The 72,089-nt window shown below is 39.6% G+C and overlaps 4 long non-coding RNA genes across 4 annotated transcripts; 3 read left to right on the forward strand and 1 right to left on the reverse strand.

Moving 5' to 3' along the window:
* Nucleotides 1-1,354: 1,354 nt before the first annotated feature.
* Nucleotides 1,355-1,811, forward strand: LOC116734548 (uncharacterized). Its single transcript, XR_004342240.1, has 2 exons — nt 1,355-1,483; nt 1,560-1,811. It is a non-coding gene; the product is annotated as an uncharacterized LOC116734548 (long non-coding RNA).
* A 4,102-nt stretch (nt 1,812-5,913) lies between these two features.
* LOC116734549 (uncharacterized) lies at nt 5,914-6,704 on the forward strand. Its single transcript, XR_004342241.1, has 2 exons — nt 5,914-6,375; nt 6,452-6,704. It is a non-coding gene; the product is annotated as an uncharacterized LOC116734549 (long non-coding RNA).
* A 13,926-nt stretch (nt 6,705-20,630) lies between these two features.
* Nucleotides 20,631-48,282, forward strand: LOC116734547 (uncharacterized). The gene is made up of 4 exons (XR_004342239.1): nt 20,631-20,641; nt 37,743-37,749; nt 39,931-40,316; nt 48,204-48,282. It is a non-coding gene; the product is annotated as an uncharacterized LOC116734547 (long non-coding RNA).
* LOC116734550 (uncharacterized) lies at nt 28,758-29,155 on the reverse strand. Its single transcript, XR_004342242.1, has 2 exons — nt 28,991-29,155; nt 28,758-28,884 (listed from the first exon to the last, which is right to left on the reverse strand). It is a non-coding gene; the product is annotated as an uncharacterized LOC116734550 (long non-coding RNA).
* Nucleotides 48,283-72,089: the final 23,807 nt, after the last annotated feature.

Raw genomic sequence — 72,089 nt, forward strand, 5'->3', positions numbered from 1 at the left:
ACAATGCTAGACCTCATGTGGCTGGAGTGTGTCAGCAGTTCCTGCAAGATGAAGGCATTGAAGCTATGGACTGGCCATAGTTCCCCAGACCTGAATCCGATTGAGCACATCTGGGACATCATGTCTCGCTCCATCCACCAACGTCACATTGCACCACAGACTGTCCAGGAGTTGGCGGATGCTTTAGCCCAGGTCTGGGAGGAGATCCCTCAGGAGACCATCCGCCACCTCATCAGGAGCATGCCCAGGCGTTGTAGGGAGGTCATACGGGCACGTGGAGGCCACACACAATACTGAGCCTCATTTTGACTTGTTTTAAGGACATTACATTAAAGTTGGATCAGCGTGTAGTGTTATTTCACTTTAATTTTGTCAGGATCTGTGTTTTTCTGTGTTTAGTTAGAGTTTTCTGTGTCCTTAAGTCTCTTCGTTGTCCTGTCCTCCCCTTGATTGTTCCCAGGTGTGTCTTGTCTCTGTGATTACCCTCCTGTGTATTTAACTCCACCTGTGTTCCTTGTTCCTCGTCGGGTCCTCGTCAATGTCTAGTCTAGCTGTCGTCAGTGTTTCCGTGTGCCTGCTGTTCGTTGTTTTGACTGGTTTTCATCATTAAATCATCATTTTCCATCATACCTGGGTCCGCTGCCTCTGCCTCACCACCTCACCTCACCACTTCATGACAAATTTTGTGTGTGGCTCCAAATCCAGGCCTCCATTGGTTAATAAATTTGATTTCCATTGATGATTTTTGTGTGATTTTGTTGTCAGCACATTCAACTTTGTACAGAACAAAGTATTCAATGAGAATATTTCTTTCATTCAGATCTAGGATGTGTTATTTGAGTGTTCCCTTTATTTTTTTGAGCAGTGTAGTCATACTCCATCAAAGTGCTTGTTTTTTAAATGTCATATTAAATTGGTTGTCTTGATGACGTGCTTCACCCCCGAGATATTTTTCCGTCCAAACTTCCCATCCTGTTCCTCATGACATTGTTTATATGCTGCAGCGTCCCTGTGCAGTGTGAATTAGAGAGGCAGATACGCTGCACAATGGCTTCTCTAGGCTGCAAAGTATGAGATACAGGTGATCAGTTTTTGTGATCGGCAACAGGAGACAATGAACGGCGATCACAGATCATACACATTTTCACGGAAATCGGCCAATTATGATCGGTGTAGGTTACTTACATGTAAGTACAGCAGTTACTACAGTACATGTTTTCATGCTGCCGTAGAGCTACTTTGTTTGCTTTGTACTATATAGGGCAGAGACTTTAACTTTATTTTATTTCAATCAATTTTATTTGTAAAATTGATTGAATTTAATAAAATTTATAAAATTTTATACAATTTACAAATTATTGTCACAGCTGCTGTTGTGCAGTGACCACTCGCACCTGATCGTCATCCTCCTGATCTCCAGCTGCTGCCATATAAGGACGGAACTCTCCCTGCACGGCGTCAGATTGTTGTGAAACCCTCAGCGGTAACACCTTCAGACCTGCTACTGATACTTGAGCTGACTGCCCAGAATCTAACCTGTCTGTCTGTCTCTCCCTCAGCGATCCCTCTCCTGTCCCTGATCCCTGACCCTCTCTGTTGGAAAAGGACCTCCTGGCTTCGACCCCCCCCCGGCCTGTCTGACCGGATACCCGTTTCGACCTGGGCTCTGGACCCGCGGGCTCGGATCCCCTGTTTGCCCGGCCCGAAGATCAGGGGCCGCCTGATCCTGAATTGATTCCCTGGTTCTGACCCTGGCCTGTCTGACTAAGAGTTTGTCGACCTCCCAATAAATACCTGGTTGTAATTTTCTGTTCAGTCCCTGTGTCCATCAGTGCCTGAGCCTGACAGAACAATCTGACCAAGTAAACTCATGGACCCGACTGAACAGCAACCCCCTGCCGCCCTGAGGGACGTCATAAGCCGACAAGGAGTCGTGCTAGGGCAAAGCGTTCATCGCCTCGCTGGGCTAGAAGCGGCCAGCCAATCTCTCCATCAGGAAGTCGCCCAGTTGGCCTCACAGGTAGAAAAACTCACCCTAGCGCTTTCCCCAAGTCCTGGACCGTCAGGCGCGTCAGCTGCTGTTGCTGCAGCGGCTCCTCCACCCGCCTCCTTTCCGGCCGAGCCTCCGGCTCCCCCCGCTCCGGCAAGTTCACGGGGTCCGTATGTTCCCGACCCCCCTCCATTCTCGGGTGAACTGTCGAAGTGCCGGGGTTTTCTGTTACAATGTCGGATGGTGTTTAATCAGCAACCTATGGCCTTTGCCTCCGATTTATCCAAGATATATTATGTCATGGGACTGCTGCGGGATCAGGCTTTAGCCTGGGCGCTAGCATTTGACTCCACTACACCGTTAACATCCCTTACCTTTAAACAGTTCACTGACGAATTAAGCACAGTGTTTGATCACCCTGATCATGTTGGGGACGCCTCCAAGCGCTTGCTCAAACTGCGCCAAGGCTCCCGTAGTGCAGCCGAGTTCTCAGTGGAGTTTCGCACACTGGCTGCAGACACAAAATGGAACGACGAGGCGCTCAAAGGAGTGTATTATCAAGCCTTAACTGAGGCCTTAAAGGACGGTCTGTCCGTCAGTGATGAGGCCAAGGACTTGAACTCACTAATTACAATGTCTATCCGTTTGGACAACAGGCTTCGTGAGCGACGCCGGGAGCGATCTGGCCAGTCCGCCTCAGCACTCCCTCGGCTGTTTCAGCCTGCGGTGGAACGCAGCAGCGCCACCCCTGTTTTTCCGCCGGCCCAGTCACCGGCTCCAGCGCCCCCTGACGACGAACCCATGCAAATAGGTAGAACGCACCTGACTGCCACAGAGAGGCAGAGGCGTCTTCAAACAGGAGACTGCCTCTATTGTGGTAAACCTGGGCACAGAATCTCCAGCTGCCCTGTACGGCCAAAAGACAAGGCTCATTAGAGGTGGGGACTCTAGTGAGCAGCACGGGCAATCCCCAACTCTCTACCAGCCGCCTGCTAATTGACATTAAGCTTTGCCACCAGTCAACCTCCCACTCATTAACGGCCTTAATTGATTCTGGAGCTGAGGATAACTTTATTGATGAAGACTTGTCTAAAAGACTCAACATCCCCACTGAACCCCTCAGCTCACCATTATCGGCTAAGGGTCTTAATGGTTCTCTCTTGTTTTCTGTCACATGTCAGACATCCCCTCTGTTGATGACATCAGGGAACCACAGGGAGGTTCTCAAATTTAAAGTAATCCCGTCCTCCAGTTTTCCCGTGGTGCTGGGGCATCCATGGCTGAGACTTCATAATCCCCATATTGATTGGGTCACAGGGAGGATAGTTAGTTGGAGTTTGTCCTGTTCTGATAACTGTCTTCGTGCTGCTCAGCCTGATTGTGGGAGTTTTTGTGACAGTCCGGATCCCCCCGACCTGTCATTGGTTCCTCCTGAGTATCATAACCTAGCTGCCGTTTTCAGTAAGTCCCGAGCCCTCTCGCTCCCCCCTCACCGACCATACGACTGCGCGATAGAGCTCCTGCCAGATGCTCCGCTGCCCAACAGTCGCTTGTTCAGTCTGTCCAGGCAGGAACAGGAGGCCATGGAGACCTATATCAACGACTCCATGGCCGCTGGTATCATCCGCCGCTCATCATCCCCACTAAGTGCCAGTTTCTTTTTTGTAGGAAAGAAAGATGGGACATTACGTCCATGCATCGACTATCGGGGGTTAAATAGGATCACTGTTAGGAATAAATACCCATTACCTCTTATGTCCACGGCTTTTGAACTGCTGCAGGGGGCAAGCATCTTCTCCAAATTGGATTTACGTAATGCCTATCATCTAGTCAGGATACGTGAGGGAGATGAATGGAAGACAGCTTTTAAAACATCCATAGGGCATTTTGAATACTTGGTGATGCCTTTTGGCCTAACTAATGCCCCTGCTGTCTTCCAAGCCTTTGTGAATGACGTTCTGAGGGATTTCTTGAATCATTTTGTGTTCGTTTATTTGGATGACATACTTATCTTCTCACAGACCGAGGAGGAGCATATCAGTCATGTTCGTCAGGTCCTCCAGAGGCTGCTGGAGAACAAACTGTTTGTTAAAGCTGAGAAATGCAGTTTTCATCTTTCCACCATTAACTTCCTGGGGTTTGTCATTGAGGTGGGACAGATCAGAGCTGATCCTGCCAAAACCAAAGCAGTGGTGGAGTGGCCAGAACCCACTACTCGTAAGCAACTCCAGCGCTTCCTGGGTTTTGCGAACTTCTATCGCAAGTTCATAAAGGACTACAGCGTTGTAGCTGAGCCTTTGACTCGCCTCACTTCAATTAAGCAGCCCTTTGCATGGCCACCGGAAGCAGCAGTGGCCTTTAAGAAAATTAAGCAACTGTTTTCCTCCCCACCAGTCCTCATTCACCCGGACCCTGAAAAACAGTTTGTTGTAGAAGTGGATGCATCGGCCACTGGTGTAGGGGCAGTTCTGTCCCAGCATTCTGGTTCTGCTCTCAGGCTACGTCCTTGTGCCTTTTTTTCCAGGAGACTCAGCCCTCCTGAACTCAACTACAGTGTGGGGGACAGGGAACTACTAGCTGTTAAACTGGCTCTGGAGGAGTGGCGCCACTGGCTGGAGGGGTCCACACAACCGTTTATAGTCTGGACCGATCACAAAAATCTATCTTACATTCAGTCCGCTAAAAGGTTAACTCCACGCCACGCCAGATGGTCTTTGTTTTTCTCAAGATTCAACTTTGTCTTAACTTACAGACCTGGCTCCAAGAACTGCAAACCCGATGCACTTTCTCGTCAATTTGAACCTGAGGCCCTGGAAGGAGCACCAGAAAGTGTCTTACCGGCTTCATGTGTGGTGGCAACTCTCTCCTGGGAAATCGAACAGTTGGTGAGGCAAGCTCAGCAGATACAACCCGTCCCAGTGGACTGTCCACCCAACCGTTTGTTTGTCCCAGAAAGTGTTCGTCCTAAGGTTCTCCAGTGGATCCCTGCGTCTAAGTTCGCCTGCCATCCTGGGGTCCATCGAACACTCACCTTATTGCAGAGTCATTTCTGGTGGTCATCAATGGCTCAGGACACCCGTCAGTATGTTTCCGCCTGCACCATTTGTAGTCAGGGTAAGTCCAGCAACAACCAACCCGCTGGTTACTTACGCCCTCTACCGCTCCCAGGTCGACCCTGGTCACACATTTCTATGGATTTTGTTACGGGGCTTCCCCCGTCTGAAGGGAACTCTGTTATTTTAACCATTGTTGACCGGTTTTCCAAGTCTGCCCATTTTGTAGCACTACCCAAGTTCCCCTCTGCCATGGAAACGGCCAATCTCCTGGTGTGCCATGTGGTTCGACTTCATGGCATACCTATGGACATTGTTACTGACCGGGGGCCTCAATTCACATCCAGGGTCTGGCATGCCTTTTGTCGAGCCTTAGGAGCCACGGCGAGTCTTTCATCGGGGTTCCACCCACAAACAAACGGCCAGACAGAGAGGGTTAACCAGGAATTGGAGGCAGCCCTGCGCTGTATTGTCGGTAGTGATCCTGCCTCTTGGTCTCGGTTTCTACCTTGGGTGGAGTACTCCCACAACTCCCTGACCAGTACAGCCACAGGTATGTCCCCATTTGAGGTGTCCTTGGGTTATCAGCCATCTCTGTTTCCCTCTCAGGAAACGGAACTCTCAGTACCATCTGTGCAGCATCACCTTCGCCGGTGTCATCGTTTGTGGCGACGGACCCGTGCGGCCCTCTCCCGGACAGCCGAACGCAATCGCCTCCTGGCCAATCGTCGCAGGACTCCCGCCCCCAGTTACCAACCGGGTCAGGAGGTTTGGTTGTCCACGAAGGACATACCTCTCAAGACGGACTGTAAGAAACTCTCACCTCGTTTTATTGGCCCGTTCGCCATTACTAGGATTATCAATCCAGTGACGGTCCGCCTTGCCCTGCCTCGAACTATGAAGATTCACCCCTCGTTCCACGTGTCCCGAATTAAACCTGTCGTCTCTAGTCCCCTTTGTCCCCCCGTCCCCTCGCCCCCTCCTCCGAGGATTGTTGACGGCGGCCCTGCTTACACTGTTCGCCGTCTCCTGGATGTGCGCCGTCGGGGGCGTGGTCTGCAGTTCCTGGTGGACTGGGAGGGGTATGGTCCTGAGGAGCGGAGCTGGGTGGCGCGTTCTGCTATCCTGGACCCCCAGCTTGTCCGGGACTTCTACCATCGTCGGGGAGGTCGTCGGTTGTCCTGAGGGGCGCCTTGAGGGGGGGGACCTGTCACAGCTGCTGTTGTGCAGTGACCACTCGCACCTGATCGTCATCCTCCTGAGCTCCAGCTGCTGCCATATAAGGACGGAACTCTCCCTGCACGGCGTCAGATTGTTGTGAAACCCTCAGCGGTAACACCTTCAGACCTGCTACTGATACTTGAGCTGACTGCCCAGAATCTAACCTGTCTGTCTGTCTCTCCCTCAGCGATCCCTCTCCTGTCCCTGATCCCTGACCCTCTCTGTTGGAAAAGGACCTCCTGGCTTCGACCCCCCCCCCGGCCTGTCTGACCGGATACCCGTTTCGACCTGGGCTCTGGACCCGCGGGCTCGGATCCCCTGTTTGCCCGGCCCGAAGATCAGGGGCCGCCTGATCCTGAATTGATTCCCTGGTTCTGACCCTGGCCTGTCTGACTAAGAGTTTGTCGACCTCCCAATAAATACCTGGTTGTAATTTTCTGTTCAGTCCCTGTGTCCATCAGTGCCTGAGCTTGACAATTATAAAATTTACAAATTTTATAAATGTATTTGATAAAATTTATAAAATTTCCAGCAGCTTGCTGGAGGCACATATGGAGAGGTGTTTCTGAGAGGTTGTTTTTCTTCCAATGAAGCCATTCTGTCCAAGGTCACAGCTGCAGCCAGAGCTGTGAGAAGACTGTCTTCATTGTTAAGATGATGGGAAGTCCCATGTTTACGTAACTGGTGAGTATTAAAAGTGATGTACTTTTTTGTCTTTTCTTCACTCTTGGACTAGCAGAGTCTCAATGGTAATTTCTTTTTTCTCACCCTTGCATAAAGTAATAATCAAAATGCATTTTGATTCGTTCTTGATTGACTCAGTGTTTCATCTCCAAATAAGATTAACTAATGACATGTGCTAAATTCGAATAATTAATTACATTGATTTTAACATCTTAAAAAACTTAACAACATCCGTCACATTTACTTTCACATAGTGTGTGCAAGTTGTACTAAAAAGAATTGGCCAATCACTGAAGCTATTCAAGCCTAAAATAGCATCTCAATGCTAAAGATGTTGCAGCAGCACAGACGACCCCAACATGAATGTCAGCTTCACAGTCCACGTTTTTAAAGAAGTTCCATTTAACGATCAGAGCTTCCTGAAACACTGGAAAGATAAATGGCTAGAATAACATTTTGGACCAGTCAGATGATTGAATAACAGATTAAAAGCAATAAATATCTTTATATTGAGTTCATATGTCTGTTAATTCATTAATTTAGCAGCAAAGAGAGTTTTTTTTTATCATTTAACTTTTTATTAGTATTTTTCACTTTTGTTTACATACACAATGTACATGAACACTTCACATTCAACATAACATAACATAAAACTTTAGCTTGGGAGCTATTCCTCTATTTGACCTTTGTCCCGTCTAGTTTGCCTGTTCTTTATTTTTGTCACTGTCTTTGGTCTTGAATGCTGTTCATTTCATCCACTTTTCTTCCATTTGTGTTTGTTGAAGTCTCAAACGATGTGTCAGTTTTTCCATTATGTAGATTTCTTCTATTATTCCAGTCCATTGTTCTTGACAAGGAGGGTCTGCCTTTCCCCATTTCCTCGTAATAGCTTTCTTGTTAGCTATTAACAATATCTTAATCAGATACTTGTCTTTTACACTTACTTTGATATTGTTGAAATTGCAAAGATATAGTACCACACTATTCATAGGAATATCATATCCCAGAATCTTCTTCACAGTTTCATGTACATTTTTCCAAAATTGAACAATTTTAGGACAGTACCAGAATATGTGAGAATGATCTGCGTTCATTGATCCACAATTCCGCCAACACCCCATGTTTGTGTCCTTATATCTATTCTTGACTTTAGGCGTGATGAAAAATCGTATTAGATTTTTCCATGTGAATTCCCTCCATATCCGCGAATTGGTGGATGTCTGATGTGTTTTCCACATATCCAACCAATCTTCATCTGAAATTGTCATGTTAAGCTCTGATTCCCACTTTTCTTTTATGTACTTAGTTGAATGTTTGTTCGTCAACAGTTTTTGATATAGAGTAGAGATTATTTTAATTTTTGTTCCACTGAATGAATTTATCACAATTTTAATCACCCCATTCACTTCCACAGAGGGATCCCACCTGATTTCTGTCTCTCAATTGCAGGGACCTGTAAAATTCATGCTTATCTAAATTATACTTCTCCTTCATTTTCTGAAAACTCTCCAGCTCCCCATCTTTCTGAAGGGTAAACCATCCTGTGACCCCTTTGCTTATCCATTGTTTGAACCCTTTATCATACATTGCTGGTTTGAAATCACTATCATATGCTACCCACCTGAGCATTTTCATTTCTTTCTTTATCCTGTTTTTTTAATGTTTTGAACCACAATTCCAGTGTAAACACTGTAATTAGATCCATGTATTTCTTGATCTTCTCATATCTATCTTCATCCTCAATAACACTTTGAATTGGGTATCCTCCAAACTCTTTCTCCATATCTTTCCACTTAGCTATGTAGTCTGGTGTGCACCAGCATATGACATGTCTTAGCTGAGCTGCACAGAAGTACTCCCTTAATTTTGGGAGACCCATACCCCCCTTGTCTTTTGGTAGCTGAAGAGTTTCATATTTCACTCTAGGTTTTTTGCCACCCCAAATGAATCTTGATATTATCTTGTCCCAGATCGCAAATTGTGTTTGAGGAACCTCTATTGGTAATGATTGGAATAGATATAGAAGTTTTGCTTGCACATTTATTTTAATAGTTTCAATTCTTGAGTTCAGATCCAAGGGCAAAGTAGTCCATCTATCTATATCTTTTTGTATCTCTTGGCTTATTTTATCGTAATTTGCTTTGTACAGTGTTGATAACCCTTTGGTAATGTTAACCCCTAGGTGTCATGTTGGATTTTAATTTCCTTGCCCACATGCAGGTGCGCACAGAAGAACAGACTTTACGTTTAAGAGGGTTGTTTTAATTCAGGCAGACGATTGTTAGAGAATCGAGACTGGAGGACGTCAGGAGGAAACGGGAGTCCAGGTAGGTTCGGGGGTCCCGGGCTGCAGCGGATTGGAACGGCTTGGAGGTGCCAACCAGCGAGACGCGCCTGACCGGTGATGTTCCAGGCTTGGCTCCGGGAAGCGGGATCAAGGTCTGAGAGGTAACAGAGAGGAAGAGGATAAAATGACTGGACAATACTTAACGTGGACTATGCAAGAACTTAGGGCTGAGTCTGACCAACAAGTGGTAACCATCGAGCGAAGACTGGTGGTTCCACCGCTTCTTAAGAAGCCTGCCGCTGGTTACCAGGATCCGATGCAGGTGCGTCAGGCTGTCAAACTCCTCCGCGTAGCTCGTCTCCGGAAAGAACCCTCACTCCAACCTGAATCCTGACACTAGGTATTTAATTTCCTTCATATTTCATTTGATGGGAAATGTTTCCTGAATTTCTTTCGATGGAATGTAATTGAGTGTTAGAATTTGTGTTTTGGTTACATTAATTTTATATCCTGAAAGACAACCATACTTTCCAAAGAGATTCATCAGCGCTGGTAGCGATTCATTTGGCTGTTCAAGGAAAGTTATTACATCGTCTGCAAAAAGCCCTATTTTGTGTTCCTCTCCATTTACTATAACTCCCTTAATTTTATCGTCTTGTCATACTGCCTGCGCCAGAGGCTCTATAAAGAGGGCGAACAGTGTAGGTGATAGACAGCACCCCTGTCTGGTTGATCTTTGTATGTTGAATTTGTCAGTCAGGCTTCCGTTTATTTTAATTCTCGCTGTGGGGTGATGATATAATGTCTTTATACACTGTATTGATTTATTACTGAATCCAAATCGTTCTAATGTTTTATATAGAAATTCCCAATTTACTAAATCAAATGCTTTTTCTGCATCAACACTTCCTAGTATGGTACATATAGTAGATCAAGCGTAGCTGAAGAAACAAATTTCTTCAGCTACGCTTGATCTACTATATGTAGAACTCTTCTAATATTATCATGTGTTTGACGTCCTCTCATAAATCCTGTTTGATCTTCCTCTATCAATTCTGTTACAAAGGTATTAATCTATTAGAAATAATGGTTGTGTATATCTTATAATCTACGTTTAACAATGAAATTGGTCTATAATTGCCACAGTGTTCCTTATCTTTTCCTTGTTTTGGGATGACTGAGATGATAGCTTCTCTCCATGATGGAGGTATTTTATTGTTATTGAGTGTCCAATTGAAAGAAGCTGTATGTACTGGCGTCAACTCTTCTCTAAACATCTTATACCACTCTGCCAGGTATCCATCACTGCCTGGCGATTTATTATTTTTTAATGTATTTATTGCCTGTTTCACTTCCTCTGTTGTGATTGCTGCTGTCAGTGTCTCATTTTGTAGTTTGCCAATTGTTGGTAAGTCTAATGCATTTAAAAAGGTTCTCATTTCCTCCTCATGTGCAAATTCAGGTTGTGTATACAGTTTCTCATAATATTCTCGAAAAATGCCCTCTATTTCCTCTGGATTATCCGTTAGTTCACCTGTGTGGGGGTTTCTAATTTCATATATTGCATTAAGTGTTTGTTGTTTGTGTATACGTTGTAAAAAAAGAGGATAATTTAATGCTAACTTTGGACAAAACGTTTGGCTCTTTCCTCTTTAATTTTCCCGGGATCCTCGACGAGTGGCGGCGTGCTCTAAAGTGAAAGCAACAACAAAGCGCGTTGACGTCACAGATCACAGAGTTTAATCTCATACAAAGCAATCAACAACAAAGCTGCAGAGGAACAGAGATATGCATTTTTCTCATAAAAATAAAGACAGACAAGGGGAAGACAGACAAACACAAAACAAAGACAAACAAAAAGCAAAGACGTCTTTGGAGAGAGAGCCAATGCAAAAAGGCAAAATGGTGGCCGCTCTCTGTATTTTCTCTCCTAACACGAAATCTTATACTGAAGAGGTGTTTCTCTATTTAATTTATGCAGTCAAGGCGTTCCTCCTGTTGACCAACTGGAAACTCCCTTAAGCAGTCAGAGAAACTTGGAACTCCCCCTGATCTACGCAAAGATCAAAGGACCATCTGCCTTTTACCGAGACAAAGAAGCAAACCGCTGCGCCCCGACCCCCTGTAGTTCCCTCGGTCATTCTGAGTACAGAACGACCTGAGATACAATCTCACAGATACCTGTGAAATCTAAAGTCTCTCGGCCCTGCCGGGAATGTTAATTTTATGGCTTCGCCTCACAGCGGGGAGCTCCTGTTTGTCTGAATGCCTGCTATTCTGGCTCAATCCCAAATGCTCAACAGAAAACTGTTCCAAATAAGAGTGCTGAATACACCTTTTAAGATTAACTGTATCAAGCATTAAAAATAATCATTTTTCCTTAACAACGTTTAGCTAACAGTTTAGTTGCCCTTGAACCTGCTTCATAGTAATTCTGCTTCAGAAATGCATTCCTTCTTTCAATCTCTCCTAGTAATATGTCATTTATTTTGGTTTTAACTGCCTTGGTTTCTTGGTAAACCTTTGAGTCTTTTGTTTCCTGATATTCCTGTTCTAATTCCCTAAGTCTCTCCGTATTTGCCCTGTATGTCTGTAGCTTAATTCTAACATGCGCAGTTTAAGCTATTGACTTTCCCCTGATGACTGCCTTCATGGCATCCCATAGTATTGTTGGGTCTACAGTTCCGTTATTATTTTCTTCAATATATTGTTTTATTTCTGTTTTTATTTTTTCTCTCCGTTGTTCACTATTCAATATTCCCACATTCAGTCTCCATATCGTATTTCTTTTCCTGTTACTTAGACATACCTTTACATAAATTGGATTATGGTCAGAAACATCTGCCGCCCCTATCCTGCATTCCTTCACTCTGTGTTTGTCATCAACCTTGATTAAAAAATAATCTATTCTTGAATGTACTCCGTGAGCAGCAGAGTAATGCGTAAAATCTTTTCCTAATGGATGTAGGCTTCTCCATACATCTGTCATTCCCATCTTTTCTAATGAGACATTTATACATTTTGCTAAATGCATTTTAGTTTTTTTGTGACTCATTGTGTCCATACTATGATTCAGAACTACATTTAAATCGCCTCTACAAATTAGAATTCCTTCTGTTTCTATCACTATTAAATCAAACAGGTTCTTGAAAAAGTTCTTGTTGCTCTCCGGGGGTGTGTATATACACTGCCTGGCCAAAAAAAAAGTCGCCACCTGGATTTGTATATTTTGGAGTACTTCATACTTTTCTCGAGTATGAACATTTTTGATGACTTTCACTTTTACTTCACTATATTTCCGAACTTAATTGCGTACTTTTACTCCGATACATTTTCAATGTGTGGTTTAGTTACTCGTTACAAAAAAGCGAGAGAGAGAAACGCAAGTGTTTTGATCCCACCTACTGAGTAGCAAGTAGGCTACCGAACAAAGTCCGTAGCCTACTTGCCTGGGCTTGTTCATCACCACCAATAGGATACACCTGTTTCGCTTCTCCCATTAAACACAAAGCAAGTCTCGCAATCAGCAGCAGCCACATGGAGGAGGAGATGGAGACCACAACGACTGCAACTACGTCGGACACGGCTCCAGGGGAACCACCAGCTGGTGATGAGAGCCCATGGCCTTATTTAAACACAATATACTCTTTCGTGGGTGTTAAAGATTTGTCGTACCGCATGCAGTGTATGTTATTCCTGCCCGAAGATGTGGAAATTCTATCTTACTCCCCGTCCAACTTGAAGAAACACATCGAGGTAACGTCTTATGAAATGGTTATAATCCTCCTGTTTCAGTAACTATAGCTTGGTCACTAGGCACTACTGTATTGTGAAATCTTGACCATAAATGAACTTTGTTTGGCATTGTTTCAGTTCCACATGTGGTGTATTTAGCTTAGGCTTAATGTTGACTGTAGCAGGCTACCTAGACTCCTCTGTTCAAGGGGGGACAGAAGCCATAGCGATAGCAATTTAGACTAAATTTAACGAATATAGGAAAGGCATGCAAGTTCAAAACCAGGTTTACAGATGCCAATAAGCTGCATTTCCCTCCCAATTCTTTTTTTCTTTTGCATAATGACCAGTTGTGTGCACCACCTACTGACTGTAGCATTGACTGATTCACTGTCAATGCTACAGTGTAGAGTAATCGTAACAGCTCTTTTTCTTCATGTTGGCCGCATTTTCTGTACTATTTATTTTTCTCATTTTCAGCACTGACCTTACTTGAAGGGAAAACTTAAGGCTTACAAAAACTTTGTATTTTCTGTCCTGGAGGGTATACCAAGAAGCTGGTTCAGTTGTAAAGCAGGTTAAGTTAACCTTGTGCTATAGGTAAAGCACCTAATTTTCTTAACTAAATGATGCCTGCAGGTATATCTATTAGCAGGTTTAATTTTGCCTGCACTTGTGTAAAGGAAGAAATATTTGTTAAAACTTTGAACAAAACGTTTGGCTCGTATCTTCCTTAAAAGCCGGGTCATCTCGGCGAGCAGCAGGGCAGCTGTAAAGCGAAACTACAACAAGGCGTGTTGACGTCACAGATCACAGAGTTTAATTCATACAAAGCAACGCATGAATCAGTTAACAAAGCTGCAGAGGTACAGAGATATACATTTTATCACAAAATAACAACAGACAAGGGGAAACAGACACACACGAAACACAGAGACAGACAAAGGCGCCCACGTGGAGAAAAAATGGAAAAAACTCTCTCTCGGCGTGCTGACCTGGAATTTTAAACTAAAGAGGTGTTTCCCTATTTAATATATGCAAAGAAGGCGTTCTCTTGTTCAACCAATCAGAGACCTGTTTCGGCCCCCCAGAGAACCCCGGAAACTCCCCTCCTTACAGCTCAGCTTCGAAGGTGATCTGTTCTCTATCAAGCCAAACCGGAGGGAAACCCCTTAATCCTGTGCGTACCACGCACGAATGTCCCCAGCACCGAAGTCCTGATATAAATCTCGCCGACTCCCCTGGAGTTTCTTCCTCCCACATTCCAGCTGCCGTTTCCATGGAGATGCTAATTTTATGGCTTTTGTGTGCTCTTAAACAGACAGTGGAAGGCGTCTGCTTGTCTCCTTCGGGCCTCTCTCGAAGGGTCACACAAAGCCTGTTTTTCAAATAAGAGTGCTTAATATACCTTTACACATGTTGTAAGATTAAGTGTATTTTTAGCACTAAAATAATCATTTTCCTTAACACTTGGTTGGGTACATTATTTTAAGTGTATTTGACAAGTTTACCAAAATATAAAAAATGTCATTCAAACTGCATTTGCTTTGTTTTACTTTTTACGTGTACTTTTCATTACATTACTTGAGTACATCCATTTTTACAGTAATTTCCATACTTAAGTACAAGAAGTTTCAGATACTTTAAGACTTTAACTCAAGTAACATTTCAGTCAGTGACTTGGACTGTTACCAAAGTCATATTTTGGAGAGGTACTTATACTTTTACTTGACTCTGAGATTTCAGTACTTTATACAACACTGGTCTGTTTAAGAAGGGTCAAATCATTGGCATGCATCAAGCAGAGAAAACATCTAAGGAGATTGCAGAAACTACTAGAATTGGGTTAAGAACTGTCCAACGCATCATTAAAAACTCGAAGGATGGTGGGGAACCATCGTCTTCCAGGAAGAAATGTGGTCGGAAAAAAATCCTGAATGATCGTGATTGGCGATTACTTAAACGTTTGGTCAAATCAAATCGAAGAAAAACAACAGCAGAACTCAGGAGTATGTTTAATTGTGAACGCAAAAGCATTTCCACACGCACAATGCGAAGGGAACTCAAGGGGTTGGGATTGAACAGCTGTGTAGCCGTAAGAAAACCTCTAATCAGTAAGGCTAACCAGAAAAAAAGGCTTCAGTTTGCTAGGGAGCATAAAGATTGGACTCTGGAGGAATGGAAGAGGGTCATGTGGTCTGATGAGTCCAGATTTACCCTGTTCCAGAGTGATGGGCGCATCAGGGTAAGAAGAGAGGCAGGTGAAGTGATGCACCCATCATGCCTAGTGCCTACTGTACAAGCCTGTGGGGGCAGTGCTATGATCTGGGGTTGCTGCAGTTGGTCAGGTCTAGGTTCAGCAACATTGTGTGCCCAAAGAATGAGGTCAGCTGACTACCTGAATATACTGAATGACCAGGTTATTCCATCAATGGATTTTGTCTTCCCAAATGGAACGGGCATATTCCAAGATGACAATGCCAGGATTCATCGGGCTCACATTGTGAAAGAGTGGTTCAGGGAGCATGAGACATCTTTTTCACACATGGATTGGCCACCACAGAGTCCAGACCTTAACCCCATTGAGAATCTTTGGGATGTGCTGGAGAAGGCTTTGCGCAGTGGTCAGACTCTCCCATCATCAATACAAGATCTTGGTGAAAGATTAATGCAACACTGGATGGAAATAAATCTTGTGACACTGCAGAAGCTTATTGAAACAATGCCACAGCGAATGCGGGCTGTAATCAAAGCTAAAGGCGGTCCAACAAAATATTAGAGAGTGTGACCATTTTTTGGTGGCGACTTTTCTTTTGGCCAGGCAGTGTATAAGCGTTCCAGCCAGTTCAAATAAACTATTGAAGCCCAAAATACCAGGGTGTTTATGTCCATGATGGGAGTATTTAAAATAGTGACCTGAACTGCAAACAGACTCAGCTGAATAGCTTGGAAGGCATTGCTGTCCTAATTGATCCCATTGTCTTCTCGTTCAAGGACAGTCCGGTTCAGGGTATGGACCTGGAATCAGACTATATCAGAGAGGTGAGTCTGCTCTTCTGCGTTCCTCACCATCATGGAGCAGCAGCAGGGTTTGTTTATCTCCTGCCATACAGCTCCGTGGCCCTGGCACAGCTTCACAGCCTTTTGGAAGCAACCCCACCATCCCAGCATCCCTGGGCTGTGCTGAACTTTTGACCCCCTCTGTTGTAGAGACATGTGTCACCGCCATTTAATCCTACAATCCTTTTTCCCTTTAAATTTATTATAATAAAGAAAAATCATTCTGCTGGGAGATTGTTACAACCTGGATCCCGCTTCTGCTGTAAAGACAGTTGAGCATTTAAGAAAGAAGAGAGAATCTCGGCTGCTGAGAATCAGGTTCAATGTTAAGCATCTACACTTGCCATCTGTTGTATCAGCTTCATATTGTCTGTGTGTAAAGTAAACCTGTTTCAGCATGTAAAGCTGTGAGAACAGGCAGAGCTAAACGCACCAGAGCGAGTGACCAACTAATCCCCTGAACACATGGTGCGGTGACCACTCTAGGTTTAATTGATTCCTAAAAATGAGGTCTGAGTCTATGAGGGAAAGGAAAAGGTTGGAGTTCCAGCAGCAGGCAAGCTTTCCAGGTGCTGCGCGTTTCAATTCACAACCACAAAATATGAAAGTACTGCCTCTGCACTGATCAGGAGTGTGTTCACGTGCATCACAGTCCTGACTACTGATGCTTTCAACTAGTGACTTTCAGACAGAGGCGATGTTTGACTTTCTCCCTCTCCTTCTTTGAGGTCCCATCATATATTTATGGAATCTTTTTTTGGAGGGATTGAGAGGCAGAGAAAGAGATCATGATGTTTCCTGACAGGCCTGTCTTGTGTACCAAACTTCCCTCCTTCCTTTTTGCATCCACACATCCTTCCTGGATCAGCTGTCAAGTTTTCTCTAATCGATATCTCAATTTGTAAACATCTGAAACATTTCAGTTTCATGCTGTGACATTCTCTCAGCAGATGAAACCAGAAGCTACAAACGAAAGCTTCGCAGCGTTATACTTGCGCTCAGCCTTGATGTTTTTGTGCGTGCAGATGGAAAGATTTGTATGTCTCTTAGCAACTGCTTGCATGTGTTTAAGATTTTTTCTCGTTGCCTTTAATTTATTCATTCACTGTTAACTTACAAGTAAATTATTAAATCATTACTTGAGAAATTAGTTAATTACTTAAAGTTAAAATGAACTAATTGTTATTTGTAATTAATATTTCTTCTATTTATTTGTAGGTTTTCAATCTACTCTTTGACTACTCTGTGACCTGCTCATGTGACCACATGCTTGTTCATATGCTGCCAATGAGATTCATCTAAAGAAAAGATAAATAAAAGATGTCACTGAGATGAGTTGTTCCTGCGTCTCTTTGAAGGAAGAAAGCCTTTTCAAGTTTGGGCAAAAGCTGAGGTGACTTAGGAGAGCAAAAAACTTGACAGTTACAAATAACTGAGTTTATATGTGAAAAAGATTTTTGTGTTTTTCTTTGACTTTACAGTATCAGAGAATATCCTAGTTTTAATTTAGTAAATGTACCCTTGTATATTACCTTGTAAATGGAGAATTGTAATTTTTCACACAAATTTGTGATTTTAAATGTGATATCCAGTGTTTGGGGGGGATAAATGTGTGATTGTCAGATAATTAAATCATTCTACAGTTGAATTTCTTCTAAGTGTTTATTAAACATATTAAAGTAGATACATGTGGTGCAGAAAATAGTCTATAATTGAAAGATCCTCTTGTACATAGAAGTTTATTGGATTGATACATGGGTGAGCATATTTAAATATTCTTAGTGGGGAAAACAAAATAGAATAGGAATAGAATATTCTAATTTGATGTATGATCATTATCTTACAAAGCCACTCATACTTCTTTATATTTAATTTGTAATATACATGTTTGTATAAATACACAAACACAGAATAATACAACTATTTTATAGAGAAACAAAGATGGTTCAATAATAGTGAATAATATATATTAGGCTATGCATACTCACATACTGCATATATATCTATATACATTCTTCTTTTTTTAATGTTTTCCAGCTGGACAGTTCTATCTTACGAGAGTTTCAGCAGCTGGATTCATCCGTGCTGTGCAGTGAATCTTTAGGAAACCTTCAAAGCAAAAATGGGAGATTTGGGGCGTTATCTTACTTTTGATAGTGAAAGAATTACTTATAAATAATAGTCTTTTCCACTTGTGTAAACTGGTGAATGTTATAAAATTCACAATTTTAACAATATATTTATAATATTTATATAATATTGTTTTATTTCTAAGGTGGGCTCTTGTGTCAGATAATCTCAATCAATGTTAGGGAATAATTAAAACGTTTTCATAGATTTACAAAATCTCGGTTAGCCTTCATAGTTGGGGCTGAACCCCGGTATTAGACCAAGCATTAGCTAATATTAGCTGACATTTCACCGGTGGACATAAACACAGTAATATTCTAGTAAGAAGATATAAACAATAACATGTCCATCTTACTTGTGAAAAGTTATCCCGGGAACCCTCGTATCAATAGTCCGTCAATGTTGCGCATATCTGCTTATGGGTGCAGATCTGGGTGCATAAACATGTGTGATACTATGCAGCATTTCTTAACAGGTGAAAGAAATCTGGCTCAATCAGCATAAAAACGAGCGAGTGAAATTCCAAGAGTCGGAAGCCATGAAGTTACAAAACACTTGACAGTAAATTTGAACAAAAATATCCCTCAGTGCTGAGGCATCTTCTGCTGGTTATGGTTTAGCCAATTAGGAGGGACCACTGCTCTCCTGCAGTGTTGTCTCGGACTCGACCGCATTTGGTCTCGGTCTTGTCTCGGTCTCCGGCGCTGAGAACTCGGGATTTTATTTCAAGACCAGTCAAGACCACAACTGTGGAAATGTCACAGCATACTGTCCAGTTTATTTCCAGTTTAAAATTTACCACAAGGGCCAAGGTAGTCAGTGTTTTTTCATGGAAACACTTGAAAAGATTTAAACAAAAACAGAGCAATATTTCATCATTTGATATAATAAGTGAGTCAAAGAGTCACTTGCATCTCTAGAAATACAGGTTGCAGATCTCTTTCAGATGGAGAGCATGATCCTTTCTCCATACAGCAGCTAAAAGTGCAGCAGGATAATTTTTAATTCATTGTTAAAGTAAAATTGTGAAGGTTTAAAAAAATCCACCACTGTATTAACATAAGACATTTATTTAATATATATTCTTCGGTGTCCCATTGGCCCCCAACTAAAACAGCCCAGGGGCTGCAGGCAGGGATTTGAGTTTTCCCTTTCACGGCTGTATCTTTACGAGAGGTTTTGCTCCTAAGGACTGTGGAGTATGGGGTAGAGGATGTTTTAAAAAGACGCGGGTTGATAGCAGCTTACTGCGGCTGAGTAGTATCTGTCTCTAGGCAACCACAACAGCGACGGTCAGTAGCGTTCTGCGGGTCCTTTAGCTCCCGCCACCACAATTTAGCTGACCTTAATATATCTTGTGTTTTATTTTGGTCATTATTGTTACACTTAGTGTTGATATGTGTGTGATAGGCATGTCTATGGGACATTTACAGAAATACGGAACAAATCGCATCCCGTATCGGTTCAATTCGGGACGCAACATTTAACAGCCAAATACGGGACGATTCCATATTTCACAGGACGGGTGGCGACCATATATTCACTGAAAAATTAACATTGGTCAGTGGGGACATGCTCATTTGGCCATAAACCCATAACACTTTTCAAAACATAATTTAAAATATATATATATTTGTATGTTATATTACCAAGACACATGGATATTTCCATTTATTGATTTTCTCAAAAAATGTGATTTGCATTATATGAAAATCTGAGATAAACCTGTGAGACACAAAATGCACCGAATTCAAAGTATTAAACTCAATCTGTTTGGGGGGAAACCTGTGCAAAGTTCTTTGTGTTTTGCTGGTTTGCTGCCCTTATTCTCATACACTTCTACAGCTTTGCACAGCTGCAGCAGGTTTCCTTTGCTGTTAGTGCTCATGTTGCTTTTAAAGGCGACTCAGAAAAACAGGTTACGAGGTGTTAACAGATTAAACAGTTTTAACTGCTGAAAAAAAGTGACAGAAGGCATATGGAAAGTGCCGAAGCTCCTACTGTATCAAATCGATATAGGAATAACCGAGAGTTGGCCACTTTAAGGTATTAACAACAAACAGCTTCCAGTCCAGGGGGAGGGCACAGCTGACCTTGTGGGCAGGAAATGCCCACCTACACCCACCCATGCCGCTGGGCCTGCTTCGCTTGCTTATGATTCTCTGCTTACACATCTACAGCTACTGTTATTTTTACTTAATTAAAATGTATTAAATTAATTAAATACTATAAATAAATACAACTGACAGAAATTGGTGGATTATTCTTATATTTAATGGTGCTGGAATGGATTTTTTGTTTCTGCTATAGCAACTCAAGTCTATTTTTCTTTAATTGTGCTTCTAAATCACAAATAGCCCGAAATGTTATTAATGCACATAACACTTGGTAGTAAAGAACAACTTCTTTTTTTATTTCCATGTGTTTGACATCATTGGAAAGCTACACTTTCAGAATCTGTAAATAACTCAAAATGCCCAAGTGGGCCTGGTTCATGGTTTTGTTGTGGCCGGTCAGCACCACTGTACTCATTAGGATGAACAAAGAAAACAATACACGAGTTAAGAGACTAATCTTTTAATTTCAGGTTGCATCATATATTAAGATGTGTTATTGCAGGGCAATTTCAGGTTAGGTTGTCTGTGACTGTTAAGTGGGTTTAATGGTCCTCAGCCTGAAAACATTTGAGAAACACTGGTCTATGGTAATGTCCCTTTAAGTTGGTTACCAGCCATCTTAAAATGGTGAAAGAAGAGAAGGATATGATGCATTTCCACAGGCCACCAGCCTTTTCCATGTGACGGTATCCTGTCCAATGCATTCTATGTTCATTTACTTCTAAATGTGTCCTAATTGTACAGTTTACATCTCATCATATCAATATCTATACATTTATGTAGTTTGTAATTGTTTTTGCACTTTTATCTTGGGCATGTTGCTGTACTAAGCAATACCAGGGCATCACAGCATCATAGCTAACAAGCTAGCTATTTCATCCAGGTTGATACTGGATGAAACTAGCCCTTTGCAGTTAGTTTTCATGCAAGTTAAAATAACTAGTAACATCAGGTTCTAAGCAAGCTGGATAGCATTCCCTTTGCCCATAAAATTGAGCATATTAATTTTGTAATAAGTTACCTGGGAGGTTCCCAGTTCTGTATTGTTATATGTTTATGTATTTTTAGTTGATGTTTTGTCAACTCCATTTTTTTCTGGTGGGTAAGTGGCTTCATTGGGAAAAGAGCAGTCTCCCTGGAAATCCCTCTCTATTAAAGAAGCACAAAAACCTTCCCCTCACTGGTAGATCTAGCCATAAACAAGTGAGTACAAGACTGCTGTAAAGTATAATCAATTAATTGTTGTCTTGATAGAAAAGTACACCGTTTGATTGCATGATGTGTATAATTTCATGTTTACATGAACACAAAATGCATCCTTATGACTTTCTTTTTGTCCTCAAGCTTTTACTAGGTGATCAGAAGTATTAAGGTGAGTGTTACGTTAAACTTGCATCCATCTTATTTCTCATGTATGCATATATTTAGTGCTTTAAAGAAATCTCTTCAAATTAAATCAGTTGGCCTAAGGATGAGCTGCTTAAATTTTGGTGGTCAAGATTAGGGTCACACAACCCATCATTCTGTTCTCTTTCTATTTCAAGACATTGAATCCAGAGAGGCTCAGCTAAGGCAGACATTGCAGAGAAAACCATGGACATCTACACTGTCTTAGCAGAGATCATGGTGCTGATGATCCAGGCAATGGACACTTCCTAGATGTGGAAGTTCACCATTACCTGCATGCATGATGCTTTATACATACTCAACTTGAGCTATCCAAAAAGCCTGAAGTGTACATTCAAGGTGTACCAGAAAGTCTTGGACTCAGCCAAGCTTTCAGGCATTGAAAATCAAATTTTTCCATTGATTTGCCTGGCAGTAATGCAATTTGTGATCATGTAATTTCATATCTTTGACATGTTTACTGCTGGGTTTTAAAGTTAATAAAGCTATTGAATCAAGAAAGTGGCCTGATTGTTCTTATGCATCATCATTAGAGAGACCTAATAGGCACCCTTCTGTCAAAATTTAATCGGAGTTTGATGGATGAGTGATTAATGACCCTAATTAATTGATTGCTATTAATATCCCCCCCTCCCCCCCCCCTTTCCCACCCATCCCCCACTCCATCTGTTACGACATCTGTTATTCCTTCACCTTCTGACCTCTATGAGTTTTAAGAATAATACAATTAAAGTATGAAAAAACAATAAGTGTTAGATAATCTAGAATAATATACAATATAGTATATTTAAATAGAATGTTGTAGTTACCTCCGGTTTTTCTCACTAAGCCATTTGGTGTTTGTGCGTGTGTGTCCGGCTCTCTCGTGCTGGGGGATTCTCTTGACCTGAGGGTCATCACAGATGGCCTGCAAGGAAACTCTATGTCTCCGGAAAACAGATTTTCAAACCGTCATCGATTATCAGCTCGGAATCTGCGCGGGAAAAGGGTTCCTGCCAGCTGTCCGTGTCTTTCAGGGTGATTCTCATCAATTATCAGGTATAACTGTTTTACCGCTTTATTTTATGGTAGCACGATTAGTCAGTGCTAACTATGAGTTTGTGATTTCCTTCATGGCTTAAATTTTAAACTCTTATAGATTTTCTTTTTCTGTAACACTTGCTAGTGTGAAACATTTCAGTAAATGTTCCTCATTTGTACACGTACTTCTGAAGAATATGTGAGACAGTAAACAGGCCTACGTGAGGCTGCTCAAATTTAACTTATATCTTTCCGCAGTTAAAGAATTTGTCCAGACTTTTCCAGAATTTGGTCCGGCATCATTGTGAATGATTTTGTTCAATCTTTTTCTTACTGTTGAATCAACACTGATCTTCCCACTGCTTCATGTTTTCTCCAAAATAGTAAATATTGGTATAAATACATTTAAACTCATAGATTTTTTTTCTGTAACACTTGCTAGTGTAATACATTTCATGAAATGTTCCTCATTTGTACTCGTACTTCTGAACAATATCTCACAGGGACTAAACAGGCCTCGGTGAGGTGGCTCTTATGTATCTTTCAGCTTTCCCTCCACCCATTATCTTACACACTTTAGTGTGTTCACTAACAAAATATAGTACACCTCTAATTTTTTAAATTTTTCATTATTAAAACTTTTAAATGATCAACGTGAACCATCAGTCTGTATTAAAATAATTAATATAATTCATATTATTTATTTAGATTTGATGTTTTAATGTGTGCCCTTGGATTTATATTGATTTATTCAATATAATATATTGATTTATTTATCAAACTGAATAGCTATTCCGTTTTTTTTATATAGTATTTATTCTTTTGGTGTTTGTTGCACAAATTCAAATATATGCTGGCTATCAACCAACAATTAAATCAGTGAATTTGTGTTTTTTCTTAAATACTCCCTCTCACGGAGACTTACTTACATCTTCTGACAACTAGCCCTACTTATAATAACATTGACTAAATTTGCTATTGGTACACTTTACCTAAAAATTTAAATTAAACATACTCACTACACAACCATGCTCCAAGAGTTGCTCACAACATGGTGAATTGTTTTGTTACCTTAAAAATGATCTGCAGCTTTTGTTCCTTGATGCTGTCTGTTCACTAACAGACAGTACAACACCTCTTGTAATTGATAAGCTTATAAATGATCAATGTGAAGCATCAGTATGCGCTAAAGAAGATCATATCAGTCAGATTAAGTAAAATATCATTATACTCAAAGCAATCAAAATTATATTTCTCTGAAAGGTCTTTTTTTCAGGGAGTTTAGACTGTATGAAAGGAATCAGTGAAATATACTATGAAATATTTTATCTGCTGCATCCCCATAATAAAACTTCAATTGTGAATTGAATGATTACATTGCATCTAGATACAAAAGAATCAACCGTTAATTAGTAATCATACTGACTAACAAGATCTGAACAAACAAGAAACTTGACTACCTCAAGGGATTTCTCACATTGGAGAATAAACCGTCTGACTTTCTTTAGCCACTAATTTTAACCTTACCAAAGTTTTGCCTTGGAGCAAACAGGTACTGAGTTTGAAGCGGATCAGACGCCTTCAGCCATCTGCTAAAGCTAGACTCCGGCCTTCCTCACTGTAAAATAAAACATTAGACTTAAAAAAAGTTCAAGCGAACATCACTTAATTATCATAGACTTGTTGTATGTACTCATCTTAAACAAGTGGCAGGAACGTTTGGATATAAAAAAAAAAGCTTTATAAGTTAATCTATTTAAATTGAGTCCATGCAACAAGTAAATTAAAAAAAGTGAACTATTTGAAAGTAGTGAGGATTTAGGTGGTAAAAGTTGAAGATTTTAACATGCCCAGACACTACACCATTTCTGCTCAAGCAAACCAAAAGGTTTTGAACAGAACAACCATGTCAAATAATGAGACCATGAATCTTTAATCTATGTAGCAAATATATTGCTGCTGCTGCTGTAAGCAGAAAATAAAAGAAGTTTTATGGAGAATAATATTTTGGATGAGTTTAAGAATATTGTTTGCCAAAATCACACGGTGTAACTACACTTGTCTTTTATATGTTGCAGTAATTGAATCTTTTTGAGGCAATTGGTTTGCATAAATTAAAGTAAATACGGTCTATTTTCCTGCTCCACATACTTAGTTAGCAATTTGCCAGTTAGCTTCCCAGTCTGAACCTCTGGGCAATGTCTTGATTCAGTCAAATCTTCTATCTTGTATCTCCTGAACTCTGATATTTTGCTTGCTGGTCTTCATCATGCTTTGAATGGAGTATCGGGTTTCTCTTACTTTAACCCGCCCAACTTGCACCTGATTGGCATGTTAGCCTTTTGATTCCCTCCCAGTGAGGCGGCGCTTCACAAAGCAAACTGTTTGTCAAACTGTTGATCTGCCTCATGGCTGTTTTAGAAGATATGGTGACTGAGGTTTAGACAGTACTAGCCAGCTCATGCAGCTTGTTTTTATTAGATGGCTGTCCTAAAAGTACATATCTTTAAAATATGAATAAATACGTACAATTCCATAATTATTCGATCCAACGGTTATAGAAGTTTTGTAATAATGCAATTCAGGTATTTTACATTTTCTGGACTAAAGGAGGATTTCAGTTCAACACCTGTGGTTTCTTAATGTAAGTGTTTCTGCTACTGGACAAGAAACAGGGTTGAAAGAGGATTTAGAAAGCAAAATACAAAGATGATAGTTGTTTTTACCGAGAGCAAGGCTGTGACTAGTTATCAGTACAGCATGAGACCTGTAAAACTGTTGGGTCCATACGACCAAGGAGGGAACCAGTCATCTGCTCCAATAATTTATTGGCCTTTAGGAAATATTTTTGGACACAGCCATCCGCAGGAGCAAGATGAAGCAAGAACATCACAACATCAGATGTATTTTTTCATCCTTATATCCCTGATTTAAAACTATTTTTAATTTTGTGTCATCTTAAAGATGGACAGATTCAATTATTTTTTCACCCCTGGAAAAGTGTAATGTGTTTATTATGAGTAGGATTAACCAAGCTGAAGGAAAACAAAGAAAAAGGATAAATAAATATTCATTGATTCAGAACCGAATCAGCAAATATGAACTTATGAAACTATTGAAACCTTCAAGAATTTTATGTTGTGTAAGATATTTAAGAAACTAATACTGAATCTGCGCTCATGAATTTCTTTATTTGGTCGTTATCTCTAAAATACGTTTACCTTTTGTTTTGTTGAACACCAGACATCTCATCTCTTTTCCACAGTTTTTCACTTAGTTCCACTACTGCAGTGGATTTTATAGTCAATGTTTAAAGCCAGCACAGAGTCTGAAGCGATGGAGGAAATTTACGTCAATATGGAACCTGTTGGAAAAACTGCATCTAATCACACAGGTAAGAACAAAGTTACAGAGAAATTTAGCATGTATTGAATTCAATTTTGCTAAGGTTGAGGTTTTTGTTAAGGTTGGAGCATCTCCAAAGAGAGGCTCTGCCTCCGTGCGGCTGTCTGTTTGGGAATCCTGAATGTTTTACTTTTGGCTGAACTCATCGCCCTCGTGTTCACAGTGAGTCTTGTTTTAGTCATCTTGAAGATGTAAAAAGAGTAAATTTTATGTTTCTGTTATATAAAAAAAGGTCATTGTTCCCCTTCTAAAATCAAACTGACCAAATAGCAAGGGTTTAAAAAAGAATAAAGCTTGGTGACTCAAAAGTTTTGCAGAGAGGTGAAACATTACACTAAGTTACATGAGTTTGATTCATTTCCAGCAATGGTTGCATTTGCAGCCATTTAGGTTAGCGTGTCTTTAATATCTTCTCTTTTTCAAACTATTTACCCAACGATTCATTGTTCAGTGTTACCTCAGTTTAAATTCTACAGGCATAACCAAAATCATGAAACTATTTTGTAAGTCTTAAGTGAAAATACGGTCTTACCACTTCTTTTTGCAAACATGTTTGTTAATTTTTTTTTCAGCTCATGACATGACAGCAGATTTTTCTGACATCAGCAACATTCTGACCGAGCAGAACAGCAGCAGCGAGTTTCCCTCCATGATCGCTAACTTCACTGAAACGGCTCCACGAGCTGAAGACACTTTAAGGTTGGTCAAAACTTTAAAAAAATTTGGATCTCGTTAAAAATTGAATTCTACTCTGAATTGTAGAGTATAACTAATAACTTTCCTTTTTGGTCTAAATGAATATAATGTAAATGAACAACTTTTATTTTAATTTATTAAGTGCTCTATCATTTGCGTGTGCTGAAAAACAACAATGTAAAACAAACTAAACTTTGATTTTTTCTCCTTAAAGGGAAATTGTGTCCTACAGAACGAACAAACATCAGTTGTTCCTGTTCATCCAGGGGCTGCGGAAGAAGAGAAGAACAGATCCCCTAGTGATGGATGATATTATTCACCAACAATAATGTAGCTTACGGTGTTACATAAAACCCTAAAGATGAAATGTACACTTCCAACTGTTGTGACCTGCATCTAATAACACAACTATTTTACCGCTTGTACTCTGTGTTTTTCCTTCTTGTTAAAATTCTGACGTGATAAACAAACGTTAGAGGATGGTTTTGTGCGGAGGATCGGTTTAGCATGATGCGCTCTGAATGTGTCTTAATGTGACTTTTACTATGAGACTTTATGGAGTTCCAGTTGTGTCCGGTAATAGTGGATTAAATTCTATCTTGGTAGAATTATATTTCCAATTATTTACTATCATTTGTAATAAAGTGATGCCAACACCACGGATTCAACAGTGAGGAGTTTGTTCTAGTCATCTTAAAGATGGAAAGAGTCAATGTTGTGCTGATTCTGAGTAACTGAATGATTAACTGAATGACTTTTCATTCATTTCAGAGTTCAATCAGCGAGGTTATTCATTTTGTGATGGTCCTAGTCTAAGAAAGAAAGAAACAAAGAAAGAAAGCAGCAAATGTACATGTTGGTTCCACCAGCTTCCCCCTGAAAATACGGATAAATTCAGTCATTGTAGGGTTAAAGTAATTTGAAGAAGGAGAAGCGTATAAACAAGTCAAGTCAATGACGAGTCAATGACATGATGCTTTCTGCATTTTTAACTCGGTTAACTTAACTTTTTGGTTTTTTTACTGACTTTAATACATTTAAATCGCTGCGTTGTTTGATAAGTAGAATGGAAATGACTTTTTTGTAAATGGTCTTGTAAATTTGCGTTTTATAAATCAACTGAATTGAATTAAGAAATTTGACCTTCGGATTGGACTGAAGAGAAATGATGAGCAATGTTTTATGGGTTTGGGTTTTATAAAGCAAAGATTGGTATTTTTAATTTTTAATTGTTTTTTGTAACATCAAAAGTTCATTTTTGAGGCAAACAGAAAATCCAGCTTTTTGTAGTTTACTGGGACTAACAACCCCCGGACAAATTTGGAAAAAATTCATGATCTTAAATTTTATTTACAAAGCAATTTTCAAAGAAAGTTCTAATATCCTGTACAACATAATTCACAGGTTACAAATACTAAAAAAGTCAAGCATTAGAATCACTAAAAACTCATGAGAAAAAAAAAAAAAAAGAACTTGTGACAACAATCTTGCTCCTGAATTTGGGTCAGGAAAATAAAGCTAGGGAAGCAAACTCTTTCAAAATTTAGATTTACAGATTCACAAGAAAAGCTACGTTTTCAACAACTATATAGATTTAGAAAACAAAAAACAAATTTTAGGCATAACTATGGTATTTTACCTGCCTCATGTGCTTTGTTGGATCATTTTGTGTAGCATGATTTAGTAGTAGCATCATGTAGTATGATATGCACAGAGTGCAACATCAGTGTTTACAATAAGTTTCGTATCTTTAATGACAGGAAACATCATTTTTACATCAGTGGGATGTTAAAAGTCTTGTATCTAAACATCTTATGTGGAGGTTTTTATTGTTTCCTTATTTATTGTTTCCTTAAAACTGTTTAAGGAGTGTTGATTTCATCCAAAATTTTAAGAGATTATAAAGGATTTAAAGCTAAAAAACCCCCAGTGAAAATGTACTACACGACATACATTTGAAGCTGTGACCCAACACAGGGCAGGCTGTACACTGTGATGGAGATATTTGTCTCTTTAAAGATCTGTTCCAGGATCTTTGACACCTTTGACCACAGCAGCTGGTCCAGGCCACAGCCAATTCTGAGAGAGGAGATACGAGACAAGCAAATTGTTTAATTATTCCCAATAAAGAAGAAGATTTAAGGGTATTTATTATAGTCATTTATTCACAATAGTTCCTACAAACCGAGGTATTGATATCCTATTGACACCATTTTCTAAGCAGTGAGATTTCATGTCTTCCAGACTCTGTCTTAGGCTGACATACGTGGGTTTCTGGCTGGGTTTTTTCTTTGTGATCTGAGACACATAATAGGAAAGATACAGTTACCAGATCGAATAATGAAACAGGTTTTGGTCCTATGCAGTATAATTGTGGTATATTTGCCAGATAGTAGATGAAACGTTGATCATGTGTCAGGACAGCACACTGCCCCGGAAGCTTCTCTATTAGGACATACAAAAAAAATACAAAACAGGATATGATTTAGCACTTGCTGTTGAAATCATACATTTGAACAAGCGTAAAACATTTTTTCACCAAAACAAAGACTTTAGTAACTAGTCTGACTCACTCTGCTCCTTTAACTCTGAGACTCGACCAAACTTCTTCTTGAACATCACCGCTATGCCTGCTCCCATGCGACAGTCTTCACTGATGCAGTGGGCCAAGGATTCATCGCGTGGACAGGAGAACAAATCTCCGGTGACATACTTTAATGTCCAGTTGGTTGATTGATAGAGTTTCTCAGTTTTACCCATGTTCATACTTTCTTCAAGCGCAATTTGGAGAAAAGTATAACTACAAAGTACCAAGTTGGTAACGGCGCTTACTACAGCCTTGCTTATCCCCTCTACATGTGGCCCCACACTAGGCTGTGTCTCATTGTTCCTTAAAGCACCACCCACTTTAGCTGAATTTTTTTCCAAATTTGTCCGGGGGTTGTTAGTCCCAGTAAACTACAAAAAGCTGGATTTTCTGTTTGCCTCAAAAATGAACTTTTGATGTTACAAAAAACAATTAAAAATTAAAAATACCAATCTTTGCTTTATAAAACCCAAACCCATAAAACATTGCTCATCATTTCTCTTCAGTCCAATCCGAAGGTCAAATTTCTTAATTCAATTCAGTTGATTTATAAAACGCAAATTTACAAGACCATTTACAAAAAAGTCATTTCCATTCTACTTATCAAACAACGCAGCGATTTAAATGTATTAAAGTCAGTAAAAAAACCAAAAAGTTAAGTTAACCGAGTTAAAAATGCAGAAAGCATCATGTCATTGACTCGTCATTGACTTGACTTGTTTATACGCTTCTCCTTCTTCAAATTACTTTAACCCTACAATGACTGAATTTATCCGTATTTTCAGGGGGAAGCTGGTGGAACCAACATGTACATTTGCTGCTTTCTTTCTTTGTTTCTTTCTTTCTTAGACTAGGACCATCACAAAATGAATAACCTCGCTGATTGAACTCTGAAATGAATGAAAAGTCATTCAGTTAATCATTCAGTTACTCAGAATCAGCACAACATTGACTCTTTCCATCTTTAAGATGACTAGAACAAACTCCTCACTGTTGAATCCGTGGTGTTGGCATCACTTTATTACAAATGATAGTAAATAATTGGAAATATAATTCTACCAAGATAGAATTTAATCCACTATTACCGGACACAACTGGAACTCCATAAAGTCTCATAGTAAAAGTCACATTAAGACACATTCAGAGCGCATCATGCTAAACCGATCCTCCGCACAAAACCATCCTCTAACGTTTGTTTATCACGTCAGAATTTTAACAAGAAGGAAAAACACAGAGTACAAGCGGTAAAATAGTTGTGTTATTAGATGCAGGTCACAACAGTTGGAAGTGTACATTTCATCTTTAGGGTTTTATGTAACACCGTAAGCTACATTATTGTTGGTGAATAATATCATCCATCACTAGGGGATCTGTTCTTCTCTTCTTCCGCAGCCCCTGGATGAACAGGAACAACTGATGTTTGTTCGTTCTGTAGGACACAATTTCCCTTTAAGGAGAAAAAATCAAAGTTTAGTTTGTTTTACATTGTTGTTTTTCAGCACACGCAAATGATAGAGCACTTAATAAATTAAAATAAAAGTTGTTCATTTACATTATATTCATTTAGACCAAAAAGGAAAGTTATTAGTTATACTCTACAATTCAGAGTAGAATTCAATTTTTAACGAGATCCAAATTTTTTTAAAGTTTTGACCAACCTTAAAGTGTCTTCAGCTCGTGGAGCCGTTTCAGTGAAGTTAGCGATCATGGAGGGAAACTCGCTGCTGCTGTTCTGCTCGGTCAGAATGTTGCTGATGTCAGAAAAATCTGCTGTCATGTCATGAGCTGAAAAAAAAATTAACAAACATGTTTGCAAAAAGAAGTGGTAAGACCGTATTTTCACTTAAGACTTACAAAATAGTTTCATGATTTTGGTTATGCCTGTAGAATTTAAACTGAGGTAACACTGAACAATGAATCGTTGGGTAAATAGTTTGAAAAAGAGAAGATATTAAAGACACGCTAACCTAAATGGCTGCAAATGCAACCATTGCTGGAAATGAATCAAACTCATGTAACTTAGTGTAATGTTTCACCTCTCTGCAAAACTTTTGAGTCACCAAGCTTTATTCTTTTTTAAACCCTTGCTATTTGGTCAGTTTGATTTTAGAAGGGGAACAATGACCTTTTTTTATATAACAGAAACATAAAATTTACTCTTTTTACATCTTCAAGATGACTAAAACAAGACTCACTGTGAACACGAGGGCGATGAGTTCAGCCAAAAGTAAAACATTCAGGATTCCCAAACAGACAGCCGCACGGAGGCAGAGCCTCTCTTTGGAGATGCTCCAACCTTAACAAAAACCTCAACCTTAGCAAAATTGAATTCAATACATGCTAAATTTCTCTGTAACTTTGTTCTTACCTGTGTGATTAGATGCAGTTTTTCCAACAGGTTCCATATTGACGTAAATTTCCTCCATCGCTTCAGACTCTGTGCTGGCTTTAAACATTGACTATAAAATCCACTGCAGTAGTGGAACTAAGTGAAAAACTGTGGAAAAGAGATGAGATGTCTGGTGTTCAACAAAACAAAAGGTAAACGTATTTTAGAGATAACGACCAAATAAAGAAATTCATGAGCGCAGATTCAGTATTAGTTTCTTAAATATCTTACACAACATAAAATTCTTGAAGGTTTCAATAGTTTCATAAGTTCATATTTGCTGATTCGGTTCTGAATCAATGAATATTTATTTATCCTTTTTCTTTGTTTTCCTTCAGCTTGGTTAATCCTACTCATAATAAACACATTACACTTTTCCAGGGGTGAAAAAATAATTGAATCTTTCCATCTTTAAGATGACACAAAATTAAAAATAGTTTTAAATCAGGGATATAAGGATGAAAAAATACATCTGATGTTGTGATGTTCTTGCTTCATCTTGCTCCTGCGGATGGCTGTGTCCAAAAATATTTCCTAAAGGCCAATAAATTATTGGAGCAGATGACTGGTTCCCTCCTTGGTCGTATGGACCCAACAGTTTTACAGGTCTCATGCTGTACTGATAACTAGTCACAGCCTTGCTCTCGGTAAAAACAACTATCATCTTTGTATTTTGCTTTCTAAATCCTCTTTCAACCCTGTTTCTTGTCCAGTAGCAGAAACACTTACATTTAGAAACCACAGGTGTTGAACTGAAATCCTCCTTTAGTCCAGAAAATGTAAAATACCTGAATTGCATTATTACAAAACTTCTATAACCGTTGGATCGAATAATTATGGAATTGTACGTATTTATTCATATTTTAAAGATATGTACTTTTAGGACAGCCATCTAATAAAAACAAGCTGCATGAGCTGGCTAGTACTGTCTAAACCTCAGTCACCATATCTTCTAAAACAGCCATGAGGCAGATCAACAGTTTGACAAACAGTTTGCTTTGTGAAGCGCCGCCTCACTGGGAGGGAATCAAAAGGCTAACATGCCAATCAGGTGCAAGTTGGGCGGGTTAAAGTAAGAGAAACCCGATACTCCATTCAAAGCATGATGAAGACCAGCAAGCAAAATATCAGAGTTCAGGAGATACAAGATAGAAGATTTGACTGAATCAAGACATTGCCCAGAGGTTCAGACTGGGAAAGCTAACTGGCAAATTGCTAACTAAGTATGTGGAGCAGGAAAATAGACCGTATTTACTTTAATTTATGCAAACCAATTGCCTCAAAAAGATTCAATTACTGCAACATATAAAAGACAAGTGTAGTTACACCGTGTGATTTTGGCAAACAATATTCTTAAACTCATCCAAAATATTATTCTCCATAAAACTTCTTTTATTTTCTGCTTACAGCAGCAGCAGCAATATATTTGCTACATAGATTAAAGATTCATGGTCTCATTATTTGACATGGTTGTTCTGTTCAAAACCTTTTGGTTTGCTTGAGCAGAAATGGTGTAGTGTCTGGGCATGTTAAAATGTTCAACTTTTACCACCTAAAATCCTCACTACTTTCAAATAGTTCACTTTTTTTAATTTACTTGTTGCATGGACTCAATTTAAATAGATTAACTTATAAAGCTTTTTTTTTTATATCCAAACGTTCCTGCCACTTGTTTAAGATGAGTACATACAACAAGTCTATGATAATTAAGTGATGTTCGCTTGAACTTTTTTTAAGTCTAATGTTTTATTTTACAGTGAGGAAGGCCGGAGTCTAGCTTTAGCAGATGGCTGAAGGCGTCTGATCCGCTTCAAACTCAGTACCTGTTTGCTCCAAGGCAAAACTTTGGTAAGGTTAAAATTAGTGGCTAAAGAAAGTCAGACGGTTTATTCTCCAATGTGAGAAATCCCTTGAGGTAGTCAAGTTTCTTGTTTGTTCAGATCTTGTTAGTCAGTATGATTACTAATTAACGGTTGATTCTTTTGTATCTAGATGCAATGTAATCATTCAATTCACAATTGAAGTTTTATTATGGGGATGCAGCAGATAAAATATTTCATAGTATATTTCACTGATTCCTTTCATACAGTCTAAACTCCCTGAAAAAAAGACCTTTCAGAGAAATATAATTTTGATTGCTTTGAGTATAATGATATTTTACTTAATCTGACTGATATGATCTTCTTTAGCGCATACTGATGCTTCACATTGATCATTTATAAGCTTATCAATTACAAGAGGTGTTGTACTGTCTGTTAGTGAACAGACAGCATCAAGGAACAAAAGCTGCAGATCATTTTTAAGGTAACAAAACAATTCACCATGTTGTGAGCAACTCTTGGAGCATGGTTGTGTAGTGAGTATGTTTAATTTAAATTTTTAGGTAAAGTGTACCAATAGCAAATTTAGTCAATGTTATTATAAGTAGGGCTAGTTGTCAGAAGATGTAAGTAAGTCTCCGTGAGAGGGAGTATTTAAGAAAAAACACAAATTCACTGATTTAATTGTTGGTTGATAGCCAGCATATATTTGAATTTGTGCAACAAACACCAAAAGAATAAATACTATATAAAAAAAACGGAATAGCTATTCAGTTTGATAAATAAATCAATATATTATATTGAATAAATCAATATAAATCCAAGGGCACACATTAAAACATCAAATCTAAATAAATAATATGAATTATATTAATTATTTTAATACAGACTGATGGTTCACGTTGATCATTTAAAAGTTTTAATAATGAAAAATTTAAAAAATTAGAGGTGTACTATATTTTGTTAGTGAACACACTAAAGTGTGTAAGATAATGGGTGGAGGGAAAGCTGAAAGATACATAAGAGCCACCTCACCGAGGCCTGTTTAGTCCCTGTGAGATATTGTTCAGAAGTACGAGTACAAATGAGGAACATTTCATGAAATGTATTACACTAGCAAGTGTTACAGAAAAAAAATCTATGAGTTTAAATGTATTTAAACCAATATTTACTATTTTGGAGAAAACATGAAGCAGTGGGAAGATCAGTGTTGATTCAACAGTAAGAAAAAGATTGAACAAAATCATTCACAATGATGCCGGACCAAATTCTGGAAAAGTCTGGACAAATTCTTTAACTGCGGAAAGATATAAGTTAAATTTGAGCAGCCTCACGTAGGCCTGTTTACTGTCTCACATATTCTTCAGAAGTACGTGTACAAATGAGGAACATTTACTGAAATGTTTCACACTAGCAAGTGTTACAGAAAAAGAAAATCTATAAGAGTTTAAAATTTAAGCCATGAAGGAAATCACAAACTCATAGTTAGCACTGACTAATCGTGCTACCATAAAATAAAGCGGTAAAACAGTTATACCTGATAATTGATGAGAATCACCCTGAAAGACACGGACAGCTGGCAGGAACCCTTTTCCCGCGCAGATTCCGAGCTGATAATCGATGACGGTTTGAAAATCTGTTTTCCGGAGACATAGAGTTTCCTTGCAGGCCATCTGTGATGACCCTCAGGTCAAGAGAATCCCCCAGCACGAGAGAGCCGGACACACACGCACAAACACCAAATGGCTTAGTGAGAAAAACCGGAGGTAACTACAACATTCTATTTAAATATACTATATTGTATATTATTCTAGATTATCTAACACTTATTGTTTTTTCATACTTTAATTGTATTATTCTTAAAACTCATAGAGGTCAGAAGGTGAAGGAATAACAGATGTCGTAACAGATGGAGTGGGGAATGGGTGGGAAAGGGGGGGGGGGAGAGGGGGGGATATTAATAGCAATCAATTAATTAGGGTCATTAATCACTCATCCATCAAACTCCGATTAAATTTTGACAGAAGGGTGCCTATTAGGTCTCTCTATCATTACCTGCATCACACAAATGTGATGCACTTGATTAATTTTGTTTATTACATAACCATAAATAATATATATTTAAAGAAACATTTGCTATTTATTTTGTAAAGGTAACCTGATAATTATGTGATTACTTTATGTATTTGAAATAAATATACTCATTATTAATTTAGTATACTGTACTAATATACTTTAGTAATACTAAATACATAAACCTGAGGATTATGCATTTAAAATAAATATGCTTTTTATGCATCATGTAAAACCTTATATGATGATTAGTGTAGTAAAGCATATCTATAGATAGGTTTATGTTAAAATTATCTAAAAAAAAGTAAATGGGAATTTGTCATGTAATAAAATTACATAAATCTTATAAATTAGGGTTAAATATTTCTGACAGTGTATAATATAGTGATAAGTGACTGGTTGTTAGTATACTTCTGTTAAAGGTGGAGATGAAAATGTGTTTTCATATACTGATACTTAACTTAAACATATACATTGTAATTCTGTAGCTTATAAATAAGAGTAAAAACTCAACATAAAATCACAGTAGGGACTTTCCTACAGTTTTTACTCTTATTTATTTGTGTTATTAAAAGAAAGCTGTTGATCTTGGCATTTCCTTCCCCTAACTCTGCTTTACCAACACATTCCAGATCACAGCCGTCTCTGATATGTTTCACTTTCCTTCAAGTGCTTCTTGAGATGTTTGCTCCTCAATGGAGAGATTTAAAAAGAACAATTTCATCAAATGTTACCTTTTAAAAAAGTGACTAATCTTTTAAATCCCCAAGTCAGATCGCCCTTTAAATAGAGTGACAAATAAATTGGGTGGATTAAGAGGTAGAAAAGGGCAGCCTCTTCCTCCTCAGAATAAACATGGTATAAGTTCAGGGAGCATCAAAGCTGGAGTGTGCTGATAAAACAGGCTGTCCTTGGTTTGAACCGTCTTCACTCTGGATTTCTGAAGACTGTATGTTTATGCTCAGCTCTCAATCTTTGGGTAATTCTTAATAATTCAGTTTGGGGTCCTTTGGCAACCAAGTAGAACTTTAAAGTGATAAAAAAGTTGGAATGACATGGAAAACGGCACAAAACAAAACTATGAATTTTACATTTTTCAATCCAATTTATAATGCACACTTATGAAAGCAGTTTTACGTTTGCACTCAAAGACGTAGCTTCATTTGTCATATTTTTGAAGATTTGGTGTAAAAGAATATTTAGCTAAAAATTTCCAGGTGATATTTTAGACCTGGGGTTACAATTCAGCAAAAACACAAAAAATTAAAAAGATACATCTACCTCTGCACGGTCTCAAACCAATGCTTTTAAAAGTACTTTAGTAATCATATTAACCATTCATTCACTTTTGGCTGGTGTCATCTTAAAAGATTTTCAGATATTTGTTCGTTCTACCATGTAAAAACATTATCCAAATTAATGAGGTTCTGGGGACATCTGCTGTCCACAATTCTGATCAGAGGTAAGAAAAGCATTTTTCACAGACACAAAAGTCACAAGCACTGTACAACATAAAATCACAGTTAAGTTACACAAAGTATGAAAATAAGCATTAAAAGAAAAGCAAAATCATGACATAAAAGACTTAGGAAAGGGCTTCTGAAAACCTCTACAGACTCAAAGTGAAGCTGCAGGGCCTGTTCCCACATCATCCCCAACCAGGAGGTTTTGGGCTTGGAACTAAAGGTCTCAGGCAGCAGAGGGTTAATATTGCATAATGCAGATTAATTGAACTACCTATTTTGACCTAAAGGTCTGTGTCCCGCAGAGGGTTTACATAGTTTACAGGCAGCGTGTTGTGGACTCAACCATAGACATGAATATGTAGATGCCTCATTGAGCGGATGGGTCCATTGCTGCGATACGTCACAACGCCCGTCATATTTAATGTGTCATATCTGCCAGTAGCTAATACAAGTAAAAGGATCAAACTTAATAGAGCGTTGTTCTACAAAGTATTTTAAGTTAATACTTGTCACTGACACTTTCCCAGCTCCCATCTGCAGCTTTTGCCCTTCTGTCCACTGTCTCTCCAGAAAAACCAGGATGGATGGTGGAGCACACAGAGACCTCACGTGTGTCCATTCATTTCACAAAAACGAGAGATCCTTCTCTGATCCACCTTACAGATCCTCTTTTGCTTTTCTTGGTCAGAGCATTTCCTCTCCCTCTGGGAGAGGAGTATGTTCCACATGCTCCAAACTTCATTCTTGATAAGTCCATGAAAAGGTTTGGACTGGAATAAAAATTGTCCATGTAAATATGGTATCCTGTGTCAAGGAAGGATGTCTGAACAAGATTCATGACAACATCGTAAGACAGGCCATGCTCACTTTGAGTTTGAGTTTTGCCAGTGTAAATCCTGAATGTAATGATGTAACCACTGGTTGATTCTGCCAAGACAAATTTTTTCAATCCCCACTTAGTCGGTTTGTCCTTCATGTACTGAGTGATGCCAGTTTTTGCTTTAGTTCCCACCATCCTTTCATCCACAGCCAGCTCTCTTTTTGGGTGGAAATAAGCCTGGCAGGAACAGAGGATGTCGTCGTACAGAGGCCTGATTCTAAACGGCTTGTCATGTCTAGGTGTTCCTTTCTTGTCATTCTGTTCGTCTTCCTCTGGATCACTAAGGTGAATGTTCCAAAATATTGATCTGAACTTGTCTCTGGACATCACTTTGTGCGGAAGGGGCACAGACAAAATAGTCCAATAGTCGTGAAGACTGGGCAGTGAAACTAAAGACATATAGACCATTAGACCAAAAAATTTGTATAGATCTTCTACTTCAATGCCATTCCATTTGTACTTTTCCCTAATAATTTATTTTTTGCTGCATTTTTGTTTGTGTTGTGGCAAATTGTTTTCACTGTGTCAGTGGCAAAATATAATAAAAAAAGGTTCGCCGTGGCTGGAACCTTCTTATGTCGTTTCTCCGTCTTCCAGGGGTCACAGCGGGAGAGTGGCTCAGCGTCACCCCTTGGTGATCGAGACCGCGCAGTTGCGCAGCGCCGCTTACTTCTCAGTTTGGATCTCCGCATAGCTACCTCATCTTCTTCCTAATACCCATGTTCATCTCTCACTTTCTAAAACGAATGACTAAACCGCTACGTCGTCAGAATCCTCGCTGTCTGCTTCAGTCTCAAGCTGCGAGTCTCCCTCGTCTTCTAGCTAAAAAAAGAGCTTCGCTGCCTGTTCCACATTCATTCTTCTCATCATTCTTTACAGACAAAACAAAAAACTATTTCCTACATACAAATTACAAAGTAGATTTTACTGATCGGTCTGATAATAAAAAAAACTATCTGTCGATGTGCCTCTCTTTTTTCTTTTCTCCGTTTCCGCGTTACTGGTCTTTTTTTTTTTTTTTTACTTTTTTCGCGCCGTTACTTGCGTCACTGTAGTAAGTTTCTCAGCAACAAAATATTGTCAACTCTTATCAGTTGAATATGTGAGATCGAGTGAGGGAATCTCCTGTTATGTTTTATTTTTTGTGTTGAGAAAGCGCTTCGTTTCACTGTCTAAGAGTGAAACGGAGCGGGCTTTACAATTTCGCTGATTGAAAAAAGATGGTTTAAATATTTTAGCATAACTTCGGTTTTACTTCGTCTATTAACATAATTTAAAAACTGGTGCGTAGTTTATAATGTGCACTTCAAACTCAAGTTGAAAGTGAGACTCGGGGAGGCAGAGTTTTGCTGCTACGTCACCCCAAATAAGACATGTAAAAAAGACTCATACGCGTCCATAGTCCCCAGAGTCCTGAAATTCTTTTCAGCTGAGATACTAAACACCGAGATAGCTCTGCCTCTCCGGTGCTAATAGCGTTATTAAACCAAGCCAAATAAAAGAGTGTAGCCTAAAATAAATACTTCTCTTTATTAATTGAACATTAATTAGAAGCAGCGCGCTCCGTCTAAATCCCGTTTACTTGTGCTACCGCTCTCAGTTTTTCTCTGATACTTTACCTTTAAACCCGTTAGGAAAAAAAAATCAATTACGTCACACCCGAAAATTAGCTACCAGAGACGCCAGAAGCTTAGCCACTACCAACAGCTGTGCTTTGATATTGCTCCTAAAGCACCAAGAAATGCCAAACAAACAAAAAACTCTTACTGAATGGATAGAACTTGTCTTCCGACTTTTTTTAATTCAACACCAAAAAACATAAACAAATCAGGACCCAGCAGAGGAGGAACTGCTATTAAAAGAACTCAAAAACACACCAAAAAAACAATTACAATGGATTCTTAACAGAGCCACTGTAACATAGTTAATGTTGTATAGAATTCCACTTGTCATTACTTCCAAGTTTGGGTTCATGTGTAATGGGTGAAACAGCACCCCCTCCTGGTGGTTGGCAGTGTTAAATTTACTGAACACAGATATCTCGTTGCCAGTTTATGAGAGATGAGCGCGAGGTAGGTTCACTGAGTTTAACACTCTGGTAAAATGTTATGTTAGCTTGATGCTAACATGAAATGCTATTCCTCGTAAGGTGCTGTACCCGCTGTGATGAACCTGATTCCTGATCAGTCGTTATTCTGTTCCATACAGGTACATATTGTTTTATTTCTTTGTATTTCTGTCTAATATTAATGTATTAAATACGGCCGTTGGCCAGTTTATGAGAGATGAGCGCGAGGTACTGTACCCGCTGTGATGAACCTGATTCCTGATCAGTCGTTATTCTGCTCAATACAGATAAAAATTATTTCATCTCATCCTGTCTCCTGGCCCTTATTCACACAACGCAGAACTGAGTTGAACTGAGCTAGAACCCGATCACGATTACCGAGGTTACATTGGTGCCGTGACCCGTTCTTCAACTACTCCAGCGCGGGTGGATGCGTCTGCTTCCCGGCGCCTCAGCGGATCGTGGGTGGCACATCGGTCCCGGTTATCAGACACGGTGCTCCGTGTGGACTCTTCGCCGCTTCGGTAGTGTGGCGGTGGGCAGTCTAGAAAGTGTGGAGTTATTTTTAAAAAAAATATTTTAACAGTTTTGTTTCGTGGTACAGAGCTAATGTGTTGCTGGGCTGTGGTTATTACCGGATTATTATTTTTTTGCTCTCTCTGTGAAGGAGGGGCTGTTATGTGCTCCGGCACATTGTATTTATTTCTGTCTATTTTTTTTCACTTGGATTATTTTGTATAGAAGTTAGTTATATGATTTTTGTTGTTGTTGTTTAATATGCTTTGGAGTTTTGATAATTCTTTCTTGTAATTTGGTCCGTTAATTTGTGACGCTGTTGGACCGCCTATAAATAGGCTGGGTTGCGCCAGGTAAAGGGCGACGCCCACTCCCAACAAACACCCAGGATGCGTTCTGACGCGGTGCGCACGTCTCCAGCCTGCCACACGGTAGTTTTTGTTAGCTGTTTGTTTGGTTGATGTTTTTTTGTTGTGATTTTTGACCTGGTGGGACCGGTTGTCCTGTTTTCGATTTTTCTTTAGCAGTAGTTTCTTTTTTCTTGTAGTCCGGTACTAGCAGGGGCTTCGACGGCCCTGTATAGGGTTGGCCCCCTGCTGTACCGTTTTGTTCTTTTTGATCTGCTCATCAGGTCCAACTTTCTGTTTATACTTTGGGAGTTTTTGTTTTCTTTTTTTTTGGGAGACGGGGAACCGAGGATTTAATTCTCTTTTTCTTCAGAGAAAAACCAAAAGAAGCTCATCTTAAAGAAAAGGCCGAGAGAATTGAAAATAAAAATTACTTTTGAATCCTCATTTTTGTCTTCGTGTCCTCAAATATGTTGTGCCCTTTGTGGACGTAACAGGGGCACTTTGAGACAAAATTGGTTTGAATGTTTTTACAGCCTTGTCACTCGGGTTTTACTTATTGATTTGTTGAAGGTGCACTTTTGCTCAAAAGAAAAAAATATATATATATATATTTTTTGTTTTTGATCATTAAGTGCTGAGTTATGGCAAACAACAATTCTTTTGGTAGGGGAAGGGGGTTAGGAATGTTTACTCCTATGCCTGCAGTTGCTAGAGGTAGGGGTTTGTCTTTGAATACCCCAGAAGCATCCACACCAAAACCAAATTTTGTTTATTTGGGTGAAAGAGTTAACAACACTGTTGATGCTCCACAGTGTGATGTTGATAGCAGACTTTTGAGTGACATAGTTTCACGAATTGGAGTTTCTATCGGTGAAAGTATTGCATCTTGCATTGAGACCCATTTGAGTAATACAATGGGTCCAGGGGTGGTTGGAGCTACAGCTAACGAGTCTGCCATGCTAAATGTCATTGTTCACCCAGATGTAAAAGAACCTGTGAGTTTTAAAGGGGATCATGATTCATGTTCAGTCCAAGAGTGGGAGGTTATGATGTTATCTTATATGAGAAAGAAAGGCATCCCTGTGGCTGAACAGGCTGATGAGGTTATGTCTAAGCTGGTGGGGAGGGCACATGAAGTAGTTAAAGTTGGCATACGCAGTAAATCTGAAAATCTGACTACAGGACCTGAACCCATTTTTGAGATACTGAAGCAGCACTTCAGCGATACTATGTCCTCTAATTTGCCCTTAGCGGACTTTTATGCTACACTGCCCCACCGCAACCTACATCCCTTTGACTATTGGCTGAGACTCAACAAAGCTTTGGATGTGACAGAGGACTCTTTGAAGAGACAAAATAAGGCTTTTGACTCTCTGATCCTGAACTGTCGCTCATATTCAAATGTAGGCAGCTGAAAGACTGGCTGACATTCACGAGAAGCTTGCAGAAATCGCAAGCGACTAACCACACACAGAATGTCAAGTTTCTGGTCTTCCCAGCACCAGGAAGTCACCTCCTCTGTGCAAAGTGCGACACTCAGTACTGAAGTATTACCTCCAGCCCCAGTTGTTGCACCACCTATTGGGAAGTAAGCTGAGAACTCGCCGGACCACCTGGACCGGGTCATCGCTCTGCTCGAACGTGTTCTGGAGCAGCAGCCACAGCAGCACAAGTTTCAAAGTAGGTTCAAGGCACACACCCAGGGGGACCAGCCGACTAAAGTAAAGCCTGCCGTACCTTGTGCTGTGTGCAGCGAAGGTGGACACACTACTCAGTATCACTGCAGGTCCAATCATCTGTGCTTTAGCTGTTTTGCACCTGACCACATCCGACCGGAGTGTCCAGGGGCTGTGGTGAGGAAGGCTAGGAGCGATAAGCAGGTGGTGCAGTCTCAGGAAAACTGACTGGCCTGCATGTGGTGGGGGGAAAAATGTTGGGCCTAAAAGTGATCCCCCTGTTCCAAATTTTGAAGATGACATGGAGTCTATGTGTCAAAGTGCATATGAAGTGAGAGATATGGGATATACACCAATATTCCAAAACATTCAGAGACTCAAACAGCATGACAACTTGTTTTATGAAGATGTGACACTGGGAGGAGTGGTTACGGTCAGAGCCTTGCTGGATAGTGGGTCGATGGCGTGCACTCTGAGCTCTAAAGTAATACCTCAGCTGTTACATAGGAATGTTTTAAGGAGCCCCACCCTTGAGCCAACAGCGACTGTGTTGATTGGGTGTGGGGGATCCAGGACCTTACCTTCTGGCATGTGCGATCTGGAGATGGGTCTTTATGACTGCCAAGTGATTGTCCCGACATTGGTTGTTGAGAACCAGAATGAAGAACTGATTGTTGGCAGTAACCTGTTGAGATACATTATTAACAGGTTTAAGCTGAGGCAAGATCTCCAGAACCAGGGCCCCACAGCACTCTGTGACAGTAGTGATGCAGAGCAGAAAATGCTAGGCTTGTTGGCAAGGGTGAAAGCTGCCAATAAAGACATCCATGATGCAGTTGGAACTGTCAAAATCAAGCGAGCTGTTACTCTTGAACCTATGGCAGAGCATCTGATTTGGGGCAAGTTGCCACAGGTGAATAATCTGTTGGCTGGATGTACTGTTGTGGTGGAGCCAACAACAGCAAGATCTAAACCGAGTACAGTCTTAGTGGGGAGGTCGGTGTCAATTCTAAGAGCAGATGGGTGGCTCCCATTAAAGGTCATTAATCCATCAGACAAGCCGGTTACCTTGAGATGTAATGCTAAATTGGCTGATGTGTGTACTTGTTCAGTGGAGATGTTTGCTGGATCCCAACTTGGCATTCATCAACAAATACAAGTGCAGTTGGACAACAGTACAAGACACAGCCTCGTCTCAGAGGACTCCACCTTGCCAGATCATCCTCACCTTGTGACACCGTGCTCAGTTGACACCCCTCAGGCAATGCTTAGAGGACTGGGACTGTCGGATATAGACACCGAGTCATGTGACGTTGCCCCTGAATATAAGGCTAAACTGGCTGAGCTCATTGTTCAATACCAGTCGATTTTCTCAAGGGACAAACTGGATTGTGGTAAAGCCACGGGTTTTCTACATCGCATCAGAGTCATGGATGAGAAACCATTCAGATTGCCATGTAGGCGCGTACCACCAACCCAGTATGAAAAATTGAGAGAGGCACTGGATGAGATGAAGGAGCGTGAAATCATACGGAAGTCTAGCAGTGAGTTTGCATCTCCCCTGGTACTCGTGTGGAAGAAGTCTTACGGATTTGTAATGACTTCCGATGGATCAATGCACGCACTGTCAAGGATGCACACCCACTCCCTCATCCAGCTGATGCTCTAGCAGCCTTGGGGGGCAATGCCTTTTTCTCAACCATGGATTTGACTTCCGGCTATTACAATGTGGAAGTGCATGAGGCTGACCGAAAGTACACTGCCTTTTCATCGCCTTTTGGATTGTACGAGTATAATCGGATGCCTCAGGGACTCTGTAATAGTCCAGCGACATTCATGAGAATGATGCTAAACATCTTCGGTGACCAGAACTTTATGAGCTTGCTGTGCTATCTGGATGATGTCCTGGTGTTTGCTCCAACAGAAGACCTAGCGCTTGAGCGTCTGCACATGGTCTTCCAGAGACTCCAGAATCATAACCTCAAGCTCGCCCCAAAGAAATGTCACTTTCTGAGGAGGTCAGTGAAGTTCCTCGGTCATATTATCAGCATGGATGGGATCCAATCTGACCCAGATAAAGTGACTGCTATCGCCGCCATTACTGAGTCAGACCTTATGGAGGTTGGCACGAATATTCCCTCACAGAGGAAGATCTGTTCCTTCCTTGGCATGGTAGTCTACTACCAGCAGTTTATTGAGGGGTGTTCTGCTATGGCCAAACCATTGTTTCGGCTGATCCCATGCTCTAAAGGTCCGCGAGGAGGTGGAAGAAAACGCCGCCAAATCCGCAAACAGTTCCGTGCTGAGGATTGGACAGCAGATTGTCAGCAGGCTTTCTGTCGACTGAAGCAGGCTTTGCTAGATCGTGTGGTGCTGGCCCACCCGAACTTCAGTGAGCCTTTTTCTCCTGTCTGTGGATGCGTCTACTGACGGACTTGGTTCAGTCCTGTCACAAGTGCCTGCTGGTGGTTCAACAGCCAGACCGATCGCTTTTGCAAGTAAATCACTAAGTTATGCCCAATCTAAATATCCTGCGCACCGACTGGAATTCTTCACCTTAAAATGGGCGGTGTGTGACAAGTTCCATCACTGGTTGAGAGGTCACCAATTCACTGTGTGGACGGACAATAATCCACTAACCTACATCCTGTCCAAGGCTCGGCTGGATGCGTGTGAGCAGAGGTGGATCGCTAGGTTGGCGCCATTTCAGTTCGACATCAAGTACATCCCTGGATCAAAGAATGTTGTGGCTGACGCCCTTAGCAGAGAGCCCTTCGTACAGTCTAGTGCGTCTCACCGTTTGACAAGAATGCCTTATGATGAGCTGCTGGCAGAGGCTGCAGTGGTTGGTGCTAATGGGATCCAGGAGGTGTTTCGCTGGTCAGCCAACCCACCTGAAGTATTTGAGTGCGACCTACAGATATCTCAGGGTGTGGTGGTTGTTAAGACGGGAGCAGTATCATCACTGGAGGTTGCTGCTGTACTCCAGGGATGCAGTGAAAATGGTCCTGTGGTGTGCCTGAATGCTTTTCTCCTGCCACAGTTTTCACAGACTGTTCTAACAACCCCAAAAGTCAACTCTGAGGTGCTCTCGCTTGAAGTGTTGCAGGAGAGGCAGAGAAATGACCCGGTTCTAAGTAGGGTGATCTTCTTTGTAGAGAGAAAGCGGAGACCTTCCAGGAGGGAACGTGTCAAGGAGTCCTCAGAAGTCCTCAAGCTTTTGAAAGGCTGGGAAAAGCTTGCATTGGGAGATGGCGTTCTGTACCGGGTAGCTAAAAACCCTGTCACAAAGAAAAAGTCCTACCTTTATGTTGTCCCCCGCTCACTGCGCCAGAAGGTGTTACAAGGTGTTCACAATGAGGCTGGTCACCAGGGTCAGCAACGGACTCTGTATCTGACGAGACAGAGGTTTTATTGGATTGGCCTAGTGCAGGATGTTACTGAGTATGTACAACACTGCAGACGGTGTGTTGTCAGCAAGTCACCAGAGCCAGAAGCCTTTGAAAAACATAAGGACCTCGGAACCTCTGGAACTTGTCAGTATTGATTTCTGGACTGCTGAGGATTCTTCAAACAATTCACTGGATGTGCTAGTGGCTACTGACCACTTCACAAAGATGGGACACGCTTTCTTGTGCCCCAATCAGTCGGCTAAAGCAGTCGCACACCAACTGTGGAACAACTACTTCTGCATCTATGGGTTTCCCAAGCGACTACATTCCGATCAGGGGGCCAGTTTTGAGAGTTCGCTCGTTGCAGAGTTGCTGAATGTGGCGGGCGTGCAAAAGTCTCACACTACGCCTTATCACCCCATGGGGAATGGCTCCTGTGAGAGAATGAACCGGACTCTAAGCAACATGATTCGAGCACTGGCACCAAGAGCTAAACATCGTTGGCCTGAGGCCCTGAAATCTCTGACATTCACCTACAATTGTACAGTGCATGAGACGACAGGATATGCACCGTTCCTGCTCATGTTTGGGAGGGTGCCACGTCTTCCAGTGGACGTCATCTTTGGTTCGGTGCTCAGTGATCCAGAGGTGGTGGACTATGATCGCTATGTTGAGACCCTGCGAAAGGACATGAGAGAAGCTATGGCCGTAGCCCAGTCAACAACAACTAAACAGCTCCAGCGTCACACTGAGCTATACAACCGGAGAGTACGTGGTGTACCGGTGGAAGTGAACGACAGAATGCTGCTGGCCAACAAAGGAGAACGTGGAAAAAGGAAGCTTGCTGACCGCTGGGACAGCACGGTGTATGTGGTGGTTGGAAAGGAAGATGAGAGCCACACCTTCAGGATCCAGAATCCCACTACAGGCCAAGTAAAAGTGGTTCACCGCAATCTGATAATGTCGATAAACTTTCTGCCTTTACCTCAGGATGACCAGGAGGAGGTTCTTATGTCTCCGGCATCAAGTTCACTTGACCTCAGTGTTGAGAGGTCAGCAATCAGTGATGTAATTTCTGACTCAGCAGAGTTTAGAACAAGAGTGTGGGTATCTGACCTACCTTTGGGAGCAGGCAGGGAGACAGATGCAGAAGATGCTGAGCAGGTGGAGGGCACTGTGCTGGAGGGAGCTGTAGAACCTACTAATGCCCTATCAGAGGTGTTGCCTCTAGCCCACCCAGTCCTTGATCAGTTACAACCCTCTGATGGAGCTGCTTTGATGGACAGCAGTTCAGCAGACTCTGGTTGCTCAGCAGTCCTAATGGCTTGCCCAGAGACCTTTCCGGCTCCTGTTACGGACACTCTCACTGATGTACCTGCTACTAGTACTTCTACAGTGACAGTAGTTGATGGTGCGACTGCCCGTAGATCTAGAGCTGGGCGATTGTTGAGACCAGTGACTAGACTTATTGAAATGATGCACCAAAGAACAGCATTAGTTTGATGAGTTCTTACTTATAAAACTACAGTTTTGTTTGTTTCAATTTTGACCTTGAGGTTTTGTAACAATTTTGATATTTCATGTTTGTTTTGCTATTTGCGAGGTGAGTTTGCAGTTGCATATTAACAAAATATGTAAATGGGCATATTTCTTTCCCTATGTATGTAGGTGGGGTCTGGCCAACCTTTTCTCATACTGATCCTCATGGGATAGTCTAAGTGACTGGGTATTTGTAACTGTAAATTTGATGTGATTGTACCTCACAAGTGACTTTGGAAACGGTGGTTGTGTATTGGTTTCCTGTGCATTTGAATAGAGTTCTTACTCCATTTTGTGCTTTTGTACCTGTGGTTTTACTGTATTTTTTTTTCTTTTCTTTATCTTTCTTGCTTTTTCTATTGTTGTTTTGTTTTGTTGTAATGGGGCAAGTGGAATTGAGCAGGAGGGAGTGTAACATAGTTAATGTATAGAATTCCACTTGTCATTACTTCCAAGTTTGGGTTCATGTGTAATGGGTGAAACAGCACCCCCTCCTGGTGGTTGGCAGTGTTAAATATACTGAACACAGATATCTCGTTGCCAGTTTATGAGAGATGAGCGCGAGGTAGGTTCACTGAGTTTAACACTCTGGTAAAATGTTATGTTAGCTTGATGCTAACATCAAATGCTATTCCTTGTAAGGTGCTGTACCCGCTGTGATGAACCTGATTCCTGATCAGTCGTTATTCTGTTCCATACAGATAAAAATCATTTCATCTCATCCTGTCTCCTGGCCCTTATTCACACAACGCAGAACTGAGTTGAACTGAGCTAGAACCCGATCACGATTACTGAGGTTACACCACCAGAAGAGCACAAAAGAAAATTAAACAAATCAAACAAAGAACTTTAGCAACAGCCAGGAGAACAATAAAATACACCTGCTCCAGACCAACAACAACAACCTCCAGACCACCACAACCGCAGCAAGATCAGGCCCAACACATTATAAAAAGGGTAAGAAACAGGGATCAAACACAAGGTACCTCCACATCCCGCACACACACACCTGACACGCAGAAGAGAATAGGGACAGATAATTCAAATCAAGGGGACCCCGAGCCCCGCTTGCATTCACAACACTTGCATAACAATACCACACACCCAGCACCGGGACCTGATCCATTGCTCACAGGAACCTTCCCCCTCCACCAAACCAGAACTCAAGAACATCCTTAGGACCTCACTTAAGCCGATAACAGCAGTTCCCAAAGCCATCTTTACCACTCACAACCACCAGGGGAATAAACTAGCCAACTGGCACCTGACCCAGCAAAACAATACTCATCTGTAGTCTCTGAGGTTGGAGCAGATGAGCTATATGCTAGTTGATTAGCTACCTGCTTTCATCTCTTTTGAGGCTTTTCTCTTTTAATGCGAACCATTTTTTTTTTCAGAGCAAGTGGTTCTTCCTCTCCAAATGCAACAAGTAGAATGACATGATCTCAGAAAATATTTATAGCAGAAAAACAGAAATTCCGCCCCCTTTATCTCTATTGGCTCATTCAAACATAAACTAAAAAGTGGGATGGGCATCTGCTGGAGGGGAACAGGAAGATAAGAGCAGTTAGGGACGGGCTCCATCCATCTGAATAGGTCATTGGGGTTAAAAGTAATGGAACTGAGAGGAGATGTTATGTTAGGCAGCTTGCATATTTCCAGAACTTTCCAGAAAGCTCAATGGGGGGAAGAGGGGAATAATTCCTGCATGTTTTATTAAGATAAGACTTTAATTTAAATGATAAAAGGGGGGCCCCGAATTGATGGAATTCAGAGCACAAGTTACATCAGGCAGCTTGCATATCTCCAGAACTTTCCAGAAACTTCATCATGATTATGCAAGTGGGTATAAATTATGCATGTTTTATTAAGATAATAGTTTAATTTAAATGATAAATTAAACTAGGGGCACAATTAAGTCTGGAAATTATCAAGAAAGATTTAATACAATGATAATAATACACTTTTCAATCTGATTTCTCCGATACAGGATGTATTGATGTCATATTTCCATATGCAATGCTCGATAAGGGTCAAATTATACAATAAAACAGATGTTCGATACGATTATTTGTTTGGGTGGGACTTTTTAATCCATCAAACTCGATTAAAATTTGACAAATGCTTACATCCTTATTTTTGAGGACGTCCTTGTCTCAGCCTCCTGGTGGCGTTCAAATGTCACCTATTGTCGAGATCGACTCAAAACCTTCCCCTGCTCTACTGTTTGCATTGGTCCAAGACTGCAGACCACTGAGAAGAAACAATGCAGATTTTTAATTGATTTGTTTGCCTATATTTTACTGAAGTTTTGCTTTTTTGTTACATTTTATTTTCTTATTTGTACTTTTGATTCTGTTTAAAGTATTCCATTCTGTTGTGTTAATTGCATCACCAAAATAAAAAAGGAAGTGAGGAATTATGGCAAAACTTCAAACCTGATCTTTCTGACTCATTTATTTAGGAACAGAAGACTGAATGTTATTTAATTAGTAGCTGAGCATGAACTTGTGAAACTAGACTTTCTGTATGAGTCACTGCTGAAACTGCAGAAACTAATGTGGACCTGTTCTGTGGGTGGGTTACAGAACTGTATTGTTAAAATGAAAACAAAAAAAATTGAAAGAAAATCTTGTACTTCACTGTGAATTAACCTGCATTGAAGACATATACAGTATGCCTAACAGGAGCTTAATAGAACTTCATAACACAGAACGTGATGTCTGAAAAACATTTGCATTCACATTTCTAAAGATTGCAAAATGGCTGTGTATTTGCCAGTGTTGGAAGTAATATACTAAAACCTCTGTAGCTTTAGACAGTTTGTGAATTTGTTCTCTTGCCTGGGTTCAGTTTGACCTCCATTACACTGTGAGACATTTCACTCTCTGATTGATCCATGAATATCTTTCATTTGTACACAGTGCCGGATTATGGCAGAAGTCTCAAAGAGTGGGTTCCCTTCAAGCATTTTCTACTGGATGAGCATTGATATTTAGTGAAGACCTGAGAATTCTCTTTTGTGCATGCCATAACACAGGAGAAGATAAAAGAGTTGGGTCTCTGCTCTTTAAGCAGAACTCGGAGGCGGTCACTGCCAAGCCTATAGTCATCTCATCTTAAGCCCTTGACTGAAAAGTTAAATAACTTTTCTGATTTTGCTCAGCAACAGCTATTAAAATAAAAATAAAAACCAAGGAAAAGATGAAAAATATTGTGACTTTTTCAGCAACTCGACACAGTATAGTTTCACTATCCTCTTGCTCTTTAATTAAACTGATACTGAAAAAAATCTACATTGACCACAAAGCAAGGGCGTGTACATAGGATCTCTAGCATGCTAACGTGAATATTAAGTCAACTAATTAGATTTTCTTGTTAAACTGTCACCAACATTGAACTGACAATGAAGAGAGTAATGGAGGATCACTCAATCTCTCCCTCAGTGGGATTAAAAGAGGAGAAATTAATTGATTTAAAATTATGTGTGTTAATCTTGTGTTGAGAAAGATAACTTTGAATACAAAAACCATCTGTGAGTATTTTACAATGAGGATTGAATTGCTCTAAATGATAATCTGCCAAGTCTAATGTGGCTCTAGTGATAGAAGGAGGGTTGCCTATTGATGAAATGAGTGCAGACAGTGTCTGAAATGTTAAATCTGATCGTTGGTATGATTATCTTGTTAAAGCAAAAGCTATAATATGGTGAGCAGAAGGGTTTGCATAATGCAAAGAAAGATTAGTGCAGAAATTGAAACTGAAGACAGTCCACTGTGTGTGTATGTGTGTGTGTCCCTGTAACTTGCAGGGCTATGAAGCTGACATGGAAGATTAGCTGCATGGTGTCACAGCAGGTATAGCTTCCTCAGGTTACTGATTCTGTCTATGCATTCTACAATGACATCAGCGACAACTGGAGCAAACTGATGCATATCACCTTCACAATAACATTTGGCAATTCCAAAGTAAAAAAATTTTGATGGCCTGTTTTAGACATAATAAAGGAATATAAAAGCTTCTCAACAGACTCTATTTGTCAGAGGGGATGGCCAGACAACACTGGTGATGGGTCTGACGACACAGAAATCCTGGCACATGCGCCGAGCAAACAAGACAAAACCCCATGTCGGTGTGCGTATCACTTTAAGGAAAAGCACAGGACCTATAAAGTTCCTGTGTCGTTTGGATCACAGGAACTGTGAATTGTATCTATGAGGGAGAAACTGTGTCAACACGTTTGTGGGTTTTGTTGGATGGAGATTATGTTCTTTGACTTGAGTTGGTTTTTGGTTCATATTTAAATACCGGCATATATCAACCAAGGAAGAGGAAGGTTTCCCCGTGTAGGATCATTTTGATCTTATTAAGGAGAATAAGGTAAATTATTATTCCATTCTCATTTCCACTTTTGATCATTTTTCTTTTGGATTATTCCAGTTCTATTCTATAGAATATTTTAATTAGTTTACATGGATTCACTTTTATTTATATTGTAGATGAAATGTTGGATTTGCTCCCAGGTTTTGTCTTACTGTAACCAGAGCTCTTCCACAATGCTGAGGCATCATCTTGCCAGTTAACACTCCCTGATAGACCCTGGTGTTTCCAGAAAGCATGAGATTGAACTGGACCTTCAACTCAACCATCTGCTCCCAGTTCAGGTTTGTCATGGTTGTTAATTGTGTTTAGTTCCATTTTAAGGTTCATGCAAATCATTCCATGTAATTATAATGAATTAGTAACACAATTGCATTTAATTTTTTTCTCTGATGATAACCTGTGGCAGCAGGTGAACATGGTAGTCGAAGAGAGCAAGGCCAATTCAAATGTCACCATGATGCCATTATTGAGGTACAAAGATGCATCTCCGAGGCGAACACACCAAGATCACAGGATCCACAATACTGGGAAACAAAAAAACATTACCCTATTTTATACAAACTTGCATTAAATTTCTATGTGTGCCGTCATTATTAGTGCCCTGTGAAAGGGTGTTCTCAAAAGCAGGAGAAATGGTTTGTAAATGATGCAATCGCCTCAGCTCATAGCTATAACAGTAACATCCCTCCATCCATCCATTTTCTAACACCCTTGTCCCTACTGGGGTCTGGAGGGGTGCTGGTGCCTATCTCCAGCTAACGTTCCAGGCGAGAGGCGGGGTTCAACCTGGACAGGTCGCCAGTCTGTCACAGGATAACACAGAGACAGACGGGACAAACAACCATGCACACACACACTCACACCTAGGGAGAATTTAGAGAGACCAATTAACCTAACAGTCATGTTTTTGGACTGTGGGAGGAAGCCGGAGAGAACCCACGCATGCACAGGGAGAACATGCAAACTCCATGCAGAAAGACCCCAGGCCGGGAATCAAACCCAGGACTTTCTTGCTGCAAGGCAACAGTTCAGTAACAGTAACAGAGGGTTCTAAATAAAAATATGCGAATGAACCTTGTTCAGTCTGTTTCCAGTCTTTATTGAATTTGCCTACAAGGACTTTTTAAATCCAGCAGATGTCACTGCAAGTGACCAGGCAACACAGTTTCAACGCAGAGTCGACGCAGTTTGGGAAATGTCCCATACACCCAATGAGGCCTCATCTGCCCATCACTACATAGCATACCAGACACTTTTTTTATTTAATCGTAGGAATCTCAAAGCATGAACGGTTGTTTAAATATGGGTAATTTGTTCTATCAGGAAGAGTTGCACATACATTTGCAAGTGGATTATTAACTTTTGGTGCACATGCAGTATGTGTTACATGTGGTTTTGACAGTCCTAATGCAATGTTTCCAAGTCCAGCAGGACATGCTAGCAGCAAAACTAGAAGTACAGTTAGGAAGCTGTACTGAATCAGGTTTCAAAATAAATGTGATATATGGTTGAAGTGGAAGCTATCACATGACTTTATGTGAAGCTATCACATGACTCTTCATTCATAGTATCCCAAAAAAGTTCATGGGTCATTTCCCATCATGAGACCAGGACTGAGTCCAAAGATAAGGAACACCATTGTTTGCATAACTGGTTTCCCAGTTCTGCAAACAGATACATATGTGTATAGTGTATATAACGACATGAGTTCTTGTGTCTGTTAGAGAGTGTTTTGACCAGCAGTCTGTGTAACTCATTGCATTCTCTCCTTATCAACAAGTAAGTAATAGATTTAAAGAGACGATTGCTTGAGATTTCTGTCATAGTGATTCCTTTTGACAGTTAATTTTTCTAACATAAATGGAAGTCAATATTATGTGTGAATCTGACAGTGGATTCATTCCTGTTACTCTTTTGTGTTCCACATCTTATCAATATTCATATAGAACAAACACAACAATAGATCAAGATTAAATATAAGATTTTTTTTAAAGTATTTGGGAGGTATGTGGGAAAAAAAGTAGACTACAATTTGCAAATGAGTGGCTAATAACTTGGAAGCAGTGACGTGCTGTCAGGGGACCTGTCAACATGGAAAAATAATAATGATAAAATCATTTCTATTGCTATTTTCACCCTGTGGTTTGTACTATAAAGAAGTGGTCCCCGACCTTTTTATTACAGCGGACCGGTCATGCAGAGCGGGCTTGGAATGTTGGATTCACTAACTGGAATAAATAATTCTCCTGTCTCTTCTCTGGGCCTTTTCCCCTTGCAAAGAAACTTTCCAAAGACATCTTGATCTGTTTCTTACTCATTTTGCTGCTTGTAGACTCAATGTTGGCACGCAAGACGTAACCGAGAGAATCAGGTTAAAGGATTTTCAAAATAAAAGATCCTCCAGATTCAATTAATACATAAAATGGAAATATTTATTTTTTGCGCGGCCCGGTACCAATTGGTCCACGGACCGGTACAGGTCCGCGGCCTGGGGGTTGGGGACCACTGCTATAAAGTACCTATTTTTCATTTAGCTTAACCAATTCTGATGAGTTTTTCTTCAAAATCGCTGGATTTTTGCATTTTCCCAAATGCTCGGAAGCAAAGCTGGTGAGGCAGCAGTGAGCTGAGCCTCACCTTCAATTGTGCAACCTCTCGCTAACTGCACTGGCTGCCACGAAACTAATCATATCTACAGGTCCAAATTTGATTGAGTTACGGAATTATTCTACGGCGGCAGCGCGACTATGCATGACGTGTAAAAGAATAGTCTTTTTGCCCTCCAGTGTTTTCCGCATGCGTGAAATTTCCTTATGTAAACAACAACATGCAGGGGGTCTATATTTGTAAATATGATTATGGTTAAGTCAGTGCCTCACCAGCTATGAACCTCACCGCACGTCACTGCTTAGAAGGTATAAGACCTATATCTCTTTAGTTTTACCAATGCTGAATCTTCAGAGACATACAGTATAAAGACATGCAAGGGAGAGCACCCTGGGGACTAGGAAATTAAGTCTAACATAAAAGAAGAAGAAAATAAATGAAAAGAAATAAACAGACTAGAATCACTGAGTAAGGACTAAAATAGTGAAACAGAAACAAGGCTCATCTAATCCAAAGAAATTAGAAAATACAGAATTAAACCCCAAAATAACTCAAACAACCCAGGATCCTAGCAAAAAGTGCATATGTACCATGTATCTGACAAACAGAGTGTTAATGTCAGAAAGAATGAAACACCTGTCATATATCATTTTGAAAGGTAACATAATTCAACAAACTGGTGTTTGAAATTATCTTTATAGACTAACGTCCATAAATATCCTTTTTTTCTTTTACAGCATAGATGTGATTTTAGTTGAATGAAGTCAGTTGCAGCATCTGGCAGCAATAAAGTGGACTGTTTTGTTTTTGCTTTGTCATGAAATTGTTGATATACAAATTTGATTTCACTAAGGGGTGCAAAATCTGGCAACATATGATCTATATGGAATTTGTTTCAGAAGCACCAGGCAAATAACACTATTGTGTAAAAAACTGGAAAAAAGCATCACCATCTGCCTGGAACTTTCTTCCAGAGGAAGGAGTCAGGGTAAGTTGAGTTCCTTCTTCCTCCTCTTGCTCAGTTCTCATTAATGTCAATTTCATACTGCCAGTCCCAGGGCGATGCTCTCCTAAATGTGTGTCAAGAACATGTTGGCATTCTGAATCCACTTCCAGACATCAAAAGAGTCCACAGATAAGGCTACTTTCATCCACTCTCTGCTGTGTTGATTGGAATGAACTCTTACTCTCATGATCTATTGACCTTAAAATGTTTTGGTGGTGTAAAGTGTGCTTAATGGCAAATAAAAGTTTCACATGTGACGAGAATTTCCTCTAAAACACCATACTTAAAGGCAGTGACACCACTGTCTGGGTTTGCAAATGAGGGAGAAAGTTGCTTTGCTATTTTTCATTTTGCTGATATATGTCATCCAGTTACTGCTCATGAATTTAATGTAACGAATGGAAATGTTTCCACTCAGGGTGAAATTCCGGTCATGGATAACATGTGATTCACCCTTCCCCCGCCTCTGCGGATCTGGATAGTGAAATAAAGTCCTCACCAGTCTTCTCCTGCCGCTTCTCCCTGTCTTTGTGTACCTTTTTCAGCCCAATTCTGACAGCACATTCTGAGGTGCCATCTCCAACTTGGTTGCCATGGACACAGTGAAGTAGTGTTTTTGCTTGTTGCACTTTGGAGCTGCCACTTATCTTGTCAGAGAAGGGTATGACTAGCTGGTGAGGGGGGGCTGATAGGTGAATGCCACATCCCACCCTCAACAGAACATACATCATACAACAGACAAAACAGATTTGCACCCTTCGGACTCCAGATTCAGGCAGACTGAAGCTCCAAGCGTTTTTTGTAAGATGTTCTTAAAGGAGAGATGCCATCCATCTGGTAATCATTCGTTTTCAGGCACCAAGCGGGCCAACCCGAGCTGCAGACCAGAGCTGGCAGTCTGGCAAAAACAGCAAGAAGGCTCTTTTCGCTGGCCAGGCTGAGGTACAACATAGTACCTCAGCACATTCTGAAGAAAGAATGTGCATGATGACAATGATGACATCATTGTCATCATGTGGGAACAATGGAAAGCAAATATAGTCTATGTTTTCTCCAAGAGGTATAAAGTTACTGTTTCTGTTGCTGACAGAGCTGGAAGTCTGTGTTGATCTGAGACTGTAGTTTTTAAACAGCAAATTTACTTCTGTTTTACTAAATAAAACCTAATATTCGTTTAACTGTTTAACCTCCATAGCAACTTGGCTGCAGACTGCTTTAAAAATAGAAAATGCTCAGAGGGGTTAACTCTACATAATTATTCAATGTGAGTACCTCTGTGAGATCTAGAATTGTAAAACTCAGAGATATCAAGTCCAAAAAAACTCAGCAGCTGCTGGTAGGCATTTATAGCAGCCCCTATAAATGGTTGAATTATAACACAGACCAAAGATATAAAACTTTAGCATTCATTTATTGACAATGACAATGCTATTAAACTTTATTTAAGGCATTCAGGAGATAAAATAAAAAATGAATTGTATATTTAGGACATTCTTGATAGTTTGATTGTTGTGTTACCACGGCTACAATATGGTGCTATCTATAAGCAGGGGTGCTGCCAGGAATCTTGGGCCCCAATGACAAAAAATTAAATTGGGCCCCTCCACCGCAGCTGCTGTTACAATTTCTTGAGTCTATCTGACCCATAAAAAGCGTCACAATTTTAAAGGCTTGCAACTGCCTTGCTTTCTTTGGTTCAATACTGATACTAGCACAATATTCACTGCTAGTGAATTTTACATGCAGCAGTCCACATACTGCATGTAAATAGGTTGCTTAATTTTTTTTATTAATAGTTTTAGCTCACTGAAATGTCTTTCCCCACCAGCAACAGTCAGAGGCAACGTAGAAACTATACATGAAGCAATCCAGACTTCTCAAAAAAATGCTATGTTGTTGTATTTTGTTCAAACAGCAGAATAGAACTTTAATAAACAATATTTTTTCCACATTTGTTAAAGCTGTCACTGTGTTGTGACAGTTTGCTATGAAATAGATAAACAGTGGGTAGTGGGATCAATCTCCTCCACCCTCTCCCTGAGCTGCTACTGCTGTCTAAAGAAATGCAACGTTTGGACTAAAAACAACCAATCAGAACCAGGAGGACAACATCATTCAGTAACTGCTAAGTGTGCTAATGGAAGATTTTATAAAGATTGTTTGAATTTCTGTGAGTAATAAAAAAATTGTTTTTATTGTGTAATTGTAAAAGGAGTAGAGAGACAGAAAAAATCCACGTAGATTGAACACAATGTTGCTCAACTTTTTCACTGGTACAGGGGTTAAAGGTTATGCTGGTATCGGGGTTAGAGCTGCTGCTGACTCACTCATCTGTTGTCAAGTGTGGTAAGACGTACAGGTACAAGTTATATGAATATGTTGTTAAATTCTTTCATTCGTTCATTAAATGCTAGTGAAATGGAGGCAACCCCATGAAGATTAGTCTGTAGCTAATTATCCTAAATGATCTCACAGTCTTACCACTTTTTTAGAGAAAAACTGGGTTTTACATTGACACTCTTGTCTCTTTTCTCTCTCTTTTTGAAAAAGTGACTATTATTTTTCTTAGCAGTATGGTAACTGCCACAGTCGTTCTTGTTTTCTACTGCCTGCTGCTGAACGCCATCACTATCAATATCCTGCGCTAAGCAGGAACAAACCTTTTCATGCAGGTCAGGTAGGTGTTCTGTGCAAATATGGATGTGTGCTTTTTGGTCTGGGAGGGGTAACATTTCATTTTTACTGCTAAAACAATTTTAAAAACACTATGATTCATTTTGTAATTGACAAAATATATATATATTTTTTTTTTTGTGGGAGGGCCCCATGTTGATCAGGGGCCCTTGGAATTGTCCTAACTTTCCGGTGCAAACGCTCTGCTCAGGCATATTGATTAGCATGGCAGCCTTGTGGTCAATCACATGTGAGTATATGAGATCATACCATTATGTGAAAACAGAGAGGGGGACAGACACGACAGTATGGTGAGCCTTCAGTCAATAGACAGTGGTGAGGAGAATACATTGCAAAAACCCATAAATATAACTGACACCTGTAAGAGAAGCAGCATCTGGCTGAAGGTTAAAGATATTATATAATAAACTATTTATTATACAATATCTAGATATCTACTACAACTAGAGTTGGTTGCAGTACTCCGTTCATTAGTTGTTTTTTAATAGAAATTTTGTTAAGATAAACAAAAGTAAGAATGTCTGTTTTCTTAATAGAACAAATTCATAAACTTAAGGAACTATAAAGCTTCTCACATGGAACATAAAATGCAAAAGAATTTAGCATGCAAAACATATTGCCAGGTTATGTTAATATATGGGGCTGCTGATAAGAGCCATTTGGGAGCCAAAAAAATAGATATTCTTTTTATCTGTGCTGCCCATGAATCTGTCCTACCTTTTTGTAACGCCCATGCGCACATCAATGCTACGCCACATTCTGCTTACTCAGCAGATTTCTTATAAATACATCCTACCTGTGGAAGTTTTGTTTCATGTGTTTTATTTCATCAAAGATTACGGTAAGCTTTAATTAATTTTATTCCTGGCTTTCATTAAGCTGCGGTATTACTTCATGATGCCATCATGAGGAAAGAACATTATGCAGAAATATTGAAGCAATATTTGAAGATATCAGCCAGGAAGTTAAAACATGGGTACAGATTGGTCTTTCAAATAGACAATGACCCTATAAGCATTCAGTCGAAGTGGTTACAAAATGACTTAAGAACAACAAACTAAAACAACTAAAAGTATAGAGACAAAATAGCCCACAAAAAGAATGTATTTTGTCCTGATTCAAGTTATTGATGCTAAACAAAGTGACTTTCTTGTTTACAGTATAAAGTATGGTCACAACATTTCACTCACCAAAGTAAAGTCATTTACAAAGATGTTTGCAAGCTGCCATGTAAACCTAAAACATGAAATACAAAAGTTGTCATGTTTGTTGGTGGATCCAAATGCAGCAGGCTTGAAACATTGAGGTGTGTGGAATATTTAATGAAAAAAAATTGAAGAATAAAAAACTACAAAACTCACAAGAAAACAAGGAATCCAAAAAAGAACACAAACCATAAATCCAAGGAGAGCAGACAGCAAGGAACATACAGGAAAAATAAACTGAAGTAAATGAGAGAATTTGTCAAGGAGTGACTGAGAACAAAGCGCTTAAATGCTCATTAGCTAATGAGTACAAGGTGTGAGAAGAGAGAGACGTCTGGGGATGAGGAAATAAATCGAATACAAAAGAATAACTAAATAAACACAATTAAACTAGAATAACTAGAGACAAAAAATAAGCATAACTAGAAACACTAAGCAGAACTGAAGTAAAATAGAAACAGGCCTGATCTTTGATTAGATCAGAACTAATCAAAGATCAGGACTTTGGAAGACAGAATGAAACTAGGACAAATAAATCAAACTCCAAAACAACTAAACAACTCGGGATAATAACAAGAGCAGCTTAAGAAAAAACAGTTATAAAATAAATTAAACTTACCGTAATCTTTGACAAAATAAAACAGACAAAGTGAAACTTCCACAGGTAGGATGTATCGATAAGAAATCTGCTGAGTAAGAAACCTGTGACGTAACATCGATGTATGCATGCTCATTGCCACAATGTAGAATGGATTGATGGGCAGCACAGATTGTCAGAACACTTGCTCTTCTTTGGGAAGTGATAAAAGCCAGCTCTCTTAAAAGAAACGAAATTCCCATCACTATAAGATAAACATATTTATCCTTATGTTTAATTTGAATTGAAAAGTAAAATGTCTGATAATTATATATTCAGCGCAAGAAGATTAAATAAACTGATTTTCATTTAATAATCAGTTGTTATGTTCTACTTTTGGACAATCAACTCATTTGACTGAGTACTTGTGGTATCAACACTGCTTTGCATCTCTGCTCTGCCACAGAACAGACTCAGCAGTAATTACTAACCCATTATAGTCAATGATAAAGAGTATATTATTTCATTTTGGAAGTAGAGAACTTCAACCTCTACTAGTATTTTACATGATACCTCACATTTCTTTTAACACTGGCTTTATTGCACAATCTCACATATACCATGCATGCTTCTCAGAGATTCCTAAAGTAATCTGTCATTTCTTTCTTCTGACAGGAAGTAATATGAATGCTTTGGAATGTCCTATGCAGAAACCCAATGTGATTCTGAAACAAAATCTATAGGAGTTCAAAAGTACAGTTATGGCAAAGAGAATGTTCTACCTCAAAGATCTGGAACTCATTAAAGATGAATCAGCAAAACACCATCCGAAACATGGAAAAGATGCTCAGCAGCTAAAGAGCATAATTGCAATTATATTATTAAAGATTTTTCCATTGATTATTGAGAAGGGTATACATATTTTTTCATATTTCACTTTGAAATGTAATAAGTAAAAGAAAAAAAACTTTTTTTTCTGTTGCTTAATCATCTTTTGATAGATACTTGTCTCATTTCCTACCACATGTAAACATCTTGTATTTAAATAATTTTTTTATGAAAATTTGCCAGGGATGGCAGTTGTGTTGAACTGTTTTATAGTGTGGTTATTGGACATCAGAATGTGTCTCTGGGAATAATAGTTTGATGCAACCATTGATGTCACTGATCACAACTTTAAAAATGCACCTAAAGCTTAAAAAGAGGAGAATGTCTCAAACTATCTCAAGTAGACGCAACGTTAGGTCTGTGACAACGTCACACTGATGTAGCTGAAGATATTAACAGTAAAAATATTAAGATATCTTTGAAATGTAAACAAACAAAAATAAAAAGCAGTTAATGCATGTTAACATCTTAATACTAGCAGCTTTCCATCGATACATTTTTAATGGGGGCAGAGGGAGAGAGGGAAGCAAAGTTTTATCAGCACATACCAACTCATGTTAGATGTGATTTTTCACAGCGAAAGAGCCTCAGACTAGGATATCTTATGAGCCGATTTGTCTGAGCCTCCTATTAAAAAGCCCCCCGAACACCCCATTGAATTACTCACATTTCCTGACCCTGATTTCTGAGTCTGCTGCTATGATTAGCGTTCCCAGTGGAAGACCTTCAGATGCAGACAGGCTGCAGTTGGCAAACAAGGCTCTCTGGTTTTCAGTGCTCCTAAGAGCCAGCTGATCCCTGTTGGATGCAGAAATAGAAATTTCAATATATTTCTAATTGTAGCTGGTTATGGGTATGTGGGCCAAGAATCAGAGGTGCTCTCCATAGCGCTCAGAAACCACAATGATGAGGAAAATAATGACTCTGGGGATGGGATATTTTTATTTTTGTCCTTGAAACAAATGTTGCATTTACAAGTTTCCCTTCACAACAGCTTTTTAACATGTTTCCTGTAGAAACCCATGTCTTTGTTTTAAACTAAGTGAGACCATATGTTCTCAAAAGCAGACTGGGCATAAATGATGAACAACCAATATCTCAGAATGCATTTTCAACCAGTGCTCCCATTGAATTATTTCTTATTATTTTTGATATAAACATTTTTTATCTTTAAGTGTTTGTTGTTTTTCTCTCCTCTCCAGCACGATAATCTCTAATGGTGGGGCTGTGATACCAGCTACAAATCATTTGCTCATCAAGGAGGACCAACGGCGCTTGAAGCCAATCGCAGGGTTGTCCTATTTTAACAATCTTGTTCCTCTCTTGTAAAGATTCCAGAGTATTTAAGTGTTGTCTCCTTGTGTTTCAGAGCAACTCATCTGGAACTCACCTGAGGTATAGATTGGAGTTTTAAAGTGATCTTCCAACAATGTGATGTTTTACTCTCCCACTATATAATTTACCAAATCATCGTGCCTTCCTCCACGATAGTTCTACACTATTCCTCTGCAAGAGCTCACCGATCCAGCTGGAGTTCAGCCACCGTCAGGTAATCAAAGGAACAAAACACAGATATATCACTTTAGTGCTGCCAAACTCACATGAACCTTCATATTTTGCATGAAATAAACACAAAAGATAAAATGCTCAAAAAAAAAAAAGAAACTCAGCTTAACCCTGACAGTGAAGCCTTTATTCAAGCTAAAAGTCTAAAAGACTCTTACTGTACCTTTCTTTTTTCTCTGCAGTTCAGTGTTTGTGCTAGTCCTGTGACTCACTGGTGACATGTTCATGGTGTACCTTAACCCCTCAGTGGTTGGTGGCGGAGGTAGTTTCAAACTACTTTCATTTTCCAAGTTACACGAAGCCTTTCTGAACATGATGCAAACGATTGTCTACTGTCGCCCCCTGCTGGCGGAGGAGGGAATACAGCAAGTCAGTTATTCAGAACAATATGCTTGATTTCATTTGACAGAAAATATTCAAAGTAAGCATTAAGCTAAGTTTGAATATTGGATGAAGCTTAATGCACTTGTAACCTGGTTGTATTCCTCTTTTGTTATAATTACACAAGATGCCCTTTTTTTTGGTTATTTGTATTGTTTCTTACCTGACTGAAACGCCTCTAAAAAATCTCATTGTTTTAACCGTGTTGCTTTAAGACCGGAAGCCCCTCCTTTTTATTTCTTCTTCTGTGGTATTGTCTTTAAATTGTTTGCGCCCCTTAGACCCTCCCCTTTTGTCATGTTGTCCTGCGGGAGAGGTGTGTGCTGTTTATTTTTCATCTAAATACATCCAGTTTATTTATAAATTTATTAAGTTAATTTTTGTTATGTACTTCTGTTTTGTGTAGGACTTGGAGCGGGCAGCCTATAACACGGTTATTTTCTGTATGTTGTTCTCGTCAGAATAAATTGAGAAATCATCCTTTTAAACACAAACCGTGTCACGGTCTGATCACTTAATAAAACCAGCACAACGCAGAAAGGATCTGGTTACACACTGATTGATTACGAGGATCAATTGCATAGCATGAATGATTGAATTAAAATGATTTTTTTTGTGAAGTGCCTTCGAGACGACATTTGTTGTGAATTGGTGTTATAGAAATAAACTGAAGTGAACTGAAGAACCTAACTGCTTCACTTGGATTTTTCCATTACTGTTCAGTTCACATTGAATGTAATTATTTTTCTCTACTCGCACCGATAGCTCCCCTAGTGGGAGCCAGGTTGTATTACACTCTGCCTGCATCCTCTCTGTTTGAGCTTCAAAGCTCTTTTCTGAACCGTCATTTCATCCATTCTCCCAAGCTTTACAAAGTATGAACATTTAAATATGTTTGTTTAATGTATTATACCTTAGCAGGACAGTAGTACATTTTCACTTGTCTTAAAAAAACACTGATACCAGTCTGAGCAGTAGTGATTTTTACATTAGATTTCACTTCTCTCTACATACAGCATCTTTTTAACATACATAATCAGAGCTCCCCCTTCTGTCCTATTCATGCAATAACACAACATAACATCTCTCTTCCGTTTCACCTTCATTTTCGCCATCAAATTCTAAATGATGTTGATGGCCGTCGACAGGAAAGATCTTCCGCAGCTATCCGTTCTACACAAAATCTGAAAAAACCTCTGACTAAAGATGCTGTGCTTTCCCAGGCCAGTCTCATGAATAAACATGGTCATTATTGTTCATAATTTTCTTGAATTATGAGGAATTTTTATTCACATAATCATCTCCAGAAGTCCCACAGTTAATAAAGTTTTGGCATATTTCAGCAAACAAAGCAGTTCAAAAGCGCTGTTCATAAAAAAAAAAAATGCAGTTCTAGAAAACAAAGTTAGCAACTGAAATATAACATTTTGTCTTGTGGCAGTATTACTATTTACAATGCTTCAACAGCAACTCTAAACAGGCATGTTGTTAAGTCTGAACTTAAGAAATTCAGTTTTTCAACAGTTTTGCAGTCTTCTGGAAGTTGTTCCACATTCGTGGTGCATAGAAGCAGAATACCACTTTTCCATGTTTGATTCTGAACACAGAACAGACCAGAATCAGAACACCCAAGAAGTTAGGAAGGTTGATGCACAACAGTAGATCTTTATGTTTTCTGGTGCTAAGCCATTCAATGATTCAGGTCTCAGTCTAGCGTCAGTTCCAGGTTCGAGCAGCTCACATTCCAGGAACTCAGAATATCAAAGATGTTCTGTCACTTTCTTCAAATTCTGACTCTTTGCTTCAGATTCAGAAACTCATCCAACTTCAACTCCACCATCTTCTTCAATAATACCTAACCAACGCCCTTGTTGTATTTCTTCAAGCACAATCCTTCATTTATCCATGCTTTTCAGGTATCCTCATTCACAGTTAGAACATTCAGATATTACTCTCCAGAGAAGACAACTGATCTGAGAAATTGATGCTTTCTCTCATCAATTTCATCTCTTCCATCGTAATTCCATCCTCAACCCATATGAGCCAATCTTTATGTTGTTAAGGAGGAAAGTTATTAGGTTAGCTTAAAATTTAGAAAAAGCATGGCTCTCTTTTCCTCCAGTTCTCCCGGGATCCCGAACGGATGTCGTCACGGCTGCAAGACAACGGCGAAGGCACAATGATGTCACAGATCACAGAGTTTAATTCAGACAAAAGCAATCGACAACAAAGCTGCAGAGATACAGAGATATACATTTTATACAGACAAGGGTAAACAGACAACACGAAACACAGAGACAGACAAACAAAGGCGCCCACGTGGAGAAAAAGATGGAAAAAACTCTCTCAACCACTCTCCGGTGCTGCCCTGAAATTTTAACCAAAGAGGCGTTTCCCTATTTAATATATGCAAAGGAGGCGCTCCGTTGTCTGACCAATCAGCGACCTATTACAGCCCCCCTTAGAGCTCAGCTTCGAAGGTGTTCTGTTTTTTGTCCAAGCACGCTGGAGGGAAAACCCCCCAGCGTTGCTATAAATCTCGCCGACTCCCACATTCCAGCTGCCGTTTCCATGGAGATGCTAATTTTATAGCTTTTGTATGCTCTTAAACAGACAGTGGAAGGCGTCTGCCTGTCTCTTCCGGGCCTCTTTCGAAAGGTCACACAAAGCCTGTTTTTTCAAATACGAGTGATTAACACATGTTGGAAGATTAACTGCATTAAAGACCAAAATAATCATTTTCCTTCACAATGTTCAGATCAGAGTTTCAGCAAACATTCATCTCAAGGTCCACACCTCATCTGAGAATCCTGTAATCCAGCCACTTAAGTCTGGTTCTCCAGCCATTCCAGTATAGCTCTGTTAAGATCAGACATCTCTCTCAAATTGTATTCTGCCCCTTCTCTTTCACATCCAGTCAGGCTATCTCCAATCAGGTGATTCAAGTTTTAGGACGCTGGTCATCATAAGCTCACCTTTCATGCAACAACCTCAGTGATTTATTACAAGCTCATTCTCTTCTCTGTTCAATTTAAATCAGACTCTTTTGGGGATCCTATGTTGGCTCAGGGAAAATAAGAGGAACCGTTTCCTGAAGACCAAACCCCCATGCAAAGTCTTTACCTCCCAAGCTCTCCATCATTCTCCCAGATAACCAAATCTAGATCATTCATCCCTTCATCCTTCATGGAGGGATGGGAGGGGGGGATCCCTTCATCCCTCCTCTTGTCCATCCCTCTCCTTTCCACCCCTCTCCCTTCAAACCTCATCCATTCATCAATAAATCTTTAAACATATATCTTTGTGGCGTGGTCCTTGCTAGTGAATTGATATATAATAGGAGATTGTGTTTGTCCAGAAACACAGCAGAAGAATTACTTTTGAATTTGATTTATTGTTCTCCACTCTGAGCATGTTTGAGAGCCCAGTAACTATGCACACTTTTACAGATCTGCTTTTCATACTCTATGCAATGATCTAACAGTGTCAGTCATTCTCCTGAATTATGCTGTAAATATTTTGACATGCTTGTAGCTGTAAAGAAAACGCATGTTGTGTGCAGCATGGGCCACAAACAAGCCAGCTGCTGTTCCTGCTGTCTGGCAGAAGTGCCATGACAGCAGTTTTTTTTCTCCCTCCCCCCCAATATGCTGTGGACTATAGAGCTCCTTCTGTATGGGGAAACATCTTCTTCAACACTACCTCAGCTACTTGTCAGGAAGCTATTCTCCTGGGGGAAGATGGAGGGATGGCTGTCATAGCTGCAGGCTGATGAGTGGAAGGAATCTCCCATTTTATGCCTGAATCCATCAGCTTTTGATAGAGGTTGTGATGCTGCTCGTTACAAACTGCATTTAAATATTTAAAGAGGTCCTCCCTGACTTTTGATGTGCAGACTTTAATGCAAATCACGCAGGAGATCCAGCTCCTGGCAAGCTCCGCATTACTTTATTCTTCAAAGCCAACATTTTTTCTTCCCACTCTTTTTAGTAAATTGAAAAATGAACTCTTCAACCTCCCTTTGAGGTTTTCTCCACCTCTCTGAGCAGAGCGAGGAGTCAGTCTCCTCTCCAACATGTGAAGCTGTATGAACTACTCTTTTGGGTAAGCATGTAAGTGTGGTTCCAGTGTACACACAAGAAAAAAGACCCCTCACTGCACCATGCTTGTTTACACTTCTCGGGTTAATAGTCTTTTATTATTGCAATGTATTGGCAGTAATATATTGCAGAGTCATGCTGGTTGGAATTATTGGAGTGGTTTGTTGTTTCTCTGTTATTTTATAACATAAGATTAATCTGATTAAAGACAGGACCATATGCCAGATAATCTAGCATTGGACCCACCAGATCTCTCTGGTTTAAAGGAAGCAAACAAATATAAAACAAAGATTTATATCTGTATGTCATTTAATTCAGTTTTACTAAGAACATTTTCAAAAAATGTCTCCCTTTTAATTACATGTCCCTAAAGAAATTTCACAATAAGGACAATTTCCTACAGTCTTTAACAGATTGATTGTGGATGAACCAAACTTTTCTTCACTTGAATCCAAATAAACTCTAATGAAATTGTTTGGACAAAAGAACCTTATTAGTAGGTCTTATAAAATGTGTGGCTCCCTTGCTCCTTTTTATCCATTTTCTATTAGGAATCTTGGTGTCATTTTTGACAGTTGTCTGAAATTGAATAAGCACTGTTGTGAAGCCTAGCATTTTCATTTGTGGCTTCTAGCAAAGGTTAAATGTAGCTTCTGTATCAAAGACTTTGAGAAACTTTTTCATGCCTTCATTACTACATGCTTAGATTACTGTAACTCATCATACCAATCTGGACCAATCTTCTTTACAGCGTCTCCAAGTGATTCAAGCGCCGCAGATTGACTCTATATCTCTATATCTCTATACTCTAGATCTAGTGTTGATCTACTCTTCAACACTAGATCTGCATCATCCCTTAAAACTCATTTTTATTGCTTGACATTTGGAGAAGGCCTGACATTGTAATCTACCTGTCCTTTCTGTTTCATTAATTGTGTTTTATTCTTATATGTTTTATCTGTGGTTTTAAGAATACTGTATAGTACTTTGGTTCAGTTAAAAAAAAAATTAAGCCTAAACCTTCATAACTAAATTGACATTACAACCACAAATTTTCATGCATTTTATCAGGGTTTTATATCTGTCAAAATAATATGAGGTAATCCCATTATTCCCATGCTGGAGATTCAAGTTTAGCAGTAACACATGAAGTAACCTATAAAATTAATTATACAAAGTAACATCAAGAACCAACCATAAAATCAGACTCCAATAAGATCAACAAGGTTGTGTTTACATGTTTTGTCCTATGCAAGCTTTGCTTTAATTTTAATTCTTTTTGTAATTAATCATTAGAAATCATAGTCAGCTTCATGAAAAAAGAATAGGTAAATTTCCAGCCCTTCAGATTTATAAAAAAGTGAAACAATTCCTTATTTCCATGCATGAAAGTTTTGAAGAATGAAATCTAAATACTTTCAATAACTGAATAAGACCCAATGCAAAATAACATTGTTTTCTCTTGTAAGAATGAACAACCATAACTTTAGTTTCAAATAATTAGAATAATGGATGATTCCTGTTTTCTTTTCAGAAGAACGCCTGCAATAATCCTGCATGTTGAATCCTGTTCAATGACAATAAATGCTATCTATCTATAACTCAAATTATTATTTGAGATGTACAACTAATAAGTTATGATTATCAAAATATTATAGATGAATGTTAAATCAGAGAAACTAAAGAGGTTACAGATCTGAGTTTGACAATGAAGTTTAAGGTGTGTAAAATATGTACCAATGTAGAATGATGAAGCTATCACGTGCCATTGAGTCATTACTGTAAGTGTTGCAATAGACCTTGGACAGGAACAAAATTGAGAAAAGAGAACGGATTCAAGGTTTTTGGGAAGGCCAAGGCCCGGGGACAAGAACACAGACACCATAACATAATGTCTCCAAGACAAAGGTGGATCTGAGAGAATCTTTCCAACCATAGGGTGGAAAAACCCTATAAAAAGCGAATGCAAAAGAGGAACCTTCTGTTGGATCCTCCAGGCATATTTGAGCCAACATCGAGATGGACAAAGAACTGATCTGCAGCCGAAGAAGAGCTGGGGCACAGATAGGCCGAAGACTGCCTTGCGAACGGGAATCAAGCCCTCAGCCCCACAACCTGTGGCACCAAATTGGACTTCTCTCATCATCTCAGTTCAGATGCCAAAGACTCATCAGACCAGCCTGGACTCCCACCTTCATTAGTCAGTTGATGAGCCACATTATGATGGGACTCATCAGGCCAGTGGGGATTTAAGCTTTCAGCTGATAAAACAAAAGTAATGATATTGATTCAGAAAAAAATAAAATATATAATCAAGAATTAGAATAAGTAAAGTGTATTACATTTTTAGGATTATGGTCAAAATGATATGGAATATACAGTACAGACCAAAAGTTTGGACACACCTTTTAATTCAATGAGTTTCCTTTATTTTCATGACTATTGACATTGTAGATTCACACTGAAGGCATCAAAACTATGAATAACACATGTGGAAATATGCACTAAACAAAAAAGTGTAAAACAACTGAAAATACCCCTTATATTCTAGTTTCTTCAAAGTAGCAACCTTTTGCTGTGATTACTGCTTTGCACACACTCTGCATTTTCTTGATGAGCTTCAAGAGGTAGTCACCTGAAATGGTTTTCACTTCATAGGTGTGCCCTGTCAGGTTAATAAGTGGGATTTCTTGCCTTATAAATAGTCATGAAAATAAAGAAAACCCATTGAATTAGAAAGGTGTGTCCAAACTTTTGATCTGTACTGTACATATTCAAAACGTTGTAGATAAATGTAAGAAAACATTAAATATTTTGAGATGTTTGCCTGGCAGTGACTGGGTAACAGATAGGAAATCATTAAAACAAATTTACCCAGGAAAGATGAGATCAAATATAGATTTCGATTGTATAGTTTATAGATCAGCAGCAAAGATCCATCTGGTTAAATTAGACATAATTCAACATCAGGCATTAAGACTGTGTATGTATCGATATATTTATGGATGTATTTATATTTAGATAGTATGAATTAAATCCTTATGAACCATTCCATTCCAGTAGTCTTAAGTGTACTACTTGTGTGATCAAATTACATCTAAAATATATTTAGAATGTCTTCTAAGTATTAATGCTAAGCATTACATAATTTATTTATTAGTAGTGCGATCACAGCACGCTCCAATTACACTTTTGGTTTTCTATAATTGCTAAGGAAGTACACTTTTTAGTAACTTAATGTCTTATTGTTCTTCTTTGCCACTTTGTACATTACATGGTTCATACACACTACTGTACTGCAAACATATCAGACTACCAGTTTACAGAAGGATGACGTACCCCACACAGTAACACTTTATTTGACGGGGTGTGACTAAGACCGTCATGACACTTTCATAAATACGACATAACACCTGTCATGAACATGAGTAAGTCTTCATGAATATTTATGACTGTTGTCATAAAGCGTCATTCGGTAAATCATGACCTTTAATACAAAGTTGACATTATTCAGAATGTCTTTGTTATGACAACTTGCCATTAAGCAAGAAATCATGATCTGACATAAATTTGTTATTAAAGTATTTCCAATTAAACTTTAAAAATGATGTAGCTTTATGTGGTAATAGTATATTGCTCTGCCATTTTATTTAGTCTTAAATTTGTTAATTTAATTGATCCTAAAAAGCACTTATGAACTTTGCATTTGAAACATTAAGGCTGTTTTAAGTAGTGCAATACACCATCTTCACCAGTGAGTGGCAGCAGTGCATGAACAGGCGTGCAGTGTGTTGGTGAAGAAGAAATCTTCCATCTTGAGGGGCCTACCTAACAAGTTATAAGAGAAGGACTTCTCTGCAGCAAACAGAAAGGGGCGGAGACGGACCACTCTCAGTCTCATACCTTATTTGGAAATGGGACCATGGACTTTACCAAGCTCCGCCCACAACCGACCCACGTGACCGCAAGTCTCACAAACACAGCCTCCCGGCGCGTTGTTTCTATGTAAACATGACTCGATTAGTGCATCATTTCTACCGGATTTTCACAATATATCAGCTACTACAATGGACAGAGGAACTAACAAGTTCATGTCATCATCTAGGAGGAGGTTACTGGTTTCTCAGTCACAAGCTGGTTGCAAACCTGAGGCCAGCAGGTGTCAGTCAGTTATGGTAGATCTGAAATTTGGTTTGATGACCTCAATATGAGAAGCTACAGAAAAAGCACTGTTAAGGTAAAGGCAAATCTTCTGAAGTTGGGATATAATTAATTTAATTTCACATAATTACCACGGTAGAAGCCATTTGTTTGTTAAAATTTTGTGAAATATATTTGTTCTATTTGATGTTTGTTGTGAATGACGTATACTCACAAACGAACGAGGTAATTAGTCCAATGTTTAGAAACTACAGCGGCTGTAATGCGCCACAGCAAAGGTAAACAAAGGTAAAATAACCCGAACAGGTGATCAACTCAAAACCACTCCTACCTTTTTACTCTCCCTCTCTGTAGTTTAAGCACACCTGTTACCAGGGCCACGCAGAGACCTATGGAGGGGTAGGGGCTCAAATTTTAAAAAGTGGCACATTGAACAAAAACTCCGTACAACAACATAACAACAACCCATATTAATCAAGAATTTAATTGGATCCTACTATATCATTGGCATCATGCGGGGAAATGCAAAGCAAATATAGTCTATATTTTCCCCAACAGGTAAAAAGTTTCTGTTTCTGCTGCTGACAGTCTTGGAGGTCTGAGCTGATCTGAGACTGGAGCTGTTAAACAGATCAGAGGAGAGAAAGTCGCTGGTTATGAAGTTATGAAATAAGCAAAATTGCTGCCATTTTACTAATTAAGCCCTAATAATATCTATTTAATATCTATTCAAATCTTGGATGGAACAAAACCTTCTTCACCTCAATCAAAGTAAAAGGCAAGTTATATTATTTGGTCAGAGTCTTCACACTACAAATCCAGATCTGATTCTTGGTTCTTTATCTCGGTTTTGTCAGACCTCTGCTACGAATCTTGGTTTTACTTTTGATAGTTGTTTAGCTAGTTAGCTCTGTCGTTAGATCAAGTTTTTATCATCGGCGGATTTTAGCAAAAGTTAAA

The sequence above is a fragment of the Xiphophorus hellerii genome, chromosome 15, assembly GCF_003331165.1.
Source record: "Xiphophorus hellerii strain 12219 chromosome 15, Xiphophorus_hellerii-4.1, whole genome shotgun sequence".
Classification (NCBI taxonomy): Eukaryota; Metazoa; Chordata; class Actinopteri; order Cyprinodontiformes; family Poeciliidae; genus Xiphophorus; species Xiphophorus hellerii.